The sequence below is a fragment of the Lactuca serriola genome, chromosome 6, assembly GCF_051521515.1.
Source record: "Lactuca serriola cultivar US96UC23 chromosome 6, Lser_US96UC23_V15, whole genome shotgun sequence".
Taxonomy (NCBI): domain Eukaryota; kingdom Viridiplantae; phylum Streptophyta; class Magnoliopsida; order Asterales; family Asteraceae; genus Lactuca; species Lactuca serriola.
Window position 1 is genome coordinate 196764382 of NC_136413.1, and position 72089 is coordinate 196836470.

Genomic DNA, 72089 nt, shown 5'->3' on the forward strand with positions numbered 1-72089 from the left:
TTTTGGATTGATGGTCCTTTTGAGGTAGTTTGCTTGTGATTGTGGTCCTTCAATAAGACTAAATTGCCCTTATTATATTTATTTTCCACTTTTCTTTTTTTTTTCTATAAATATTTATATATAAAAAATAAAAATAGGGGGCCCACTCTCTCTCTCTCTCTCTCTCTCTCTCTCTCTCTCCCTTGAATTATGTTGCTGCCATTTGATGTGTGTGAAACAAACTAGTTTTAATCCTACTAACTTAGACACAAAATAAACACACGAAAGGCAGTGTACCTATCGATTAGTAATATAGTTCAAGCAAGTAGGGTATCGAACACAGGGAACGGTAAACAATTAAAATAAATGCTAATATTATCTAAATAAAACAAATAACAAAATGGGGGTTTTCTCTAGTTTTACAAGACTAGAAACTTAATTAGAATAACCAACACACAAATTAACTAACTAGCAACTAAAACAATTAATTACCAACTAAATTCAATAGTAAAGAGGACTTCTGTTTAGGTACGACTCATTTGTTCCCATGGATGATTTTAATGTATCGGATTAATTCTTCATTGGCTACCGATTAAGATAATTAGGTTCACGTTCGCTATTCCTAATTCTTAGAAAACAAATTAACTCAAGCAATGGCCAGTTGTCTAAATTAACGGGTTTCCTAGATTATTGATTCGGGTTAAGTAAGACTTGTAATGGTTAATTAAATTGACCCTTCAATTAACCTATTGCTGATGTTCATCAAACAATCTCACACATTAACTTACCTATCTTCTAGTTAATTCTAGTTTCACATTCGTTATTCCTAGACATACAACTATGTGGTCACAATAAGTCATATGAAATTAATAACTAAGAGATGTTCATACAACTTAATTACTGATTTATTAATAGAAGAATAGTTATTGTCAACACATAAGGTTCTTTAACAAGCTTAACAAAACATAATTACCAATTAAAATTAATCCTACTCAAATAATCAATCCATGTTCACAAAATTGTCTACCCTAACAGAAGAATAAGTTTTTAGCTCATGATTGCAGTAAACATAAACTTAAAAACGAAATCAAAGTATGTAAACATGATTCAAATCAAAAAGTTACTAAGAATAAACCAAAATTGTCTTGATTCTCTTCACAATTGAATGTAGGGTTGATTCTTCAGTTCCTCACGACCTAGCAGCACTTCCAATCGTTTCTCAGCCTCCTAGGGTTTCTCTCCATCCTATGATATCGATCTGAAAGTCCCTTTATATAGATTTTCACAAAACAGAGGCTACTCGGCGAGTCCAGTGACCTACTCGGCGAGTCCGTCACTTAAACCCCGTGTTCGGCAAGTCAGCGCGTCCAGAATCGCGAAACTTCGATACAACTCGCCGAGTAATCGACCCTACTCGCCGAGTACGTTTCGAATCAGCATTTTCTCAAAACCCGAAAGTCGTCTGAAATTGTGTCTACTTTTCAGAACATTTTGAATCTCGTCAATCGGAGTTACGGTTCATGAGATATGGTCAAAACACTGACGAGGGGTCAAGCTGTCCAGCAACATCCTTCTTTCTTCAAAATCCAAGATCCAAGCTTCCAATTGCTAGTTCCACCTCCTTTTCCATCCGAGCATGTAATTGTTACTGAAAATGAAATATTTAAGATAATTAAGCACCTTTGGTTCATTAAATGAGACAAAAACAACATAAAGTATTAAGATAATGCATGAATTATATGACTAAATATGCTCATATCACCATTAAAGAGTAAAAAACTCTTTCTCCTTCCTCTATTTTTCCTGTCGATCAAAATACTCATCCAAAGACCCCCAATTCGGTGTTGCTTTCGCTCAACATCCTTCTCCGATCTACAGAGGACTGAAGTCCTTCCTCCTCCTACATGTGTTGTTCTTGATCGGGCCAGAAAAGAAAGAAGTTGCCAGAGCAACCCTTCGATGTCGGCTCGCCTCCTAGTGAGTTGCTAAACCACCACTGGACCACTCCTATTTTTTATTAAATTCGTGTTTCTCCTTTCATGATCAGACGAGGATCGAAGATCCTCCTCCGATTTCTACCTTCGTTCTTCTTCATGATCGGTCAAAGATCGGAGACCCTTTCCCTTCGATGCCACAGTCGTCGACAACGACTTTCTTCAGGCTCTTCCTCTCCTCGCGATTTCCCAGCCACCACCGGAGGTGCTTCGTATTTGTGTTCTTTTTCTTTCCCTTCCCAATCTGTTGAAAACGATGATCGATTCTCCAAAACGAGGATGTTGCAAGATCTGGGAGGTTAAATAGAGCGAATTCTTTCATATGAGCTAAGCCGATGTCGAAGAAAGCTAAGCAGATAGTGATTTGTAGTTTGGGGAGGAGGAATAGTAATGGTGATGATGTTTTTCCCAAAACGATAAACATAGTCAAAATGGATGGTGATGGTGAACGGTGATTGTGAAGATAAGGGGGATGGAGACTGTTGGTGGCGAATGATGGTGGCTTATGTGTTTATGAATCTTGATTGCGTTTTCTACATGTAGGAATTGAGCATTTTTTATGGGAGAAATTAGGTTTTTTTGGAAGGAGAGAATATGGTGAAAGGGGGAAGAAGATGAAGAACAAAGTTGTATGTGTTTTTGGTTGTAATCCATCGAGAGAGAGAGAGAGAGAGGTGGGCCCCAAATTAGGTAATTATTTTATTTTTCATTTAAATTAAATAGAAAAAGAATAAAAATATATATCAGAAGGGCATAATAGTCTTTTCAGTTTACTGAGGGACCAAAAACGCAAAGAAAGTAGCTCAAAAGGACCACAAATCCAAAAAAGTCGTGGTTTGGACTAAAACCCAAAAAATTTGCATACCACAGGGACCATTTTTGCAGTTTTGTCTACTTTTTATTTTATCTACATTTTGATTGCATCTTTCCCCAATTCACAACTGTTAAAACTGACACACATAGTTAAAAAGGCTTAAAAGAAAAATATGTGTAGATTGAGAGATCTTACAGAGCAATAGTCTTCAACGGTGACTGTATTTTTTCTTGGAGAGGAGAATGAAGTAGCAAACAAGCGGAATCTTGAAGGAAACACTACTGGATTTAGAACTCGAAGACTTCAGGTACGATGATCAAATGGTAATTAAGGCTGGAAAATCATCTCCACTGTTCCAGAAAATAAGGATTCGGAATGATGATGGCGCACACGATAACCCTTTGAAAAAGGATTTTGATTTATTTGAAAGATTTCCGACTTGTTATTTTATCTATATAAGGAGCCTTCAAAATTTTTTGAAACATTTTGAAATATTCAGTTACTATACTTATCCCTCTAAAAGATTTGAGATGTATTTTTCCTTTTTTCTGTAAAATATATGGTTTTTTAATTAGAAAATAAAGTTGACGACTTGGATTAGATGTACTTGCCTCTTTTTTGTATTGTCTTCTTTCGTTTCAACGTGTGAGTATGTACGATGGTTTTAGAATTGGAGGTATCTTAGTCAAAAAGTATGGTAGCATTAGACAAGTTAGGGGGGCCAAGCACCTGCCTGCCCCCTACTCACTCCACCACTATATAATTGATTACAGAGTCGAATTATACACGTGTTTTGATTTGGGTGTCGTTCATCCACTATGTGTCACTGCCTCTTTATCTTACCACCGCTTACGATCTGTATTTATATTATATCTTTAATATATATTTCCAAGGGTTTATGCAGAAAAGTCTTGTTATTTTTGAAATTTTTTTGATAAAATTCTAAATTGTTTTTTTTTTTCGAACAGAAAAGTCTTATTATTTTAGATCACATAATCAATCATTTTCTGTTAAAATAGAAAAATAAATTTATCGTTAATTTGGACAAAATATTAAATAATTGAGAATTTTCTGTTACAAAAAGAAAAAATAGAACTTTATCAAAAATATAGAACTTTTATGTATAAAACACTATTTCCGGTTAATGAGAAATGATCATCATGTGAAACATTGTCCATGCTCTATACACAAACCAATTTTGTTAGTGCATGCACTACAAAAAAGATGCCAATTAGCGACCAAAACAAAATGGTTACTGACAATAGTAGGAGTCGTCACTAAATGATTTAGTGACCAGACTTTTGGTCATCATTTTTCGTCACTATAAAGCCGTCACAAAACCGATTAATGACCAAATATAAAAATGGTCACTATATCTGTGACGACCCATTTTGTCACTAAGTTGTCACTATTTTATCTACTTAGTGACCATAAAAAATCATCACTATCTTATCCGATGAGTGACCATATAAAGTTGTCACTGGTTTATCTAATTAGTTAAAGTGGTTTTTGTTGTTATTTCTTGTATTAAACCCATTAACAAAAAAGAAATCACCCCACTAATAAGGATTGAAAGTTACCACTATATTTTAGTATTTCTCATCAACTCTTTACACTACCAACTTTTTTGTATATACAAAAAAAGTATTTTCGAAAGGAGATTTTTACCAAAACTCATGCTTTTATACCGACATGAACCTCTTGCCAAGGAACCCAAAAGAAACATAAACTTAAATCTATGGACGAATTCATCATTAGACATCTCATTATTTTTCTCAACGTGATCGAGTATCATCCCTCAACCCGGATCATTACTAATCTTTCTTCAAAAATTTCTTGGAGGAAATTATTGGTTAGATTAATGTCTTGCTGTTGTTCCTGTATAACAAACATCTTCATCGTCTTGGTTTGTATGAACACGTGCATGGCTCAAAACTTTTCTGCAATCTTTATTTTCGGTGATTCACTTGTAGATGTGGGTAACAATAACTACATAACAACATTTGCTAAGGCGAATTATGAGCCCGTCGGGATTGATTTTGGGAAGCCAACAGGAAGATTTACGAATGGAAGAACTGTTTGTGACATATTAGGTAACTCAATCTTTTCCATATATTGTTCATCCATATTTAAAAGCTATTGTCTTTGTAGTTTATTTAGTTTCATTCTTATTAAGGTTTGTTAATTACCTCAGGTCAATCATTGGGTTTCAAACATTTTCCTCCACCATACCTAGCTCCAACCACCTGTGGTTCTGTAGTTCTTGATGGCGTAAATTATGCTTCTGGTGCTGGTGGAATTCTTGATGAATCGGGAGCAAACTACGTAAGCCCTATAAAACTGTATACTATACAATGGCTTTTTCTTATGATTACATGAATTTTAGAGGGTTTATGATGTAGATGAGCCGGTAGACAAATGGACAAAATATGATGATTCGCTGAAATTTGAAAAAGTCATAAGGTGGTGCTAATTTTATTAGAAAAACCATGTGAATTTTCACGAATTTTGCCCATGTGTGTGAAATTTCTTTAGAGAGTGTTTGGATTATTTTTCAAAAGGATTTTTTGACTTTTAGTTTTTTTAAAAAGTTAAAAGCTTGAAAATATGTTTGGCAATTCTAAAAATCTTTTTTTATAATGACTTTTTGGCAAAAAAAAAAAAAAAAAAGAGTGATTTTAAAAGCTAGAAATTATGACTTTTGGCTTTTTAGCCTTTGCTCCCTCAAAAAATAATCCAAACACATTTTAAAACTTTCTTTTGCAAAAACCTATAAGACAAAAAATCCTTTTATTGAAAAGGATTTTTTAGGCTAAAAAGCAATTCCAAACACCATCTTAATTTGCAGTATTAAATACTAGTTGTAAGACCCATGTAATATATGAGTTAATTTAAAAAAATTAAATATAAATATCAAAAGGTTTGAAAACTTTGAATTTATAAGAAAATAAAAAAAATTAATAAATTATTATAATTGAAATGTTTTTTTATCTTAATAAATAAAAAAACTAATGAGCTTTAATTTGAAAATTTTGTAATTAAAAGGTAAGTTCATTAATAAAATTGATATCTATTTATTACTACATTTATTGCAATTATTACATTAAAATATTATGTGAAATTTAATAAAATAGAAAAACTCATAAAATGATGTGGAAAAAAATTTAATTCAAAATAACCAAAAAATAACATTTGACAAATCGAATAAGAGTGTGACATTTGACAAAAATAGATACATTTATCAGAGAAGATTCTAACTAAGAGCATACATAATACAATAATACAATACTAGCTTATTAGCAATTTTTCCAAAAGATTTTTGAAACCAATAAACTATTAAAAACTGTAAAATAAAATTTTATTTATTTATTATTTTTTTTAAACAAAGATTTTTGGACAAACTTATAATTTTAGAAGTTATTGTCACAATCTTTTCAATGGTTAGAGTGAGTTTATAGATTTTCATCGGTTATAAATAAATAATTTATCCAAACAATAAGCAAAAAGATAAAACTCTCTTATTATAAAAATAATGAATTTTTTAATTAAAAATACCAAAATAAGAAATTTATTTATTATAGATGCTTTAATTTTTGCATTTTAATAAAGGAGAATTTTGTATATATTTTTGATAAGTATTAAAATATTATATTTGTCCAACTTAATTTCTAAACATAAACATAATGTTTATCCTTTTAACTTTCAAAATATTATATTTAACCTAATAATTATTTTTAATTATATTTTTATCATTTTATAATCAACTTTTATATTTCAAAATTGTTATAAGTATAAAAAATATAGATTGAGCACATTGCCCCTAAATATCAAAACCTAACTGAATCTAGACATCTGATCATATGAACAACGCATGGATTTTTCCCATAGCCTTCAACATCCCCATCCGTACATAGAATGTTTACAATGATAAAAATACATAATTTTCTGATTTCATTACACGAGTTCCATACCACTTGACACATAGACTTGAATTAGGTACAACGATTTCTGTTATTTTATTTTTTCAATATCAAGTTTTATTTTTTTCAAAATTATGTTTTTTTTGTCAAGTATTAATCCATGTAATACATTTCTACGATTTTTTTAATTGATTCATCTTGAAAAAAATAGTACAATTTAAGTCGTTTTTTTAGGTATATATGTAATCAACTTTACAAAAATAAACTAATCAAATGATAATAAAAAAAGATTAAGGATTAGACGAAGTAATTAGACAAATTTATATTATCATTATAAAAAAAAGTTTTATTTAATATTAAAATATCATATTTATCCAATTTAATTTTTAAATATTATATATATTTTTAAAAAAATTTAAAATATCATATTTACCCAAAAAAATTATAAACACTTTTATAATCTTATTAAATACATAGTTTAATCAACTGACTATTATACAATCTTGTAGATCTATGTTTAAAATATCTCGTTTATAAAATTTTTAAATATCATATTTATTCAAATCGTTTTCGGTATATGTGATGGAGGAATTAAGAATACATCTAATCCTTAATCTTTTTTTATTATCATTTGATTAGTTTATTTTTGTAAAGTTGATTACATATATACCTAAACTAGTTGTGAAACCCGTATATTATACGGGTTGATTAAAACAAAATGTTAAATAGAAATGATTAAATGATAAGTTTATTTGAATTTGAAATTTAAAATAAATAAAAATTATGAGAAAAAAAACATGCAAAAAATAAATAAGTTAAACTTATTGTTTAGTTATCAGACCTGTATACTAAACAGGTTAATTATAACAAAATGTTAAACACAAAGGTTTAAACTGTAAATTTATTTAAAATTGAAATTAAAATTTAAATATAAAATTTGAAATTAATATCATTATGGTAGGTTTAATTTATGGAAACAAATTAATAATATATTAGAAATGGAAAAAATGAAATAAATGACAAGTGGAAAATAAATATATTTCTAAATTATGACAAAATGACATATGACAAATTGAATGAGAGAAGAACATGTGGCAAAATCATTCTTATTTATTATGGTAGATGTATTTAATAAGATTATAAAAGTGTTTATAATTTTTTTGGGTAAATATGATATTTTAAATTTTTAAAAAAAATATATATATAATATTTAAAAATTAAATTGGATAAATATGATATTTTAATATTAAATAAAACTTTTTTTTATAATGATAATATAAATTTGTCTAATTACTTCGTGTAATCAGCTCACATGTGCACACTCGCTAGCTAAGTACAATCTACATTGTTAAAAGTGTGACAGTACAAGACATATTCGGGAAAAAAGAAACTTTGATCAATTTTTCCATTTTATATTACTTATAAAATATGTTAGATTGTGAAACAATAGTTAGTATTTTTTAATTAGTTAAAGGGAAAAATCCACAAATTGAAAGGCTCTATTTATTTAACGACTAAATTATTTTTTATTTTTAATAAAATTTTAAGTTAATTTGATCATTCTTGAAACAGTTAAAAAAAATCATAGTAACATATTACTTATTTAATATAAACAATTATTACATATCTCTACATGATACCCCAAATACACAGATATTGAATATACTATTTAATTTGTTTTGGATAGTTATGTACATGTAATTATTATTACAATTATTGTAATAAATAAATAAATAAACAAAACTTGGTCTCCATGTAATGGTTTAAAGAAGATCAAAATAAGCTGAATGGAATGTTGATCCGAAATCCGGAACATCATATTGAAATTAGTCAAAAAAATATTTTTTTCTTAGTCCGGAATACCTCATTCCGGACAAAGTGGTTATTTTTGAAAAAAAAAAAAGGTTATTTTTTTCAAACATACATTAAAAAGTGGCTAGATTACTTAATTTCCCAAATTACATTGTTCATATTTTCATTAAGATGCTAAAAGATCCAATGTTTTAAAAACTGGTTTTTTAGTTGAACCGATATGGTGACCGGTTCACGGTTTAACCGGTTCGACCGTCGGATGAACCGGTTTCTATAGTTTTCATGTTTTTTTTTTTTTTTTTTTTTTTTTTTTTTTTTTTTTTTTTTTTAATTTTATTTTCCTACATATACATACATATATAAATTATGAATTTGATATTTATAAGTTCAAACATTAAAAATACACATAAAAATATGTTGTAGATGAATTCAAATACATTAAAATAACACATAACCATAAGTTTTAGTGTTTATATCAATCCATATATGTCAGAAAGAAAATAAAGTATAATACCGAAACGAAATATAGGTTTAGATGAATACAAACACATCAAAAAACATTATAATATTTACCATATGTTTTTATTTAGAGAAAACTAAATAGATTTGAGAAAAATCATCAAAGTTTATTATGTAAATTATTCATTTTCATGTGTTTTTATTCGGTTTAACCGGTTCAACCGGGTTTTTCTAAAAACCGACCAGTTCAATCCGGTTCAGAAATCAATGTAAAACCGGTGATAGTTGAACCGCTCCTTCTTACGGTTCCCGGTCCAACCGGTTCGACTGGCCGGTTCAAACCGGTTTTTAAAACATTGAAAAGATCGTAAACAAACAAATATAAGCAAACATATATTAACATATATTAATTGATGTTGTAAAAATTGGTCTATGCGACGACACCTAGGTGTTTGGCGGGTCTTACTGTTGACGATTAATGCTAATGGTCCAATTAATCGGAGGCGGTCATTGTCGGTCCTTGACGGTATAGATAGTCCAAGCTGATGAAAAAGTAAGACATGCAAGAGTTTTACAACAATTTCCTGATTAGTCAATTTAAGATAATCGTTAAGTAAAAATAAAGTCAATCCGTTAGTCTAAAACTATGAGGTTTGGTGATTTTACTATTTAAAAACTTGAATATGTCAAATTTTATAGTTATTTACTTATTTTTGTAGGATATATGTAATATTTTTTTAAAATAAATTCTATTACAAGGTCATCATCTAGACAAGTTAGTCATTTGACCCTTATCAACCATCAGACTACCGTCTAACAAGTTTAACAATTTTGATATGAACATAAACAAAAATAGATATACGTATATAAAGGAAAATAAATGAACACCAACATCAAAATCAATAACCTTAAAACTCAATTTGGATGTAGTTAGTAGTACTACTTTTGATATTTTATCAAATCTAGTAAGTACAACTTAAACAATTCTATAAGCTCTATTTGCACTTTCACTATTTGTATAATACTATATAGATGTAGTATAAAAGGAACGAGCATAGACGGCTACATAAACAAATAAACATAAATAAACATTCGAGAATGTAAATTAACAAGAGAAACTGTTGTAGTTATTCATTCGTTGATCTAAATGAAAAAAATGTTTTTATGTTCGTTTCCTTATTAAATAAATGAACATAAATGAGCTTCTTATAGAACAATTTCTTGAGTTATTTACTAAACGTTCGGATAGAATGAATTTCCAATGTGACAATGAAAAAAAGTTCAACTTTTTTATCGATTGAAATGAAGTTTCATTGATGCTTTTCTTTTTGCCGTAATAAAGCTAGCATCACTTTTGTTTTCTTTTAAAGATTGGCAGAATCGCTATGGATGCGCAACTCGACAATTTTGCAAAGACGAGACTCGACATAATCTCAATCTTAGGCGCTCCTAAAGCACTTAATTTGTTCGCTACTGCTCTCTTCACAGTAACAATGGGCTCCAACGATTTTATCAATAACTACTTCATTCTACCAGGTCATTCGCACCCGGTGCCTTCGAAAACTTTCATTAAATCCATGATTTCAGCATTTAGAAGACAACTTACGGTAACTTACTCCATCCAGCTACATATATTTTTCTATCTCTAACCAATAAATGATTTTATATATTTGACCTAAACAATGTTGAAAAGTTGACCTAAAAAGGTCGTATTTCAAACAAGTCTAGTAAAACTGTAAAAAAGTGGGTATCTTATATAAGGAAACCAAATACATAAAAAACTTTGGTGGTGAAAATTTATAGTTGTTTGTAGATATGATTTTTAAAATAAAAGAGGTTGAAATGAAGATTTGAGGAAAGTTGAAAAATGATCCAACCAGGCAATCATATTTTATTATATTACATTGTGTTTATGGATATGAATGGATGATATATGAGAGAAATGGAGATATTTATGATTCGTTTAGTTTTTAGGAAACTTTTACGAGACCCGGTGATCATAGGATGACCCAGATGGGGCCAAAGCGTTTAACTGACCAAGGGAGCATGGGAACCCTATGGGGTTCCTAAGGCGAAGGGCACAAGATAACCAGAGGAGATATCACTCTTGGTGTTAGGCACAACCAAAGGATATGGGGAAAGAGATGAGAAGTGAGAAAAAGGAAAATGGGAGAATAGGAATATCTTCAGGGTTGAGGATGTTATAGTAAGAAGGAGGAAGAAAGTGATGAAAGTTATTCAAGGGGAAGTAATCTTGATCAAAAACCATATGTCGTGGGACGATCACTTTTTGAGTCATTAGATCAAGGCATATATAGTCGTGGTGGTTCGAACTTGGTCCAGATAGACGCATACAGATGATATTGGAGAAAGTTTAATTGTGTTACTTAGTAGATGACGTGTTAGGGTAGAAACCCAAACACCTATCAATGAAAGTATAAGGGAAAGAAGACAAAAATCATCTCAAATTGAGGTTTTGAGAGCTAAAGGTGAGGTAAGTAATAGACTTAGAGTACGGACATGCACAAGTAATGCTTCAATCTAAAAAAATATGGGGGCAACAACTCTTGAAAGAGAAAGGCATGTAAGGTATTGATGGTGTGCATTAAACGTTCAACCTTTCCATTTTGATGAAAAGTATATGGACATGAAAACCAAAATTTGATACCATTAGATTTGAGAAATTCCAATGGTTGTTGGTTATTTAACTCACGTCCATTGTTGTATTGGAAATGCCAAATATCGGTTTCAAGTGATTTGAGACATAAGCACAAAAATTTTAAAAATCATAAAAAGTCATATGTGATACGTTAAGGAAACACCCATTAAAAATGTGAAAAAGAATTTAACAATAAAATATAATATTTAAATCAGAGTGTATTAATTAAACAAGCGCAAATTTTTTGTAGTTGAAGAAAAAAAAGGAAACTTACAATGTTTGCCAAGTTTATATGCATGGCCAAGTAGACAACATATTTAAAGAATTAAAAATAAAAAAAATGAGATTGCAAAGACCGGAGGATACACATGCCAAGGTGTCAGAAGACAACGATACTAAGTAGGGAGTGACACTAATATTGAGTGACTGTTGATTGTTGAAGACGGGAGAACCTGGTACAAATCACCAAGGGTATTTCAACATTAGACAATAGCACATGATTTAAGATCCTTAAGCAGAAAAACCAAAATGATCAAATTTCAACATAAACGAAATTAATATTAGTAAATTGACAAACATACAAAAATATTTAACATTTTTTTTTGAGATAACATGTTTTTAAAAAATATAGTTTTGCGAAAAAAGGAAAAAAAATTGTACCCGTGTGGTTATTGGAAACAAAAGACCATTACCAACCATGATAGATTTAGGTGCTGTTTGTTTTTTCGAAGAGAAAATTCATTAAGTCTGTGGACCACCTCTTCAATCATCTGTAGCAGAAGAGGTGGAATAAACGACTGCCACATATAATAAGAAGCATGTTTGTTTTTTAACATCTGCAGACTGTTGTAGTAAGCTGAAATTTAAATAAATTAATTTTATAAACTGAAAATAGTTTTCAACACCGAAATTGTAATAATTATAGTCTTAAAACATTGAAAAAAAAATACTAAAAAGAACATGTAAAAAAACAAAAATATAAAACTTTTTTAAAAAAACTTTAAAAAAATATAAAAGAAACTAACAATTTTATTCTAAAAAAAAACTAATTGTAAAAAACATAAAATAATAATAATAATAATAATAATAATAATAATAATAATAATAATAATAATAAAGTATTGCAAACGATGTCTACAAAATTCTTAAAAAGTTACACACGTTAAAAATGATGCAACTGAAACCGAAAATATTATTAACAGAAACGGTAAAAAAAATTTAAAAACCGAAGTTTTTTATTTTTTTATTTTTTTTATTTTTTTTTTTTTTAATCAAGTTAAAAAAATTTGAGGAAACTATAAAAAGAATTTGTATGAAATCCGTAAATAAAATGTTAAGTTTTTTTTTTTTTTTTTTTTTTTTTTTTTTAAGTTAAAAAAAATAAGTTATATTAAAATTCTAAAAAAAACATTGGAAAAAATGAAAGTTGAATAGGATTGAGGAGACAAGTCAAGTGCTATGCCACGCAGCACATGCACTCGACTTTCAAAGTTTGGCTGGATGGGAATGATTTCAGGGGAAGAAGCCCCGGCTGCCATGCCAACTCGATCTAAGGTGGGAAGGGATCGAGACCTTTTTGGAGAAGATGGTCTTCTATAGTTTAAACATCTCGACTTTAGAACAAAACTACTTTCTTTTTACCATGTCGCCGTCGAAGGCCCGACTTAAAACATTGACTTGGGTCTTGCAGCTGCCAACCTTCAAAGTAGGAGTTCGGGATCTTGTCATGAGCATGCTCCAGAGAAGGCTTTTTCCTTTATTTATCTACCTGTGACCGAGCGAGGATGATCTTCTTCATGATCGGCCAAGTCCGAAAGCTGCAAGAAAAGGGGGCCAGAGAGAAGTTCTTTTCATCACCTCCTTTGGCTCTTATTGGTTCTCTTCACGATGATTGCTCGGGGCCTTCGTTCCCTCTTTTAAGTAGAGAGATGTTCCCGCGAAGAGGAAGTGGAATGATCATTAGAAGGAGGTGAAGGGCTTAATAGCGCCTGACGGGAATAAGAAAATAAGGAAATTGGGTCGGGTTTGGTCATTCATTCTTGCTTTTTAGGGATTGAAGGATAAATTACAAGCAATTCGTGTTTGGAGCGAACGAATCTAGAACTGTCACAACTGGAAATTTTGTGTCCTGTAATCTATACACTCAAGTTAATGTGAATCAAAAACTTAAGAACATGGTTGACACCTACTATTATGACATCAAAAACTTCAATCGAATACATCATACAAGTACTACAAATAGTCATCAAACAATTGGAGACCCTAGAAGTCCTTGTTTAAGTCCATTTTGGACTAGGACTTCCTTATTGTATCCAAATGGACCAATAAGCTTCCAATTAGACTATCATGGGCTTAGAACCCTAATTGGGCTCTAATTGGACCCACACTAATTTATTTCAACATTTTGGGCCATGTTGGGCCTAGAATGAAATGAATTAAAAGCTTTGATCCATGAATAACCCAAACTAGTCCAACAAAAATGTAAAAATCACTATTTTGTTCTATAAGGCCAAGGAACACCCTAACTAACTCTAATTTTGGGCTTAAGGGAAAAAGGCCAAAATTTTTCCTTTCTTCCTCAAAATTTTCGGCCCAAGGCCCAAATCCAAGAAGAGATGGAGAAGTGTTGACTTTGGATGCCACCTCATTTTTATTCATTGGATATCCATGCATTATATCTCATTCTTCCATGCAAACATCACCTCAAGGTCTCTTCTTCTCCCTCTCTCTCTTGCTCTCGGCCATACTCAAACACACACACATTCACAAAAATCTCTCAAACTCCCTCAAGAACACTCCTCCCTCTCCACTCAAAAATCTCGAAATTTAGAAGCTTTCAAGAGGATCTTTCAAGTTAATCATCATCTTAGGTAAGTTTTTACTTATATCCATGATCTAGCTATTTCATTCCATCAAAAATCTCTTCTAAATCTATTCCAACTTGTGATCATGCACCTTAGAAGTCACCAAACTCGAGATCTACCAAGGAAAGGTGCTAGGGCCGAAAATCACTTCATTTTTCTTCCATCTTTTCTTCAAAAACCGAAAGCTTCAAACAAGGTGAGCTTCATACCCCCTATTTTCTGTTTTTATGAGTTTTGTGGGGGGGGGGGGGGGGGGGATACAAGTGAAAGTGTAGATCTATATGTGTTTTGTATGCCTTGTATGATTTCCATGCTTATATGTGTGTTTTTGTGTGATATAATGTTGGATCTAGCCATAAAACCCCTCAAAACCGAGATATACCTTGTGTTAAATGATATTAGCATCAAGTATATTTCTACATACAAAGTTTTCCAAGAAAATTAGCTAAATGGCTTAGTAACATTTTCTTTGGGCTAAAAACTCAATTTTTGGACATAAAATGCTAAAAATATAAAGTTAAAGGGCCCAAATTGAAATATTTCGAAATCTGATGGGGGAGATGAGTCAAAACAGTTTCCACAATGTATTTTCTGAAAATATACTTGTTGGAGGATTAAAAACATAAATTTCAAGCTTAATGGGCTAAAAATGACATTTTCGGCCCAATAAGGCCCATTATGCGAAATTTTCTGTTTTGGAGGGCCAAAACTGTGCTTTTCTGTAAAACAGTGGACTATTAGTGTTCCAAGTCCTTTTCAAAGGTTTAAAATGCTTTTAAATTTAAAAAGGACCAAAGTTGCAAAAAATTTCCAATTTGGGCCAAAATTGTCAAAGTTGCGAAAAAGAAGGGTTATAACCGAGAAAACTGCATTTTCAGGGACTTAAACTGTTTTCAATGAAAAATATGCTGAAAAATATTAATTTCAATAATTTTTGGTGTTAAAATGTCAAGAAAAATGATTTAAGGACCAAACCGGAAAGTTATTTAGTTAAAGGGTTGAAAAAGTAAATTTTACAAACAATGAGGGGCTGAAAACAGAAAACTTCCAAGGCTAATTCAATACACGCAAATTGATCAAATAATGGCACCGCGACTATCGACGAAATACAATACACAACAATACCAAAAGTCGTTGCTAAACGAATTGGTTCGGTCTCGAACCAATAAAAATCCGAAACTACTAACACGACGATACTACGATTCATACAAGTAACGTTTGGGAATTCAATATACATGCGAGTGTGCACAGACGTCTACGCACCATCTTTGGGCCCCAAAAGTGTAAAATCTTGTTTGTTGGGCCTAGCTAGCCCAATGACCTGATCTTAAGGCCCGAAGACCTCTATCTTACGAAGTGTTGGATTTTACCGATCTAACACAACGTAAAAGGACTTTCAATGGCTTGTATACTATTGGTCCCCAAGGGTCCTTTGGTATTGCTAGTAAAGTCGACATTTCATGCGAGGTGGGTCAGGGACCCCTTGTACATTTTTTATCCCCAACCGGTTAATGGAGTCATCGGGGTCTTCGTGTCCTCTTTCTCCTCGGATGTGGGACTACACGTAGTCAGGGCGGTTGGATAACGTGATTAGTACGGACGACGCCTACGGGATCGTTAGTATAGCTATAAACTGGTCGTTTGTGTAACGCGTGTTTGTAGTAATTAATCATGCTCAAAAATAATCCAACGTCGCCTGGGATTGACACTACACACGTTGCAATGGTTTCAATGTAAATTCATGGAATTCAAAGAATTAGGAAAACATCGGGTTTTCCTAGGGTTTTTCAATACATACGGATTCGAAATGCATACAACTCTTATGAACAATTTTTACCAGTATAGAAACAAACAAGCATACCTATGGATCTTCACAAACGTTTTCAAAAGCTTTTCTTTTCAGAAAATATCGGATTTTCTGGTGGTTTTCAAACGATAAGAAACATTGTTTTTCAAATACCGCTTATGAACTCACCAACATTTCACATGTTGACGTTTTTCAAAATACTTGTATTCTCAGGGAATCAGTGAATCAAAGGAAATCGTATTCAGTGATGGCTTGCAGTTTATCTATGTACGAATCGAACAATTTATTTTTGGGAATGTAATGTTTAAACAATGTACTTCATGTAAACTCTACCGGTTGTACTATATTAATGCATGGTGACGAATGTTGTTACGTTTCATATATATTCAATGTTATGGTATTCAATTGAGTCACGACAGCTCCCGAACGTTTCCGCCGCCTGGTTCGGGGGTGTGACAAGAACCCTAGAGGAAGTTTTCTCCTCGTACGGCTCGAGAAAAAATGATTTGAAGCCTTCCAAAAAACAAACTGTTGCGAGAGGAAAAGTGTTGCGGGTGTGCTGTTGAAGAGGTTTTAAAAAAAAAAAAAACAAACAACACCTTAGAGTTACTGAAGTTAGGTTGGTTGCTGTCGGCTGATATTGGGGTAGAGGTGGCATCATTGGCTAAAAAAAAGGGGTATCAGAAGGAAATGAAAGTTTTTGGACTAGGGCTAAAGCTGAGGCTACTTGGTGTAGCCGAGAGGTGTTGTAGAGTCGTGTACTCTCGAAAAACGCTTGACTGTTCCCTAAAATTATTGAATATTGAGATTGATTTGGATTTTTTTTGTCCTACAAAAGGGTTAGGGACATCATAAGTACTAGAATTACCCTTGGAAATAGCCCGATGATTTTTACAATTTTTAATCCACTTAATTTTCAATTTTACAGATGTGTTTGTGGTGGAGTATCGAACCAATTTTTGTGATGTATTTGTATCATCTAATAAGCCAGAGTTCTCTTTCATGAAGTATCCGCATAACCAGTTCAACTTTGTTAATAGTAGAGTCTACATTTTCAAGAGCACATGCAAGATTATTGAGTGAATGACACACGATAATATAATTGATAAGGCCCCCTTTTTGGTGTTGCAAAACTGATATTATAGTTAAAGCATTCGAGACATTTTATTATCTTAAGAATAATTCGTCAAGTTTGTCTCATTGGTCTTTAGTAGTGTAGTTATCACTTGAGTTAATCTGGAGCAAATTTGGGTCACTTATGGAGTAGAACTACGATTTCACCATAGAGTCAATGGACTCCTAATCCTCGTCATCATCACGAAAGGGTTTTGAGTTGATAGAAATATGATGTAATACTTTTTACCCGTACAAACGTCTTGAAAAATACATCGCTAGAGTTTCTACTTAGAACTATTAACAATTAAATTGAAACTAAATTAGGAGTACACCTTGGTAACAACATAAACATATTAATGTGATGGTCGAACAATGGTCAGGATGGCGACATGAGTAGACATAGTAGTACAATCGAAAAAAAAAGTAAAATACAAAATCAGAACACAAAGATCAAGAATTTTACCATATAAGGAGGAATATTAACATTCAAACTGCATTATCTTGATGGTAAACCATTATGCCAGAGAGGATATGAGTAGTGGCATGTGAGACGTAGGTATAAGTAGAGATCATTATGGAGCAACGACATACATTCCAAAGGTGTTGTTGGAAGACAATAGTTAATGTTGATGTGGCATGTCTATGACTTCAAGAAAAATAAAGGAGCGTGGGTGGTAACCTTCCTGGCTCAATACCATGTATGAATATGAAATCCCTGTAGGATTTGTACTATATTACTCATGGTATAATATATATATATATATATATATATATATATATATATATATATATATATATATATATATATATATATATATATATATATATTATAAAACAGACCTTAAACCTGACCTATCAATGGAACAGATTTTGACTCTGATTTTATCGAATTCCATAAGGAATATATATATATATATATATATATATATATATATATATATATATATATATATATATATATAAGAGAGAGAGAGAGAGAGAGAGAGAGAGAGAGAGAGTACACACTAAGTTACTTCCCACTGCCTACCGGTAAATACCTATCAGATATGACTGGCGACTATTTGATTTCCCTTAATTTTAGGGGTGACAATTTATGACACGACACGACATGACAAAAATACACGACACGAAATGAAATTGAGACGAAACTGAAATTTGAATTCGTGTTCCTGTTAACTGTAAAAATACGATTTCGTGTCGTGTTGTGTTCGTATTCATAATTCGACATGAAATTGACATGATTTAGTAGTTCTTTATTGTGTTTTTCGTGTTTGTCGTGTTATTTGATAAAGTATTTATTAAATAAACTAGTTTTTAGTATATGATATATTTTCATGTCGTGTCGTGTTTGTCGTTTTTTAATTCGTTCGTTTTCGTGTTAGTTAAAAAAACACGACATCGTGTCGTGTCGTGTTTGTGTTACATAAAACATTGTCATGTCGTGTCGTGTCGGACAGAAACACGAAACGATAGCACGATTTGTCACCCCTACTTAATTTCTTTAAACACCTTCATTAATCATCAAAATTTTGTAACTTTAGTATTGTAAAACGGCCAGGTTAGCATGTTGGTATTCATTAATTCTGTCGATATGAATATGTATTCGATTATTGAAAACCATAAAGGTTAATTGAGTTCAAATTTTCAAATTTATTAAAAGGTATTTGATTAAAAGTAATTCGCTTCAAATCTACCAAATTGACAGATCTAGCTTTAGTCATATACATTGAAAATAATATTAAATAAAATATATTTTAATACATCAGTGAAGATGTATATAATCAAATTACTTTAAGGTAATCATAATTGTTAATGACCAAGTGCATACATTTGCTAATTTGGTTGTCCAACAAGGTCCAAAACTCAAAATTTTGAATAGAGAAAATTACACGAATGGTTCCCTATGGTTTGGAGTAATTTACATACTTGATCTCTAATTTATTTTTTTAACTCGAAAGGTCCTTACTGTTTGTTTTTGTTACGCGCTTGGTCTATACTATTTATTTTTGTTATGCTCTTGGTCCTTGTCTTACCTAAAAAAAACTATTATTTAAATAAAGAAAAATGATGAGGTAGACAATGTGATGTTAGAGGGGTGGGGTTGGGGAGTGTTTATTTAAATAAATTAAAAAATAAAGGAAAAAAAATAGTCTTTTTAGGTAAGATAGTAACCAAACTCGTAACAAAAACAAACAATAAGGATCTTCCGAGTTAAAAAAATAAGTTAGGGACTAAACACGCAAATTACTCTAAACCATAGGGACCATTCGTGTAATTTACTCTTTTGAATATGGATGTTAAAAAGTAATGTGGGATCCTTTCCCATGTGGTACTCGTCTCGTATAGGTGTATTTGTTTAAAACAATAGGGAGTGGGGGCAATGTTAACTCCCGTTTTAATTTCAGGGGCAGGGGCGAGTCGAAACCCCTATTGAAGGCCCCATTAATATATATATATATATATATATATATATATATATATATATATATATATATATATATATATATATATATATCAGTGTCGTAAAAATCCTGATTAGGTTCCAATTAATCTTCGATTAATCCCTAGGCGCTAGTTGACCGATATGAGAGCGCCTAATGATTAATCCATGCATACAAAATGACTGAAACAGTAGAATCTGATGAAATTTTAATACTTGAAGAAGTTATATCTCAATCGAAACGATTTGAGGTATGATTAGTGTTGTATTTATCATATTAACCTATTTTGTTATGATATTAGTGGTATTTATGAACTTTTATATGATATTAGTCATATTTAATTTTTTAAAATCTAACAAATTAGCAATTAATGATCCCCGATTAATCTCCGACTAGCCGATTAATCCCTTGGCCCCAGTCCACCGACTAGCTAACGTCGAACGATTTTTACAACCTTGATATATATATATATATATATATATATATATATATATATATATATATATATATATATATATATATATAATATAAATATAATAAACAATAATATGATTTTCACTTGCCAAATTTATGAAAAAAACATGTGTTAAAGTTGTTTGTAATATGTAAAACTCTGTTATAAATAACTATTTGTTACCCAAAAATTAACTTCTTTTAGCCCAAACAATAACTTTGTTTAGCCCAAAGAAGGTAGCCCCAAATCAATCACATAGGGGGGGGGGGGGGTGTGGGTCGGGGGATACAACCCTCGTCTTGTTTGCCCCCGTCGAGATCCCTAACTTTGAAATTTGAATTATCGAAATTTGGATAGAGGACACATGGTTATCCAACTAGAAAACAAAAACAAAAGCATACTATAAACATATCTTTATAAAAACCGAAAAACAAACACAAACACCGCAAGACCAAACTGGTCTAAAATCGAGACTGGAAAAAATGGACCGTTCTAATAACGATCTGGGTCCAACCCTTGTAGGTCTAGGTATATGTTGGTGAGAGACCCCTACGATATTAGAGTTTGTGACATGTGTATGTGTTTGTTTTCTTTAAATTATATTGGAGAGCGGAAGATCGTCATAGGCCCAATAAAAGCTTAAAACACTTAGAAAATAAATTATAACATCGTCTCTAGCCTCAAATTCTGATTTCTAGATATACTAGAATCGCTACTTCTCGATGTAGTTATACTATTTTAATGCCTATACATACTTCATATAATGATCTTCCATGGATCCCTCTCAAGGACCAATATCTAGTATCCAAAACTACTCATATAGGGAATCTAATGTATCTCTACTTTCATCATAACTATTATTATAGTCGATTGTTTTTTACGTTATTAATACATAACACCATCTTGATCACACCAATCATATGATGGTGATTTCAGTATCACCATGTCATTTTAAGTAACTAGAACTAACATGTGAGCTAAAGGACTTCATAATTTGTACTCTAATATATGTACGCGGTTGTGTGGAGCGGACACATGTATAAGATCGAATTAGAAGCCAGTTCGACGACTAGTCGGGGGTCCGAGGGCAGCGCCCCTGGGTCCGGGGTTTCCAAAGGGGCAGCGCCCCTAGCGGGGTCCAAGGGGCAGAGCCTCTGGCTGGGGTCACCGAATTTTACATATGGGAACATAGTGAAAAATTCAATTTCTTGAGGGCAATTATGGCAAAATTAACAAAACTTGTTAGTTTTGGTAACCCTAAATCCTCATTAAATCCGAATTATCATGACTTGCTTCCAAAACAACTAATGACAACCCAACCCTAATGAAACCCTAATCTTGTTTAATATATAAACAGTTCTTCCTCTTCAGAAGAGGGTTACGATCTTAATCTCTCGTTTTTCATCATACTTTCATAGAATCCTCTAGCATATTGGCTTACGATTTCTGTACCTACAATCGTTAGTGTACACTTGGATTATTCTAGGCTGAATTTCTTGTAACCCATACATAGGGTAGAAATATCAGTTCGGAAAGTGATATCACGATCCAAGTTGGTATCCAGATCTCCACCACAAACCCTAAATTTCCCTACATCATATACTTAAAATAGTAACGTAAATGGATACAAATCATGTACATCATGTTCTATAAATTCAACATGTGTGCCTTTGTGATTTTTTATTAGCGTATCTCATATACATGTTCGTATAGCATTTCCGTTTTTATCGTCTTAGGTTGGAGTGAGACAAGATGGGAAGCGGGTTGGGCATTACCATTCCGTTGTGGGTAGTACCATGGTTTTTTTTTGTGGGTTGAGCAATATGGCTAACCCGTTGCTCTCACTCGTTTTTACTCATCTCCACTTGTATCTTATGCATGATAACTTATTACAAAAGGTTCGAGACGGCCGATTTTTGTGAAACCCTGAGACCATTTTTTTTCCTAATGAAATATTCTAATATTGTAAAAAAAATATTGTTCATACGTTTTACATTGAAATATTCTAAAAAAACATAATATTAAAATATTATAAATATTATATTTTTACGAATACTAGAACATTAGAATATTTTACTAGAAAAAATTAGTCTCATAATCTCACAAAATTAAGTTCGTCTCAAATGAACTTGTTAGGTTCATTTGAGACAGACTTATTTTTACGTGACCGTAGGTCCATTATTTCTAATGAAATATTATAATATTCTATTGTTTACAAACCTATAATATATGGAATATCCTAATATTGTTAACATATTTTACACTGAAATATTCAAAAAACATATAATGTTAGAATATTAAGTATATTATATTTACGAACACTAGAATATTAGAATATTTTAATAGAAAAAATTGGTCTTCCGATCTCATAAAATTATATATATATATATATATATATATATATATATATATATATATATATATATATATATATATATATAAGAGAGAGAGAGAGAGAGAGAGAGACTTAGGTTCAAATGTTTTCACTATCTATTGTGTGTATGTATGATTAATTCTGGACCAATCATTTTAGTTATTTTAAGAAAGTAACTAATGCATATTAAATGCTGAAAATGTAATTAATATCCATTATATCTTCAACATGTAATATGCATTAATTACTTTTTAATATTCGTAACCAACAAGCCACATAAACCCTATTTAGTTTTCTTTCCTTTATATCCAGCTAATTGTAAGACCCGAATACTATACGAATTAATTAAAAATGACGAGATTACACGGATGATGATATGTTAACTAAAATAATCCCAATAAATTAGGAATCAAGAATATATATCTTTATTAGAAAATAAAGCATCAAACAACTCTTAAAACAACTCTTAGCTCGGTGTCTAAGGTATTGAGTTTAAATCCTTTTGAGGACATATTCTTCCTTGCGCGTTGCATTTATTTTTCAAATCAAAATAACAAGTTAACGTGGCAGCCATGTCATATCCATATCTTAAGTGAAAAGCACCAGAAAATGAAGTGTAGATAAAATTTAATTTAAAATTACTATAAAATAACATGTATCAAAATGCATGAAAAAATGACATGAATCAGGAATCAAAAAATGGTTTTATTTATTAAAGTAGATACTTCCACCCTATAACATATGATGTGTCATCGTTTCCATATCTTTTAATTATTATAACTTGTTACAAAAATAATTAAGACATTTAATAAGTTTATATATATATATATATATATATATATATATATATATATATATAGAGAGAGAGAGAGAGAGAGAGAGATATGAGGGTTCAAATGAAAAAAATGTTAAGAACAAGGGAATGAATATGAACCATTCATTTTGAATCTTCCGTTTAAATGCTCCAACGTACTGGTAGGAATAAATAGATTTTATTCGTATATGAATACATATCCAAATATGAATAACTATACTTATTCATATATGAATATGTGCATTCATATATGAATTTCTAAGAATAAGCATATTCATATACGAATAAGTATGTGTCTGTTCACAAGTGATTGTTATCTAAATATGATGGTTGGTGGCGGTGACAGTGGTAGTGGAGGTTGTGGCAATGGTGGAGGCGGTTACGGTGATATCAGTGGTGGTGTCAGTGGTGATGGTGGTGGACATGGTGAGAAAGGTGGTGGCATCGATGACGGAGGTGGTTGCACGAGCAGTGGCGGCGGTGGCAATGGTGGTGACGGGGATACCAGAGGTGGTGGTATTAGTTGTGTTAGGGGTGGTGGCCGGGGTAGCGGTGGCGGTAGAAATGGTGGTGGCGGGGATACAAGAGGTGGTGGTCTACTATATTATAAAACGTATTAGACATATTTTAAATTTTCAAAGGATAAGATACAAATTTTTTTGTACAAATCATTTATGCATAAATATATCATTAATACTTGCTAAAAGTTTGAATACTTAAATTAAAAAATTTAATTTTGAGCAAAATAACCATTTTAAGATACTAAATTTATCTATATAAATTAATTTGCATTTCTTAAATTAGATACCAATAATAATTATTAATTTACATCATATGTATAAACAAATAATATAAATATAAGTTCTAAACATAAATATTTTATTTTAAAATGGTAATTGTTTTGTTACATAATAACTAATAATAAAATTTAATAATTATTTCCCCATAAGAAAACTAATCGTTAAAAGAGCTATTTTATCGTTGTTACTTTGTGCGGGCACACATCTCGTATATTCGAAAATTCGATTTGGACACCGCGTTATTTGTCATTTGAAATTGCACACTACATTTTAATTTTTTTTTTTTTTTTTATAATTCTGACCACTTGACCGGTCAACCCGGTTGTCTGCTGACGTGGCAAGATAACGTGTTAGTTTTGATGATATGACATGTTGGCAAGACATGATGACGTTATGAAATTGAAAATAATTACACAAAAGACACTAAGTTTTCACTTTTTCGATTTTGACACTAAATGAATTTTTTTAATCAATTTTGACACCTTTTTTTTGTTGATAATCGAACATCATTTTTTACATTTTTGTTCATTTTTAACAATTTTTCATTTGAAACCGTATAAATAATTTTATTTTTGCATTTGAAACCATATAAATATATATATTTTTTATTTAAAAACAATATTTGTTTTTGAATAAATATAATGCTTGTTTTACATTCAAACCGTAATGTTATGTATAAATATGTATTAGTTATATTGTAACCGTATTTTTCATTAAATACGCAACTTTAAAATGAGTTTAGTGTTGTGAAATGCACACTCATATAAACTAAGGGTTGTGCTATAAGTACACCCCTTAACAAACTGTACCCCCTAATATCAGTCTAATCAATCATTTACTTTTGATTTGACATTATTTTTTTTGTTTCTTTCCTTTTTTGTTATTTTTCTTTTCTTTTATATTTTAATCTTATTATTATTATTATTATTATTATTATTATTATTATTATTATTATTATAAATTTCGATAACCATATAAAATTCAGATGACATTTTAAATTTCGGACAATATTATAAAATTCGAACGGCTATATAAAATGGAACAAAACAAATTTTGTCTTTATTTTAGAAACAAACAGATACCATTATCGTCTATTGATAAATTACAATTCATCCTAACCATTATGTAATGGTTGATTAGAAGGAGCATATCCAACGTCTGATGTTTTGTCCAGACTTCTCCGTACATATAAATCAGAATATTTGGCAGCATGGGTATACAATTGCTCAACTAAATGCTTTCAATCTGCATAACGCACCACGTAAATGTAATACCAATTTAATTAATATCCGTGATAAATAAAGACAAACTTTGATTTTGTTCCGTTTTATATAGCCGTTCAAATTTTATAATGTTATCCAAATTTTTAATGTCGTCCGAATTTTATATGGTTATCGACATTTATAATAATAATAATAATAATAATAATAATAATAATAAATGAATAACTAAATAAAAAATAAAATAGAATTAAAAAAACAAAATAAGAAAAAAACAACACAAAAAAAACATCAAATCAAATCTGAAATTAAAAAAAAGGGGAGTTATTCATAGCATTAGCCATAAACTAATGTGATTTGGAGATTTAATTATTTGCTTTTCCTTATGGTCCCTCACATTTCCTTTTTAATTTCTCGCCTTTTGTTTTTGTTGTTTTTATTAAATTTTTGGTTTAAGTGTTTTTTTATAATCTTTTGAGAAGTTACATTTTATATACTTTCTGAAACACCCCAAATGTTCAAACAAAAATTTCATTTTAAAATCACATAAATCTCATCAACACATTTCACAAAATCCCAAAAATGTCAAATTATCAAAAACACATATTCATAATTGTTTGGATAAAATCCAAGATCCTCAAAACATAACTCCATCTTGTGTGTACAATCAAGCCGACGCCTTCCCATTGTCCTGAGAAGTACCTGAAACACATAACACATAACACGGTAAACACGAAGTTTAGTGAGTTCCCCAAAATACCACACACATCTCATTAGCCTCTCATGGCTATATCTCGAATAAGACCCTCCGGTTAATATGTCTCAGTGGAACCCTCCGGTCCCATAATTCGGGTAGACCCTCCGGTCCTGACTCAGTAAAGCTCAGAATAATACACAACATAAATAACAAAGACATAATGCAGGATATCACGATACTCAATATAACATACAAGACCATCCTGTCACACAAAATTACCACTCAAGGTAAGTTTAGTGAGAAAACTCACCTCGTAAGTAAGAAAAGAAAACCGCATACCCCTCGAACGGTCCAATCCCCGCCTACATGTCATAAGTATCTCTAATTAACACTTAAAATCATAACTCTAAATAAACCAAGCTATCATCTCTCTAACTCTTGGGATGGGTACAAGATCATTTTACCCCTCCGTGGTCTCTATAATCCCTGTCTTGACCAAACCCTAAAAGTCAACAGAAGTCAACACTCGAGTCAACAGTCCATGTTGACCCAACTCTTCGAGTGCATCTATGTGACCCAACGAGTTCCCTCGTTTCTTCAGCAATGTCGCGAAAATCCAACTTAACTCGTCGAGTTGTCTTATCAACTCGCCGAGTTACATATGTCCAGTCTCGTCGGGGGGAAAACCCTAGCTGACTCGTCGAGTTAGATCATCAACTCGTCAAGTCCCTTAAGTCTATTTTCTCATTCAGACGTTTTAAGGTAGAGTTACAACCCCAAACTCTAGATCTAGCCTCCCAAGGCTGAGATACCACGTAAAGCTGCAAGCTTTACGTCCATGCATGGCACTTAGGGCTTGAAATGCCAAAACAAGTTCCATTTAGAGTCCTAAGCATAAAAGCTTTCCTCTAGCTTGATAAAGCTTGGACTTTTGGGCTCAAAGGACCTTGTAAGGTCTGAATCTGTAGTCTCAATCTCTTAGCAAGCTCAAAATACTCAAAGTCTCAAGGAAAGATGGAAAAAGCCCTAAAACTTCCTAAACACGAGATCTAATGAAAATAATGAGCAAGGTGGTGACTTTTACCTTTAAACAGAAGCTAAGGATGGATAAACACTGGATCCAACAATCCTTTCTCATTCCAATCCTTGATACTCTTCTCTTCTCTTCCAAAAGTCCACTACAATGCCCAAAGTCAACTCTTCTTTCTCTCTTAAATCAATCTAAACGATTAGGGTTTCACACAGGGGATAAGGTGACATGAGAGGTGAAAATGTGGGCTTAAGGTCCTTTAAATAGGACACAACCCCGAAAAATTAAGGGTTCCTATCACAACGCCAACTCGTCGAGTTGGTTGTAAAACCCAAATGACCAAATCTTTCTCTACTCGACGAGTTGGGGCCTCTAACTCGTCGAGTTGCTTAGTCAAAATCATGAAAATTATATAAATATTATATCTGAGAGTCGGGATGTTACATTTTCTTATTATTATTATTATTATTTTTCAGAAAATTAATTTTTACAATGTTGCTTTATATGGATTTTCTTTTTATAAATTTATCACTTTTAAGGACTTTGCTTTTTTACAAATATTTTTCCAATCCTCGTATTATATGTGTTTTAAAATCTTTTGTAGCGCTTTTTTCTCCGAATCTTTTTTACGCATTTAGTTTTTAACTTTTTTTAGACAATCATTTTTTACAAAGATTTTTATATCTTTTTGTGTATATATTTGATTTTTTTTAAATTCATAAAAGATCGGATTATCTCATTATTTATTGAGTAAATTGGGTCCCTGCGTTTTAGTCAAATGCGTAATTTTGGTCTTTAAGTTTAAAAATTAATAGGTTGCATCCCTATGGTTTATGAATATTGTAGTTTATGTCATTGTTTCATATATGAAGACTAACTTACTATTTCTTTTTCTTTTTCTTTTTCTTTTAACAATTTATTATTATTATTATTATTATTATTATTATTATCCGAAAAAACCTAAACTCAACCCAATTGCCAGACTTAGTCATGGGTAGGGCTGCAAATGAACCGAACAAAACGAACAAAGGGCTGTTCATGTTCCTTCGTTTAAATTATCCTAACAAACGAACGAATATGAACGGATAAACGAAAAAGTTTTTCTTGTTTATGTTCGTTCGTTTAACAAATTACATTGTTCACATTCGTTTGTTTATGTTCATGAACATGCTAAACACACGAATATAAATGAACAAAGATAAACAAACACAATTAAACATATATGATCATAAACAAACATATAATATAATAATGTAACAAAAAAACAATTGAACATATATAAACATAAATAAATTTAAACGAACGTTCACGAACATAAATAAACGAATGTGACAATTGTTCATGTTCTTTCGTTTAACTAAATGTAAAAGAATTTGTGTTCATATTCATTCATTTATTAAATAAACGAACTTTCGCCGAACGATTTACTGAACGTTAAGTTTGTTTACTATGAGGTACTCATAGGGTTACAACCGATAGTTTTTCTACAAAACAAATGGTTTGTTTTTCCAATTTGAGGATATAGACAAGTGTCAACCGACATTGTGCATTTGTGGTAACATAGTTAGGTAAAATTGAGATATTATAGAAATGGTTAAGTATATAAAAGATTATTTGTGTTTTTTTGGATTAAATACAACTTTGATTTTTCTTCTACAAAAATTCTTTATCCTTTTTATATATTTGATTTTTCCAACCCCCTCCCTTTTTTCCCGAAAACAATCACAATTTTTTTTTGACTGTTTTTGGCTCGTAATTCCTATATTTTTCATGTTGTTATAGTTGACGGTATTCGTCTATTTTCGAAAATTGTAATATGATTGAGATTTTTTTTTAAATAAAGAAAAACGATACCGTGTCTAAATGGCAAAACATATATATATATATATATATATATATATATATATATATATATATATATATATATATATATATATATATATATATATATATATATATATATATATATATACTATGCACAAAGATTGAAGCAAGTGAATAATAATGATTTAAGCCGACATGGTATCTTAAATCGCATGGAGTTTGGAAGTTTTCTTTCTGCTTGATTCTTAAAAAAAGCTATGGTGCCAAGCCAAGTTAGACGGCTGGTATTCACCTCTTAGCTCTCCTTTAACATATAAAGATTTTGAAATGTATTTTGCCAATAAGAATTGACCATCTTAATTATTAGACAAAACCTCATAAATGGTCAATGTAGTTTCAAAACTATTAACGAATAGTCCCACTCCCACATAAAAAGACTTTTATACCATTTTAAATTTATTTTACATTTTCTTTTTGACTAATTTTACATTTAAAAGAATTCTTTTTTAAATAAAAATATTAAAACACTTACCCCATCCTATCCTACACTACCCCTTGCCTCTCCCTTTTCAGTCGACGCCCCCCATTACCACCACCGCCACCACCAGTTTCCACCACTATCGCCATCATCAACTTCCAACTATGGGACCATCATATACCGAGCAACGCAACTATCACATAACGTCGTCCACCACCACCGACTACCCCTCAACGAACCATCACAAAACACCACCATCACTACATACCATCACAAAACACCACCACCATTGTCTACTAGTATCGCCATCATCAACTCCCACTACCGTCAGACCACCTTTAACATCTTCCAACCAACATTTTCATAAACCACCCAACTCCCATACATCACCACATATCCATCAGCATCGCACATTACCAATTAGCCCACCTTTCCTTATTTCTGATCAACTGCAGCTAAAAGGGCACTCCCTTATACTCACCTTCCATTGATGTTACCACCACAAAATCAATCATTCACAAGTTGAGCTTAAACACACACACACACACACACACACACATATATATATATATATATATATATATATATATATATATTAAACCTAGAAATCAGTCACAAAAATATGTTTCCATGAAGGAAATACACCTAGATGAAATCAAAGGGTTTAGTTTCTCGATTGTGATGATATTAAACCTAGAAATCAGCATTAAAATTTGATTTTTGGTTCCATTATCAAAATCAAATATTTGTAATCGAAGGGTGGCCGATTTTGGAGATGAAGATGGTAGTGATGTTTGTTTCTTCTTCCCAAATGGTGGTGGCAGTTTCTGATTTTATCTTTTCCTAATTTATTATCCGATCATTTTTCTTGTCCTCCGATCTTAACTTTTATCTCTATAGCAACTACTATTGCTTCCTTATTCCAGATTCAATATCTAAGTCATCAGCGATGGATGGGGAAACCACCATAACGGAGGAAATCACCGGTGATCTTGGAGAAAGAGATGGAAGCAACAAAGGTTATGGAGAAGAGGAACAATGCAACATGGGTGAGATTGAGATTCATTTTCATTTAAAAAAAATTAATTGTAGAAAAATTTAAAAAGGGAAAATAAGTCTTTTTATGTCGGGAATTGACTATTTGTTAAAAGTTTGAAACGACATGGGCTATTTGTTAAAAGTTTTGAAACCACAAACACTGTCTATGAGATTTTCCAAACATAGAGACAATGCCCTAAATTTCTGAAAATCGGGCCGTTTATAAGGCTTTGTCTAATTATTATATACTACTTTATAAAATTAATTAAACTTCCATAATAAAAACTCAAAACTATTAATCAGTTATTCAAATAAATTATTAATTTAGAGATATTTTTTAATATATAAAATTACAATCGTTGATTTAAATAAATACATAAAATTATATCACTTTATAATATATATTAATTTTATTTTTTATTTTAATGTTATTACTTTAATGTAATTACAGTATGAAATTTAAATTTAGAAATTTGAAATGAAGAATTAATTATTAAGTTAATGTAATTAGAGTGAAAAATTTAAAATTTAAAATTTAAAATAAAGATTTAATAGGTTGACATGTGGCATGATAAGTGACATATAATATTAATGATGATTTCTAATATTGTGACACTTGTCAATAGACGAATAAACTTTTTTATTTATTAAAATACAAATTTTTCCGCAAGAAATTAGACATGTCAAGCTAAGTTAGACCGCTCGTTTAGATTTATGAAACACAAATGCTCATATGAATGATGTTTTCATTCATATTTAATTCTCATTTCTAAATTATATTTATTAATTTATCAAACTATGTTCTCTAAAATACAAATTCCTCTTGTCATGGAGCTCGTTGATTATAGAGTCATATCCCAAAAGTGAGGTATTGTGTTCTGGGTATGCTCTATTTATTGTTAGTGTTCCATTATTAATTTGTAACGTGTGACCTTATGGTGGTATGTGTGAATCTATTATAGAGTATGATTTATCGATATTCAAAATACATAATAATTTAAATAGCTACATAAATTATACATGAGCTTGCCTACTAAAAAGGCTAAAAAGACAAAAGTAAGTCATCATTATTTTTTCTTTAGATCCATATATGATGGTTAATTCCTCTAGAATTATCAAATTTTGTATCCATAGTAATTCAACTTTTTATAAAATTTACTTCAACTGGGAGGCTTTTGTTTATTATATATAGAGACTTTATGATATGGGTGCTCGAAAGATTCTCGTTACAAATGTTCCTCCGGTTGGATGTTGCCCATTTGAAAGAGATTTTAATCAACACTCCGGACAAGTGTGTGTGAAATTTCAAAATCTATTGGTGCAAAAATACAACAACCAATTGAAACGGATGCTCAAAGAACTTACGAACACGCTTAAAGGATCGACATTCGTCTATGCAGATGTATATCATATCTTCGACGACATAATGAAAAACTATGGATCATACGGTGAGTAAATTGTATGTGAAAGGCATAAAAGTACCATACATAAATATAAGTAATTTCATTCCAATTTGATGGATTGTGGCATTTTTGGAAGGAAATCTTATTTATGTAACTTATTAATTTTTTTTTTCTCTTCTTGTAGATTTTGAAAACGTTGATAATGCATGTTGTCACATGTCACGCTTACACAGTGGTTTAGCTCCATGCCTACCACATGCTACTATTTGCCCAAATAGATCAAAGTATCTCTTTTGGGACTCATATCATGTTACTGAAAGCGCTAATCTTATCGTAGCAAAACGTATATTGGATGGAGATTCTATTGACATTTCGCCGATTAACATACATACACTTTCAAAGACATGAGAAGTGAGACAAAATATGAATGGTTGTATCATAAAATATTTTAGTCGAGTATACTCTTTTGGACTTGTTTAGTTGCAAAAATGCAGTTATCGAAGTAGACATGTTTAACATGATTGATATGTAGTATAATGGAAAAATATATAATTAAGTTATCATTAACTATAAAATTACAAAAACACTTTCACATGGAGATACTTTCTAGAATTGTGTTTAATGAAGCCATGAATCATTTAAGGAGCAACCAATCAAGTTTTATTCTTCCTAACGAATCAAATGAAGTATGTCTTCTTATTTTCTTATTACTCTTAATGGAAAAACTTTCGTAATGGACCAGTGGGATTATCCACTTTTTTATCATTAATTTGGAGTAGGGATGCAAACGGGGCGGATATTTCCGGATAATGTAATAACCGTCCCGACAACCAGATCCGTCCGCTCCCATCCAACCCCACCGGATACAGGGAACCAACGAATATCCGTTTAGTAAAAAAAGTAAAATATTTTTGTAAATATAAATATATAAAACACAAAATAATAATCACAATAATTAAAACATTCAACAATTCATATTTCATTCTCGTAAACAAAATAGTAATAAAAAGATAAACACGATGTTCTCATGTCTCTTAAAGAACTAGAATAAAGACAATATTTTTTTTTTCATAAACTAAGTATCAAAATCCATAAAGCTTGGATTGACTTCATCATCTTTGCAAAATGTTTTTCTTTATTTGAATGTGCACCTAGCAATAAAACTAAAAAAAAAAAATATTAGTATGGTTACAAAATATTTTATGTTAAAAAAGTTTAAAATAAAATATAAAATGGTTGAGATATAGAAAACCATACCTAATTTCTGATCCCATAGCCAATTTTGTACACAAATAAATGTTTTCATTGTATTCGGATGAAGCCTATTACGATGAGGAATGACATGTCTTACACGGGAACTAAAGGTTGATTCGGAAGAAATTGTTGGCACCGATATAGCAAAGACATCTCTAACAACTCATTGCAAAGTAGGATATTTAAGAGTTAAGACCGTTAGTCTTCTATAACACCCCTACTTTTAACTTTCCAAATTTACTATGGTTGTCTAATTACTGTAAAATTCAATCATAGTAAAATCTGATTTTACAAAAACGTTTCCATTTAGTTTATAAGAGTTACAATTGTTTGCTGTTACAACAAAATATCAACAACCATAGTAAAAGATAAGGGATCAGACCACTTGTGGACTTCACTAAGCCTTCTATAAGCCTTATCAATCAACATCTCTCTAAGAGTTACTTTGATACCTAAGTACATAGCACATCTAAAAATAACATGAAATTCGAAAAGACATGTGAGCTACATGGGTTTTAACCGAATAAAACAATGCAAACGGGCTTTCAATATAACAATTAAAACATACTAGAAATCTTTTAACATTTAACTATCATAATAATAAAAAGTGAGGAATCCCACATTCCCAAAACATAACCTTTCATATAAAAATGTACACACAAGGATTTCATATCCCAAAACATAACCTTATAGATAACACTACCCTCCAAAACATAATCATGCATATAAGACTACATTGAAAGCATAATCCTGCAAATAAGACTACACTTCAAACATAATCCTACAGATAAGACTGCACCTATAGATATAACTATGCATATAAGAGTACGCTCACATATATAACCCTGAACGGGACTAAATGTCCCAAAACATAAAATTGGACATACGAGAATCAATACCTATAATTAGTCCATATTCAAATATTTACTATCCATGAGAACATTAATTATACTGAAGCCAATGTGGAATAATTACTTCTTGTCACTTTGTCCTGCTACCAGGACCTATAAACTAGGTTATCTATATGAATTATAACCATAACCTATAATTAGGTGACCTGTGACCATAACCTGTCACTAGGAAACTCGTAATTGTAATCTGTCACTAGGTTATACAACATGAATACATTCATTGAAAACTACTACATACGAGATATAATATCTCGATAATTTTCATGTGTCCCAAATTGTACTCTCCAATACTCAATGTGGAGTATCTCACATAATGCATTCTAATACCCATTCGCTTAAAGCCAATAAGCTCATTTGCAACTATGCACATAATAACATCAATTGTCCCAATAAGTAACGTCCCATTTTAACAAACATTTTTTTTCATTTTTAGTTAAGGTAAAAAAATTGTTTCCATAAAACCCAGGTTAAGAAAACTCTTTTGTTCCAAATTATAATTGCTTAAAATAAGAGTGATCTAATAAATGTAAAATCTCCAATGTTGCTGATGAATGTGTATGGCCACGCCTTCACCTTCCCACGTTCACGACTGGTACATGAAAACATTTAATCCACAATTGTAAACCAAATCATAGTGAGTTCCCCTAAAATATCACATAAAACAAAACATAATAATCAACTATGAGTTATCAACAATCCTGGGATTATCAGTAGTCCTGAGGACTACCAACAGTTCTATGGGCTTACATCATCCCTATGGGTTATCATCAACCCTATGAGTTATTAATGTGTAACGCCTGTGTTTCCTGGCTTGCCATTTTTAGCAATGTAATGGTCTAGGTTAACTTTTGTAACCCGTTTTGAAATAATAAGATTGTGTTATTTGAGTATTATGTGTTTTGTGCTTAATTGCTTAATTATGTGGTTTGATTAATTAAGAATAAAAATAAGCGTCAAAATTTAAGTGTAAAATAAACTTAATATCTTTGATTAATGTTGTAGTAGTTGAAACGAGGTTTCCGAATATATATAGAACGCCCAAATCTGACTTCGTATGAGGAAGTTATGATTTATCGAAGTTTCGGCTTAGCGGTATGCATCCTGTTTTACTCGATTTGAGATCGAGGGGTTTTTAGCCGAAGCAATCTAAATGAGAATCGAAGATCTCATTGTTGGTATCGAAGCGATAAAAAGTTAGGCGAGAACAGACGTCAAACGAAGAAGTTATGAATTTATAACGAAGTTTTTCTGTCGCGGCCTATTAAAAATAAATAATAAAAATAAATTCAAAATTAGCCGACGAAGTCTAAATGAAAGTTGTAGAGCGTAGTCTCACATTTCCGTGGATATAAAGAACGTCGAAAACGGAGTTCGTATGAAGAAGATATGAATTTCCAAAGTTTATTAAATATTTTGTAATTAAATTTAATTGGAAATTCTGGCATTATCCGAAGGCGAGTCAGCAGCCTGATCCGAGGTACGCCCCATGTACTCCGAAGGTGTCGACACTCGCAGCAAGTGGCTCGGATGACGCATGCAATGACGATTTCGGAAGCAGTACGCGCCGCGTACTGCAGTACGCCCCGCGTACTCCGAGGCTCCAGCCTCCTATAAATAGGATCCGAAGGCAGCCGAGTCTTTTGTTCATTTTCTCTCTTCTCTCTCCCGTTTTGCATCATTTTGCGTGCCAGAAATATCCCGAAGCCCCGGTATCATACTCGAGCCCCGAGGCAAGTCCCGAGATCCCGAAGATCCCGAGAAGTGCGGTTCCCGAGCCGAAGCTCTGCCCGCGAGAAGTTCGATTTTTGAAGAGATCTTCCAGATCTGCTGAGGATTACTACTTCTGCAAGTCGTAGTGCTGTCCAATCATCTTTTGATCAAGTGAGTGTATACTACCTTTCATAAACACGATAATAATACAAGTATGGTTTGAGTGTATTAAGTATATTGTTGTTTATATGTGTGAGTGTATACTACCTTTCATAAACACGATAATAATACAAGTATGGTTTAAGTGTATTAGGTATATTGTTGTTTATATGTGTGAATGTGTATTCACTTTCTTCTAACTCATAGATATGATTTATTCTCTATGAGATGTGTTATGTGTATGTGTGCCTCATTTGTTATGTGTTGATTAAAGCATGCTATACAAGTTTTTAAACTATGTATAAAATGTATATTTTTATCTACTAATATGTTGGGTAGAACATGGGTAGATAGTTGGTGTGTAATAAACAGATGAGAGGCCTCGTTGTTGTTTGATTTAGTCATCTAGCGGAGTTTAGATGACGACCACATACTTTTCTAGATAGTCTTGTGGAAACATTAGCAGGTTCGCCACTTGTAGGTGTTAATGAACTTGGGTGTTCATTCGCTGCACTCCATCCCCTTCATGGTTGCCTTATTTGACTTATATTGCTGAGGTACCCCCGAAGCATGTGTTGTCGCCCCGATGAAATATTCTTAGACTAGGTCCCTTATGTTAGTTGTCTTAGGGACATTAAAGTGAGAATAATGGGAATGGGTAATTGGGTTATTGTTGGTTGGTGAAAATTAAATATGATTATTTATTGTGGGTTGAAAACCCTATATGCTCACCAGGCTCCCAAGCCTGACCCACTCAGTTTTATTTGTATTACAGGAAGTGGTGCAAGGGCATGAGATGGATGAACCATCAATTGTTTTGTTTACAAGTCTGTATATGTTTATATTTGTTGAAAGACTTGTAATGTTACCGTTTATGCTTATTGGTCTGTATCGGAACATAACACCCCGAGTTTTGATTATAATGAAAATACATTTCTTTTATGAAATGCTTCGTTAAACATTGTTTTATCATGTTTTGTTTTTGGGAACAAATTCCGCAACTCTTTCAAATCAAAAGGATTTACTCTGAAAATATTTTTAAAGCATAAATGAAAATCGGTGTTTTCTGGCCGAGATTTTGGGGATGTCACATAATGTAACACCCGATTCCAAGGCATTTCTCATTTTGACCATTTATATTAATTTAGTTTTCAAAATTGGTCCCAAGGGGTGAAAAGTGAAGTTTTAGTGGAGGGGCGCGTATGTTGGGAGTACGTTTGGTACGAAGGGCGTACGTAGTCAGGAGACAAACCCAATTTTTTAGGGTTTTGACCCTATTTAAGGATCATTATGGGGCTTGAGGCTACCTCATCATCAGTGTCCTACCGTCTAAAGATTACCCACAAAACCCTAGCTTGTTCTTGAGTTTTCTTGATAAACGGTGGTTAACTTTTGGTGTTTTTACACACTTTAAAGAAGAAGGTGGTTAGTGTTCAAGCATTGTTTGGAGTGGAGCTCATAGATTAAGAGACTTCATCAATTTTACTAGCATCTGAAGGTATAAGGCTTCTATCTTGATAACTCTATGTGTTATATCTGATGGGTTTTAGCCATAAGAACTTTCCTATGTGCGCATGCAAAACCCTAATGCTTGGATCTAGGCTTTCTAATAAACATGCTTTGAATCCAAGTCTTCTAATGACTAATTAGGTTAAATAACAACATTGAAACAGATCTAGAATCATACCTTTGAGTTCCTTGTTGATCTTGAGGTCTTGGAGCTTTTAGAGTCACAAATGTCACTCCTCTAATGGCTTACAAACACCAATAGCAAGAAGAATGATTTAGGAGAGAGGAGAGGGGAGGAATTCGGCCAGGGTTCTCTTACTTTAGGAGAGGGTATCGAATTCCCTATGCCATGGGGTCTATTTATACTTGTAGACTCCTTAAGGGTTACAACCTAAACCCTAATTGGATAATCTTCTCTTAAGGCTATCCAAATCCATTCCTTAGATATCTATATGGACGATTTTAGCTATCCTAAAACCCTTAGAATTCGTCCAAAGCATATCCCAATGGATTTACAGTCTAAAGCTTAACTATCAAACAATTGACAGTTTATACCCCTTTATTTAATTAATCTCTTTAAGTCACCAAATTAATTCTAATTAACTCTATGACTTATATTAATCAAATAACAAATATATTATTCATTATATTATTCCCATAATATATTAATAATATTTACTCTCTCTTAATAAATCATCCTATCAAGTTGCTATGGTGAAGGCAACCCAAGAGGACCATGCACAACCGGGTCAAATACTTGTCTAATATAGTTGCAGCCTTAGACACTATTCCAACAATATGTAGTCTAGGGCTTTGTTTTGGGTATATTATGGTCCATTGTGTCATCCTTGTGAGTATAAGATACTCCAAGAGCTTAGAATGTTAGATTTTAGCATTTTGATGTTGTTAGTGCATAAAATGTCATCATTATGGGTTTTGATGAAACGTGCTAGAGTTGGTGCTCATATTATGGACTTAGATGGATAAACATGGTTTTGGGCCCCATTAAGACATGAAAAGGAGTATAATTTCCAACTTTACTGATTAAGACCTTATTTAGACATATATCTGAGGTTTGGATGTGAAGGTCTTAAGGGATTAAGACCTTTGGTTGAAGATTGGGACTCTGGCCAGTACCCCGGACATACTTCTTGGTACGCTGTGCGTACTCGTTTTGAGGCCCGTTTGTGGTCAACATGATTATGCAAGGGTGTACATGTTAGGTACGCAGGGCGTACTACCTGTTGTGGGCCTAGGATGCTTTTTGGGCTATTTTGAGGGTTTGGGCTTTCATTGAATTGGTATAGCTTTGAGGGGTAAAATGTTCTTTTATCCTAAGAGTTAGGATTAAGGACTTAGGCTATTGGTTATGGTTTTAGTTTTAGAGGAGCGTATTAACCACGAATGGAGGTTCATGGTGAAAATTATTCCATTCCCTTTATTTTATGTATTTATTGATCCTCATTTGCTGCTAGGGAATTTTCGAAGCAACATCGTCAGTTTGTTGTTCATATTGATCCTTTAGGCTAGATCTTGTAAGATCATTGTATAGGATCTATACGTAGGAATCGATAGGATGGGATAAATTGTTTTAGAGATATGATATGTCTGTGTTAATGATAATAGTTGGATTTGCAGGTTTGAGATATACATTATTATCACATCGTGGGATTGAAATTCCTATGTACTCACCAGGTTTCCCAACCTGATCCACTATGTTTATTATATCACAGGTAGTTATATGAAAGATACATTATGCTGAGAGATTCAAGGAGTATTCAGCTACTGGTTTAATTACTGTAAGGCTTTTAATATTTCGTTATGCTTATGTTTATGTATTGACGATAACATCCCAATTATGGACTTGGGCTCTCGGTTATGGTTTTAGTGGAAAAGGCACGTACGTTTGGTATGCAAGACCTTCGTAGTCAGGGGACAAAACCTAATATTTAGGGTTTGGACCCTATTTAAGGATCCTTATGGGGCTTGAGGATGCCCCATCATCAGCCTCTTTCCCTTTAAAGATTCCCCACCAAACCCTAGCTTGTTCTTGAGTGTTCTTGAGCTTTCGTGGTTAACTTTTGGAGTTTTTGCACACTTTGAAGAAGAAGGATCTTGGTGTTCAAGCATTGGTTGGAGTGAAGCTCATATATCCAGAGTCTTCATCAATTTTGCTAGCATCTGAAGGTCTAAAGCTTCTATCTTGATGACTCTATGTGTTAGATCTAGTCTAGGGCTTTGTTTTGGTTATATTATGGTTTGTTGAGTCATCCTTGTGAGTATAAGATTATCCATGAGCTTAGAATGTTAGATGTTAGCATTTCTATTGTTGTTAGTGCATAAAAATCTCATCTTGATGGGTTTTGATGAAAGATGCTAGAGTTGGTGTTCATATTATGGACTTAAATGGATAAACATGGGTTTTGGGTCCCATTAAGATATGAAAAGGATTAAAGTTGCCAAATTTATTGATTAAGACCTTATTTAGACATGAATATGAGGTTTGGACGTTTTGGAATCTTGCCAATATATCGGGCGTGCTTCTTCGTACGGTGCACGAACTGTTTTTGAGGTTCGTTTGTGGTCAACATGAGTATGCGGGGCGGACAAGTTAGGTACGCGGGGCGTACTACCTACTGTGGGCCTATGATGCTTTTTGGACCATTTTGAAGATTCGGGCTTTCATTGAATGGGTTTAGACTTGAGGGGTAAAATGGTTTTTTACCCTAAGAGTCAGGATTATGGACCTGGGCTCTTAGTTATGGTTTATAACTTAATTATTAATCAGGGTATTATTTAATTACATTTAGTGCAAGAATTTTCCGGATTAGCAGCCCGTGCATTTATTTAATTTTTCAGCAGATTGAGGTGAGTCTCCTCATAGTGTTTGGCAGGTCGAAGGCATCAATTCCGGTCCATGGATTATGTATGCTAGCTATATGTGTGACTATTGCATATGTTGTATGTTTTTGTATGTATATCGGGCGGGGCTCGATGCCAGGCAGGGCCTGATGAGTGTGTTGGGTGGGACCCATCACATGATACTGACATATTTGCTCCGGGTGGGGGCCGATGTCAGGCAGGGCCCGATGGTTATCGGGAAAGGCCCATTGTATGTATGGTATGGTGTATTTTGAGGAACTCACTAAGCTTTATGCTTAGAATTTTTAGTTTATGTGTCAGGTGATGGATTTGGTGTCTAAGCCCATAACTATAACTCAGATGTACTTGAACCGACTGTAGCATGGTCCTTTTGGGTTGCCTTCACCAGTGCAATTTGATAGGATATATTTTGAGAATAAGGTTATTTATGGTTTATTAATATATTACAAGTATAATATATTAATATGAAATCATATTATTTAATTAGTATTGATCAAGAATTAATTTGGAATTAATTTTGTGGTCAATAGAGACTAATTAAATATATGGGGATTGATTATGTAAATCAATGATTCTTGTAGGATGGGCCAATGATCCATAATTATGTAGATGGGCTAAACTAATCCATGGATAGTCCATGGAGGTTAAATCCATGGAGCATGAGAATGTGGAAAGTCATGGTTCATTAGGGTTTACAAAGTGTAACCCTAGCATGTGCAACCCTATAAATAGAACCCTAATGAACCAATAGAGGCATCACACTTGAGGTGATAAAGCTTTCAAAGGTCAATAACTCTACCCTACTCAAGAGGTAAGCATCTAAACTAAGTTTATATTGTATAGCTTCAATTGTATGCTAGCTAGGGAGAATGCTTTGGAGAAATTAAAAATGCATGTATAATTAGAAAAAACATAGATCCAAAGCATTTAGGGTTACATGTGCACCCTAGGAGTGTTATAGTGCTCAAAACCCAACAGTGGTATCAGAGCCTAGGATTGTTTTCTATTATATTTGATGCTTGCCAGTTTTTCAAAGTTGAAAAAGTCGAAATTTTGGCCTCTGACTGGTGAACTCGTCGAGTCCATGAACAAAATCGACGGGTCCACTCAGTAACAGAGCAACTCACCGAGTCCAGTTCATGCACTCGACGAGTTGAAGGCTCTGTTTGTAGAATTTCGAGTTTCTTGGCCTGGTTTGGATTGGGAACACTACCACAAACTCTTTTGGATCATTGGAAATGTTTTTTATGATATGGTAGTGTTTGTACTCATCCAACCACAAGATAATCATCAAAATTTTAAAATTATTGTTGTTTTTATATGATAAGCAAAATTGCTTTCAAATTGTTGACTTGAAATTATCTTGATTATGAGTTTAGTTTGATCATAGATTATGTGATAATTTTAGTTGTTAGAAAAATGATCTAGATGAATTTTAATGACCTCCATAAATTGTCCTCAAGTTATGGAAAATGAAAGGTCTCATACATTCAAATCCAATTAAACTCATAACTTATAAATGTGAAGAGTTTTGAAAAGTTTCAAAACTTGCCCTCAAGTTTTGGAATTTGTAAAGTCTCATCAATGGAACTTTAATTCCAAACCCTAGAGTTTTGAAAGTTAAAATTCAACCGTTATACTTTATAATATTATAAGTCTAGTAACATATATATATATATATATATATATATATATATATATATATATATATATATATATATAAGACTAGTTAGTCTTACCGTTAGTAGGCCTCATTCACGAAGCCAGTCTATAAGGGGGTATAAGGTTACTGCCTATAAAATGACGGTTTAATGGGTGTCCACTCTCACCCACCGCTTCCTTGACTGGCGGATGGTCGTTAGTCGAACAGGTAGGATAGGACATTAATTCTCCCTCATTAAAAGTATAACGATAAATATAAAGTAACTAAATTTTTATTAAATTCCCAATCTTAGTTACTTTACTAAAAATGTGAAAAGGGTGCTAATCCATGAAATTACACTTTGCACCTTGTTAAGTCGTTAGTGAAGCGTGTGTGGTTAACCGACACACTAATCTGGGATTGACAATGAGTGGCAAAGGGTAGCTTGATGTTAATCATAGATCAATGGAGCGTGTATGGTTAACCGGCACATTAATTAGGTGATTTGTAACATTGGGTGTACCAAGTTAATTTTCATGGTTATTCACACCTTGTTTGTGATCCTCGACATCCTAGTCACAAACTTGAAGGGCACAATTGAGATTGAATCATGCCATTGAAAATTTCAATGAATCTCAAAGATGTAGGAATTTCATACCAAATAAAACTTTATAATCTATTTCATTTTTATGGTGGAAACTGGTAAATCATCATTTACCTACCTTCAAATATTTTACAATTGGATTACGACATCCCTCTTCGTAATTGTAGAATATTGTGTTGGGTCTTAGCCTTAATATTTCATATTGGGAGTAATATTAAGGATTATCATCTAACCTAAACTTTTTTCTTCTTCTTTTTAGGTGTCTATCCCAAACAATGCTTTCACACCAATTCCTTCAGGCTCTTTCTCCCTCATGAACCTATGTGGGAGGGTTGTTTTTGATGGATCGAAATTCAATGACTGGATTCGTAACATCAGAATGGCTATTCTCTATGAAGACAAAGAATATGTCCTGGATAAAGAGCTTAAGGAGATTGATGTAACCACTGCCACTCCTCAACAAATCATTGAACACACTACTCATGAGAGGGATGCGACAACGGTGTCGTGTCTAATGATTGCTACCATGACTGCTGAGCTACAAAAGTACTATGAGGACTACTATCCCTATGAAATGTATCAAGATTTGATGGGAAGATACCATCAAAGTGCTCGGCAGGAGAGGTATGAGATCATTGCCTCCATGATCACAACCAAAATAAAGGATGGTGAACCCATCATGGCCCACTTGCAAAAGATGAAGAGATTCATGGACTGCTTGCTTAAATTGAATGTGAATTTTGATGAAGAGTTAGCCATATATATAATTCTACACTCTTTACTTTCTTGTTATGATCAATTTCGTATGAGCTATCATATGAACAAGGAGGAGGTCACTCTTAGCAAGCTTCAAAGCCTTTTAAGGACTGCAGAAAGCAACCTAAAAGGCTAATCGGTTGTGTCTACTCCTACTACTACTACTTCTGCCCCTGTTCTGGAAATCGAACATGGGAAGGGAAAGAAGAGGAAGGCTCCCTCCAAGAGCCGCAAGGGAAAGTCTCTTGATGGATCCTCTTCCAGTGGGACCAAAGCTGGTTCTGCTAATTCCTCTTCTAATCCGAAGGATGCAGAGTGCTTCCATTGTCATGAAAATGGGCATTGGAAACGAAGCTGCCCCAAGTACTTGCAGGACATAAAGGATGGGAAGATCAAACCCTCCTTTGCATGTATTTACACTATTTAATCTAATAAATCATCACATGCTAATTCTTGGGTCCTTGATACAGGTTGTGGATTTCACATTTTTTCTGATTTGCAGGGACTAAAAAGAAGTAGGGATGTGGAGCACGGGAAGATAAACTTAATCACGGGAAATAGGAAAATGTCGCCTATGACCAAGATTGGAGTTTATTCTTGATTTCTTAGTAATGGTTTAAATTCATATTTGAATAATTGTTGTTACTCGACCGATATGGCGAGAAATATTATTTCCTTTCATAGTTTGTATAAACAAGGTTTACCTTTTCTTTCAATAATGAAGTTGGTACAATTAATGCTTCTTATAATGGTGTATTTTATTTTGAAGCATTAGCTTGCAATGGTGTATAAGAAACTTGTTGGATGATGTGCACAAAAGTACCCACTAATTTTAATATTTATAACCTAACAAACTTAGACTATCTATGCACTTATAGGCAGTGTACCTAGTCAGATTACAGTATAGCTTAGGTAAGTCGGGTGTCGATCACAGGGAACGGTAGATTAATTTAATATATTTGATTATAGGTTACAGGTCACACAAAAATAATAAAGAAAATGATTTAATAAATTTCAAACTAGTAATTAACAACTCTCGATAAACTAACAGGACAACAAATCTCTTCAGGTACTTTGGTTTAGATAAATTACACCTTAAAAAAACATAGACAATTGCATACACAAATTCATTTATTCATGTTCACCGATTCCTAAAATGATTAGATTCGCGTTCACTATAACTAATCCTTTAGCAAACAAGTCAATTTAAACAGTGATCAGTTGATTAAACTAACATGCTTCCTAGTGTTCAGTTCGTATCAAGCAAGACTTGTAAATATAGTTAATCAAATTACTAATTCAATTTAACCTCTTGTTGATGGTCATCAAACAAGGCTCACACATTAACTTACTTATTCTCAAGTTAATCCTAGTTTCACATTCGTTATTCCTAGACTTATAATCTCGATGGTCATCAAAATCATAAGAGACAAGCAATCAAGCAGATGTTCATACAACTCAATTTACTTAATAATTAACAGCAAATAATTATCATTAATACATAAGGATCTTCTAACAAGCTTGACAAGATAAATTAAACATAAACAAGTAATTCAATATAGCAATTAGTCTAATAATCAAAGCTTCATTCAATCATAAACGCAAAGTAAAAGGTTTTTACACCCAAATCAGAAACTAAATACAGAATAGTAACACAATGGAATGCTAAACATGGTCACGTTAACAACCCATATGATTACTGACATGTATCCGCTCTCCAATCCTTCCGATCTCCGCTCCCGTTAGCTTAACGGCCTTCCGGCCGCCTCCTAGACCCTCAAAACGGCAACTATGAAGTTTTCTTGTTGCACAAGTCGAAGTGGAATATCATAGATTATGAAACTGGTGGAATGATATGGGGTATTTATAGTTGATGGAGATGGAATTATATGGAATATTAGAATTGGATTGGAATAAGGAAACTAATGTGACTTAGGGATTAATCAAATAAAGAAAAGGAAAGTGGTGCTTGGGGAATAAGTAACTTGGAGGGAATTTCCGTCCAACTTTTATGCTTCATCTTCAAGGCCGATTTTGGATAAGATAAGTGTCGACTTAGCCAAAAGTCCCTCTCACATAAGTCGTAGGAAATTTCGTCTAGTTTTCAGAACATATTGAGTCTCGTCAATTGGACTTGTGAGTCATCAGATATACCCGAAACACTGAAGAGGGGTCAATCTGCCAACAATATCCTTTTTGCATCTCTTCAGCTCCATTCTCTTTCTTTTGCATTCCATCTCCCATTTTAACTGTAATTAAATATTTCAAAGCATATTAAGTATATTTTAGTTCTAAATAATAATAATAAAGGCTAAAATATTAAGATATGTTATCCATAATTTGTCCTCAAGTTATGGATTACCCAAAGTCACTCTTTTAAAGTCCATTATTAAACACATAGGTTACATAAAATGAAAAGTCTCTCATTTTATTAAACCTATAACTAATAAGTTATGAAAGACGAAAAGTTTTGAAAGTTACAAAACTTGCACTCAAGTTTTGGAACATGTAAAGTCACTTTAAAAACTTTAGTTCCAACCCCTAGAATTTTAAAATTTAAAATTCAACCCTTATACTTTATAATATTATAAGTTTAATAATAATTATATATGTATAAGAAAAAGTTGTTTTACCGTTAGTAGGCCTCATTCACAAAGCCGGTCTATAAGGGGGTGGGGTATAAGGTTGCTGCCTATAAAATGGCAGCTTAATGGATGTCCACTCTCACCCACCGCTTCCTTGATCGGTGAAGGGTCGTTAGCCGAACGAGTAAGACAAGGACTTTAAATCTTCCTTAAAAGTATTAATGATAAATATAAAGTAACTAAATGTTTTTTTTATAATTCCCAATCTTAGTTACTTTAGGAAAATGTGAAAAAGGTGCTAACCCATGAAATTACACTTTGCACTTTGCTTAAGTCGGTTAGTGGAGCACGTGTGGTTAACCGACACACTGGATGGACTTAACAAGGTAGGCAAAGGGTAACTTAATGTTTATCATAGTATCGATGGAGTGCATGTGGTTAACTGGCACATCGATTGAGGGGTAATACATTAAGGGTACCAAGTACTTTGCATGGTTAATTCACACCTTGTTTTGTGATCCTCGGCATCCCAGTCACAAAACCTGAAGGGCACACTCGAGATTGAAACATGTCATCGAACATTCAATGAATCTCAAAAGAATCTAGGAGTTTCAAAACCAATTAAAATCTAATAATTTATTTCGTTTTTCATGATAGAAATTGGTGAATTGTCATTCGACTACCTTCAAATATTCTATAGGTTGGATTACGACATCCTTCTTCCAAGTTATGAAATATTGTGTTGGGTCCTAGCCTTAATATTTCATATTGGGTGTTATATTAAGGACTTAAAATCAACTAACTTGAATATCTCCCATTGTAGATGTCCAGTTTAGACAACAATGATCTTCTCAAAAATCTTGGATTAAGCTTTCCTAATGAAGATGATGTCCCGTGACTGGATCATGGAAATCATTCTTCAATTCCTCCACCTCCTCCAATTATTCTCCCTATCCCACAAGTTCAAAGTCACTCAAGCCCTATTGGCAAGCAAGGTCTATGTGTGATCACATCTTGGAGATGAAGTCACATACTGAAAAGCCGGGAGAGTTGGGTGTCAAAGTCTTGAGAAAGTTGGTTGTTTAATCACTTTCTATGTCACATAGTGAGTGTCCTTTGGGACTACTATGTAAAAGACTATGACATGACCCTTAATGATCTTATTTATTTGCTTGGTGCTGCTGAATCAAAAATAATTTGGAGCTCTGGTAAAGCAAATTTGATTAGTAGATCAACTTCCCAAACTACCATGGACATTGACAAATTGGTGACATTGGAATTACATAAAGCTTTCTCTTCCCAATGGAAAGGGATCGGCCATAGTCAACTCGGTTGACCAGAAGGTAAAGAGAAAGGCTAACTCTGAGATAGTCTTGTGTACTATTCCTGAAGGGTCCATATGGTTCTATTGCTAAAAGGGAAGGGGCGTTGGTTGCAAAGCTGCCCTAACTACCTGAAAGATCTGAGAGAAGGTCTAGTCAAAAAGTTTGATTCTCCTTCAGGTAAGTCCACTATCTAACTCTATTAAGTTCCTTATTGATGATTCTTAATACAAAATGTGACTCAGTTACATTCTGGTGTTTGGCATAATCAAGCAAATGGAAGGAAACTTAAAGAAAGAGTATGCCGAATCTGATCGCGAAGATGGATTTCAATCGCATGGTTCGAAGATCGGATTCTTGAGCTACTACTTATAGAGTTATGATAGATTGCTAGGAAATATGTAATAGCATAGTTTTCATTTAAAGTTGCATTGTAAGGATTTTTTTCCACATTTTTTGTAAATAAATAAAAATTTGATTTTATTTTAGTTTATATCTCCTGACAATGGATTTTATGGAAAATTGATGTTTATATGTTTCTAGGAATAATGGAAATATGAATTTGATTCTTTCATTTGTGGTAGTGTCTAAATTTACTAAATAAGGACAGATTCTCATCACCCAAGTTTTCAGTTGGATAGAAACTTGGAATCATACAAGTTGTATAGTATAATGAATGAGAATTTTCATCTTTGGAAAATTAAGACTAATTCCTTGTTCACATTTATGTGTGAGTCAAGTGAAGGACTAAGGGATTGAGTACACTTTTTTTTTGCACTGGTCAAGTCCACCACAAAAGATCGATATGAATATTCGTCATTATTTACTAAAGTTGAGTAAATATGGTTATACTTACCAGTTTAAGTATAATTCTAAAACATTGGAAAAGTTTCAATGTTTTGCAGGACGAATGAGAAGAATCAAATTAGGCAGAAAGATAAAAGTTTCTCAAATCTGAAAAGATGTGAGAGTACATTAGTATCATGTTTTGTGATCATATTAATGATTAAGAAACCATATCACAATTGGTTCTCTAAGGACATCTTAGTGCATTCGTATGGCTAAGAAGAGGAATCAAGAATTGCTAAAATGGTTAAATCAAGAAGATGAGTCGTACTTCGTTCCAAAACAAGTCTTAGAGTCATACTCCAAGATTGTAATTTGAGTGACACATCTTAAAAAAGGTTTATAACTCTAGTCAAATGTAAGAGTAAAATGTGTCCTACTCTTGTACATTTGAAATTGGTAAGTTGTGATGTTTTGGATAAAACCAAGACCAACTAAGGCCAATTGTGTGAAGTGTTTGTCTTGATAAAGAATCCACACTATCTCTTGAATATTTGGCAAGTAAGTCTTATATGTCAAGAGGGCAGTGGGAGTCTTAAAGATCTTGAAAAAGCTTCTAGATCTAATCAAAAGGAAAAACCTATAGTTTATCACTAGCACACGACTTGAGGTTTATAACCTATGTGTTGACATATTCCTATTTCTGTGCCCATTGCAGTTAAAGTTGGCTTTGCATATGAGTTTTGAGAATTCTCAATTGGTTGCATAACAACTTGGAAGCAATGGTAGGCCCTTGAGCTGCCAGGTGGCAAGAAGTTAAGACTGCACAAGTTCAATCCATAAGAGTTTGGATTTGTCACTAACTTTTTCTTGTGATTATGGTTTTGACAAATTCACATGGATAGGAACACATACACCAAAAAATGTAATTGTCATAAGGTTTCTCTCCGATTCATGAAAATGATGGTAAGGAAACGCTTTCACTATGTAGACTTTAAGTAGATAGAAATTGTGATATTTGCATTCTCAAAGTTGTTAGTGGACCATGTGTGGTTAACCGGCACACTAACATGGAGTTGTGAGAAATGGCCAAGGTGTAAACAATTGAGACTATGATTACGACATCCCTTTTCATAGTTCTAAAATTGTTTAGACACATATGTGTGCTATCTAAGGAAAGGTGTATGATTTTGATAAATTTATATCAAAGAATCTTGTATCATAAATATGAACTTTGGTAAGAAGGTCAATAACGTATTGATTTCTAAAAGTCCAACAAAATTTTGAGTTCATGTCAAAGCTAGTGGGAGCATAAGCTTCATGCTAATAATCATCTTGTAAGTGGGAGCATGATAATTATAATAAGTGTTGCAAGTTAGCAATGTTAATTATAGAAAACAAAAGGTTTCAATTGGGAAAAAGTTGTTTTGCTATAATAAAGGGAGAGGAAATTATACTTCACTTCAATTCTAAAAGCTTAGATTGAGGTTTTAATCATATTTAGTCAAGGATATATATATATATATATATATATATATATATATATATATATATATATATGTATATGTATATATGAATTTTATGTTGGAAGGGCTCAACATAAGGACATTCTATATATGGGTCCATTATTTGCTTTCTAAAATTCGATTATGATTACAACATTCCGTTTCATAATTTGAATTATGAGAACTTGCAAATAGAAATAGAAATATTATAGCAAAAGACTGGTCTAGTATCATGTCTTTATGAATCGTGTCCCGTATGCTTCGGATGTAGGATCGATTGCATATGCTCATCTGCTCTAAATTTTTCCAAATGCCCAGAGCATTAAGAGGGAAAAAGTACTCGGACTAGATATGACTAATTTGATTAAGCAATTGTTTAGGAAAATCTAAGGTTTACCAAAGATTGGTTGCTCAGGGACAGTTGGAAGTATAGTGTTAATTTTGGAAAGACCATATTGACATATTCTGAAAAGTGGCAACTCTTGTTCAGGAGTAATAGTAAAAAGGGGAATAGGAATTGTTCCCATAGGTGGAATTTATTCATTAAATATGTGTAAGATTAGGAAACTTAATGCAAGAAGAATGTTCAAAGGCAATAAACTTTAAATATGTGACTTCGGTTCCAAGGAGTTGATCTCCATTGGAATACTCTGTAATGTCTGTTGACAAGTCTTTGTGACTTTGTGGATAATCATTACAAGAGGACCAATGAATATAAGTTTAGAATCTAACAGATTTAGGTAAATGGCAAGAATTTGGAATTCTTGCATTTGCGGTAATGATTTGGGATTGTGAAATGAGTATCATTGGAATCATGTTCAATCGATCTCTTTCACAGAATTAAGATCATTGACAAACTTAGTGTGCATACTTGGTGTATGGCATAACTAATGTTTGGAAAAACATAGTGTGCATACTTGGTGTATTGCATGACTAGTGTTTAGAAAAAAACCATAGTGTACATGCTTGGAGCATGGGAAAACTATTGTTTTAATTCAAGTATAAAGTTGATAGTTTGAAATAGTATACAATGAATGATGGGTAATCAATATGGTGATAAATAAAAGATGTTTTATTTATATTCATAAGTTCTGAGACCATATTGGATTCGATTATTCTTGTGTTTCACTTTGCATGTTTTGACTTCCAGAATAACTAAGTCGCTCTTCCTGAATGACTAAGTTATTTAAACCATCCACAGTCGGTCATATGTTAGAAGTAGATCTGAATCAAGACTGTCATGGGTTGGCTTGTAGAGGTATAAGATGTTGGACAAAGTGGTGCTACAACACTCATGAGTACTCATAAGTTTTGAGTATTGGATTCAACCCACGCTCACTGGTATCACTTCATGGAATTTATCTTGAGTGATCGTGAGACGGTAATATCATATAAGTCTTCAAACCTAGAGATATGACTTGTTGCCTATGAGTTGGTTATACATTGATTGTACGTAAACGCATTGGTAACTCGATGTTATAAAACGTTCCCTTGTGTATGATTCAATAAGTAGTAGAACAAGCATATGAGTCGACGTTTATCTATTCCTTCTTGGATTAGAAGCGATATCTAGGCCCCTCGATGATTTTGTGTTGACCCATGTACCGGGCCTGGTCAGAACTAAGTTGATGTGTTCAAATAAGTTCTATGTCAAACAAATCAGAAATCGAGAAACAAACTGCTGGATAATAAGTAAGACATTGTTGCATGTATTTGTCCGACTGATATCTAGAACAGAGGATTATATGATCACTTATCTTAAATGGAGTATCATCGTCATCTTAGTTCCGCGAGACCTTGAAAGAGCTACGATTGCTGATTGGTTCCTGAAGTTATTCTTGCAGATATAGTTATTAGACTTATCCAAGTGGGATACTGTTGGATTAGGTGTCTAAGTTCATAACTATTTCTGGAATGTACTTGACCCGATTAGCATGGTCCATTTAGGTTTCAAGGCATCATGCATTTGGATAGACCGAAATGAGAGAAATAACACTTAAGGTTTATTAATATATTATAAGTTTTAATATATTAATAGTATTATTTAATAAGTATTGATCAAGAATTAGTTTAGAATTAATTAAGTGATCAAAAGAAGACTAATTAAATATATGGGTTGATTGTGTAAATCACCCATACTTGTATAGTGGGCTAATGCTCCATGGATTATCAAGTTGGGCTAAAACCCATAGGATGCTACATGGATGCTCCATGGTGTCTTTGAAACCATGGATCATGGAAATGAAGAGCCATGTCAAGTTAGGGTTTACATGGTGCAACCCTACTTATGACACACTATAAAAGGAATATGTGAGCAACCAAAATCGGCACTAGAGTGAGAATAAGAGGGCATATCCGTTTTTAGAAGTATTCTATTTCTCTTAAGGTTATTCCAAGTGTATTTGGTGTTCTGTGAGACATTTGAGGCATCACACTTGAGGTGCTAGGCTCACATGGTTGTCAAGGAATCGAAGCAACTAAAGGTATGTATTTCTTACTATCTTTTATGGTAAAAAGTTCCCCATGTATGCTAGATAGGTTAAGAACCTTGGAAAATCAATTTTTAATGTATCATAGATAAAACATAGATCCAAGGTTTCTAGGGTTGCATGTACACCATATGAGTGTTAGAATGCTCAAAACCCAACAAAACTATGAATGTTGTAGATAACATAGGAAATAATGAGTTACACATTGATTCTTCCAATGATTTGGATAAGGCATGTTTATGGCATTGTCATCTTGGACATGTCAACAAGAAGTGCATAGCCCAACTCCAAAAGGATGGAGTTCGGAGTCATTCGACTTAAAGTCGGATGACACTTGTGAATCTTGTTTACTTGGAAAGATGACCAAGTCACCTTTCATTGGTACTTATGAAAGGGGTGAAGGTCTGTTGGATCTTATACACACTGATGTGTGTGGACTATTCAGAACCGCCACAAGGGATGCTAACCACTTCTATGTGACTTTTACTGATGATTACATCAGGTATGGCTATATCTACTTATTCAAGCATAAGTCAGAAACCTTTGAAAAGTTCAAAGAGTTTAATCAAGAAGTGGAGAATCAATTGGTCAGGAAGATAAATATGTTGCGATCCGATCAAGGGTGAGAGTATCTTAGTATCGAGTTCCTTGACTATCCTACGAAATGTGGAATTTTTTCACAATTGACGCCACCTAGGACACCATAGCTTAATGGTGTGGCTACGAGGCATTATAGAAACTTGCTAGACATGGTTCGTTCCATTATGAGTCGAGCTTCGTTAGGTATCTCATTCTGGGGGTATGCCTTTGAGACTGTCGCCCATATCCTTAATCTAGTCCCTACGAAAAAGGTTTCCAAAACACCTCACGAGATGTGGACCAGGAAGGTTCCCTCGTTAGACCATATCAAAGTTTGGGGTTGCGAGGCTTTCGTGAGACGTGAGACTCATGACAAGCTTGAACCTCGGAGTGAGCGATGTATTTTCCTCGGCTACCCACAAAATTCCTTTGGATATCCCTTCTATAGGCCGAGTGACAATGTTGTCTTTGTTGCAAGGAGAGGAGTCTTTCGTGAGAGAGAGCTCATATGCCAAGGGGACAATAGGAGAAAAATTGAACTTGAAGAGTTTCAAGAGTCAAGCAGTGAAGGAACCTTGAACACTAGCAATTAACCTGAGGAGGAAACTCCGGTTGAGCCAACTAATGAGTCCGTACCTCTCAGGCGTTCCGGTAGAGTTAGTGTTCCACCTGTCTTATATGGTTTTCATATAACAACTGAAGGTGATACATTTATCAATGATAGCACATTGGTAAATTTGGATGAACCTATTAACTATAGGGAAGCCATGGCAGGCTCCGAGTCCGCAAATTGGAAAGAGGCTATGGACAACGAGACTCAGTCCATGTATGACAATCAAGTTTGGAACTTGGTTGACAATGTACCGGGTCGTAAGACAGTTGGGTGCAAATGAATCTTCAAGAAGAGGACCGACATAGATGGGAAAATACATACATATAAGGCGCGCCTGGTTGTGAAGGGCTTTACTCAAGCTTCAGGAGTTGACTATTATGAGACCTTCTCACCAATAGCAAAGATTAAATCTATAAGGGTTATGCTAGCCATAGCTGCATTTCATGAATATGAAATATGGCAAATGGATGTCAAAATCACTTTCCTTAAAGGAAAGTTGGCTGAAGATGTTTACATGAGTCATCCAGAGGGTTTTGTCAATGCAAGGTACCCTTATAGAGTGTGTAAGCTTGAGAAATCCATTTATAGATTAAAACAAACATCTCGCAGATGGAATCTTTGTTTTGATGAGAAATTCAAAGAGTTTGGATTTTCAAGAAGCGAGGATGAGTCCTGCGTATATGTCAAAGCTAGTGGGAGTATAGTGAGCTTTCTGGAATTGTATGTAGATGACATAATGCTCAGAGGAAACGACATCCTAACCTTGCAGGAGGTTAAGTTCTGGCTTGGGAAGTGTTTCGCTATGAACGACCTCAAAGAAGGTGCCTATATCCTAGGGATAAGGATATTGAGAGACAGGAGTAAAAGACTAATAGGACTTAGTCAAAGTACCTACCTGGACAAAGTGTTGAAGTGTTTCAACATGGAGAACTCCAAGAAAGGTACCCTACATATCCTAAGCAACAACAAATTAAGTAAGATTCAGAGTCTGAGTACAAAGGCTGAGCTAGTAGAGATGGTTCGTATTCCATATACTTCTGCAGTTGGCTCGATCATGTAAGCTATGACTTGTACTCGCCCCGATGTGGCCTTTGCTTTGAGCATGGTTAGTAGATATCATGGGAATCCTGGTAAAGCTCATTGGACTGCGGTTAAGAACATTCTTAAGTACATGCAGAGGACTAAGGACTGGGTCCTTACCCTTGGTGGGAGTGATGACTTAAAGTGACTGTGTATAGCGATGCCAACTTTCAAACCGACTAAGAAAATTTCCACTCTCAGTCGGGCTAGATAGTTACCCTGAATGGAGGAGCAGTGACATGGAAAAGTTCCAAGCATGAGACTTTAGCTGATTCAACGTGTGAATCAGAGTACATATCTGCAAGCGAAGCATCAAAGGAGGCGATATGGTTGAAAAACTTCATCGAAGACCTTGGAGGCATTTCATCCATAAAGGAGCCTATAGAGTTTTTCTGCAATAATGAAGGGGCGGTTGCCTTAACCAAGGAACCAAGAGATCATGGTAGATATAGATATATCGACAGAAAAGGCGACTTTATAAGACATCAAGTAGAAGAAGGACACCTCGTGTTAAAGGGGATATCATCAGAGGAGAATCCAGTAGATCCTCTTACAAAGGGACTATCTTGGGTTAAGCACTTGCCACATGCAAAGGTCAATGGGTTAACGGAGGATATTAGCTTTAGTGGTTAGATAAATAGAAACTTATAATAGCTAAATTGTAATTGACATTTGATGATTAAATAAAAGGAGTTTTATTTATAAGTAAAGTTACTGTCTTGTGTCAATCGTTTACTAATGTTTCAATTTGCATGTTTTGACTTCCAGAATAATAAGACTTAATCAAACAATTCACATTCGATTATACTTTGGAAGTAAGTATGAAAGAAGACTGTCATGAGCTGGCTTGTAGATTGTCTAAGGCGTTAGGCATAAAAACAGTTTGCTACACCATTCATGAGTACTTCTGAAATAAGATTTGAGTATTGGATCAACCCGCACTCACTTGAATCACTTCATGGAATTTATCATGAGTGATCGAGAGACGATAATATCATATAAGTCTTCAAACCTAGATATATGAGTTGTTGATTACGAATTAGTTGTGCATTGATGATACGAAAACGCATCAGTAACCTGATGTTATAAAACGTATCGTTGTGCATGATTTAACGAGTAGTTAGTACAAGCATATAATGTCGAAGTTTATTTGTTCCTTTTTATCCTAGGAGGATTAAAAGAGATATCTTGGGCCCTTAGTTGATTCTGTTTTGACTTATGTACCGGGACCGGTCAGAACTAAATTGATGTGTTCAGTTATGTTCTATGTCAGACGAATCGGAAATCGCGAAACGGACTGCTGTATAATAAGTATGACATTGTTCCATGTATTTGTCCAGATGATATCTTGAGAACAGAGGATTATATGATCCCTTATCAAAAGGATGCGTCACTGATTGGGTCAGAGTTGAAAGCGGATTTTGAAAGCTTACGATTGCTAAGTCGAATCCTAAAGTTACATTGGCAACTATAGTTATTAGACTTATCCAAGTAGGAGACTGTTGGATTTGGTGTCTAAGGCCATAGCTATAACTGGGATGTACATGATCCGATTGTAGCATGGTCCTTTTTGGGTTGCCTTCACCAATGCAATTTGATAGGATGGATTTTGAGAATAAGGTTATTTATGATTTATTAATATATTACAAGTATAATATATTAATATGAAATCGTATTATTTAATTAGTATTGATCAAGAATTAATTTGGAATTAATTTTATGGTCAAAAGAGACTAATTAAATATATGGGGATTGATTATGTAAATCAATGATTCTTGTAGTGTGGGCCAATAATCCATGATTATGTAGATAGGCTAAACTAATCCATGGATAGTCCATTGAGGTTAAATCCATGGAGCATGAGAATGTGGAAAGTCATGGGTCATTGGGGTTTACAAAGTGTAACCGTAGCATGTGCAACACTATAAATATTTGGGGATTTATTATGTAAATCAATGATTCTTGTAGTGTGGGCCAATGATCCATGATTATGTAGATAGGCTAAACTAATCCATGGATAGTCCATGGAGGTTAAATCCATGGAGCATGAGAATGTGGAAAGTCATGGGTCATTGGGGTTTACAAAGTGTAACCGTAGCATGTGCAACACTATAAATAGAACCCTCATGAACCAATAGAGGGATCATACTTGAGGTGCTAAAGCTTTCAAAGGTGAAGAAATCTACCTTACTCAAGAGGTAAGCATCCAAACTAAGTTTATATTGTGTAGCTTCAGTTGTATGATAGCTAGGGAGAATTCTTTGGAAAAATTGAAAATGCATGTATAATTAGAGAAAACAAAGATCCAAAGCATTTAGGGTTGCATGTGCACCGTAGGAGTGTTATAGTGCTCAAAACCCAACATCAGGTACTTCTGGTTTGAAGGGGAAAGGCTCGGGATGATCACATTGTAAACACCATGATTTTCCTCTTTATTGACTCTGATGTATTTTGGATGATTATTGATATACTATGATTTCCTTTTGGTTTTGATAAACACATTTGGTTGATGATTTACTTAATATAAAAATAAAATTTTTGGTTCTGGGTTTTCGAAACGTTATATGTTGGTATCCAAGCCTTTGTTTGAAGGATTCAGGCATACTCTCAGGTGTGTATAAACTAAAACTGAGGGTTTGATAGATTTTTAATAAAAATAAATGTTTTAATAACATGCTAGAGTATGGCTAAGGATTTGCTTAGGGTTACATGATAGAATTCTAGGAGATATGCCTTTATATGCCTACAATATGAGTTTATAGACTTGCATGCTAGTACTGGATTAGTCAGTGATAGGATGGCCTGTTTAAGTTATACTTTTAATTCCGACTACTCAATTCTTGAATGATGCTAGCTTTGTGCTTTTAGGAGTTCCCATTAACATAAGCTATCTAGTAAGAGAATGTGTCAAGTTACATCTTACTGAGATTAGATAATTTTAGAAGGTTAGGTTTAACCATATTCTGCAACTCTTGTCTGAGTCCAACCGTTGTAGTGTAAGACGTTTCATTTGAATAATTATATGGTTACGGTGGTATGTAGTTATCTTTGTAAGCTAGTTAGAGGTTGTTAGAGGGAGTTCTTTTCTGCAGCTGATGGCAGAGCATGGTGTGGTGGTAGTCCTAGGAAAACCTAGGCGGAGATTTCGTGCTGAGAGCTGTGCTTTCCTAGAAATTGTTTGAATCGTTAAGGAAGTAACTAGGGGGATTCAGAGCGATCCTTGAGGAAAGTACGACTCAATAGCGGAACTAGTATGTTGGTAGGGGTAGCACGTGCTACCCCTCAATTACCCCTTATATGTATTGAAAAAATGAATTTTTTAGATATATATTAGAAGGTGTGCATAGGCGAAATCAAATGTGCTTCTATGGAGGTTAAACTAAAGTCAATCATTTAGTAGCCCATTAAATAGAACAATGACACACTGATTAATAATTAAAGATGGAGTGAAAAATTTGGGTTTTCTCAATAGTTGCTTCGGCAATATGCTATTTCGCTTCACTTTTTTTTTACTACTAGTGAGACTAATACAAATATTGTTTATTTATTTTGATTTTTGATGCTTTATTATTTTATTTTAGTTTAGTTGTTCGATTTGAAAATCTAAAATTAATTAATTATCTTGTACGTTTTTTGTTTTCTATATTGTTGGAGAATTAGGCACTACTAGAAAAACAGCCTTTTACGACGCGCAAATAACGACACACACTAATTTACGATACACATTTTTAGGGCATCCTAAAAATACTGTCAGTTTTCTAAAATTTGAAGGATAGTGGACACGCATTTTTGTGTGCCTGAAATTTGTGTCCAACAAAAAAAACACGGAGGGCACTCTTGTAAAAAACGCGTCGTCTAAAGATGTCGCTTTATATTTTTTTTAGGAAAGCGTGTTCTTAAATGTAGAATGGGGGGAAATGAAACCCAAAAAGATAAACACCCCGCCTGATGCATCTCCTTCTAAAATCCTCTACCAAAGAACCCTAAGCCCCTCTTCCTGTACCTCGATCTGTGCTCTCTCTCTCCCTTCTCTTTGGAAGCCCTAAGCCACCACCACCAGCATCGAACCTCATCTGCTCTAAGAGTTCGGAGTGCATTTGATGACATCAGCATTAACACTGTTGCGTCTGATGAAACCACACATGGAACCGTTTCACAAATTGAAGATGACAACCCAGACCCGCCACCGCTTCTCTCTCCTCGTCCATTTCGTTCTCACACACGTATCTTCTTCCCCTCTCTAACATCCTTTGAAGAAGATAAAGAATCCATGAAATAATCGCAGGTTTTTTTTATGTGTGGCGGTGGTTCCTCTGTCCGATAATACCATATAAGAACCCTAATTGTATTTCTTAATGAGCTATATATCACATGTTGGTAAAGAGATCCAATGGCCTTTGGCGAGACATGAGGCTTGCGTTAAGTTAGACCAGTCTCATTATTTCTTCTCGTTACGCGCTCCAAAGGAGAAAGAACACGAAGCCATGATGTTAAATTACGGACTGACATTTGCTTCAAAAGGACAAGAGAAGTTGTTGAAAGAAATGGATGAGTTATTAGAGCATTGCAGTAGTTTCTCGGTGCAGAAAGAGGAGGAGAAGAAGGGCGCTTTGGATTTAACAATGGCGGAATGAATGAGTCCCTCAGATATGAAAATGGAAGCAAATAAGGAACAGATGGAGCAGATTTGTAGAGCTTATTGGACGACATTAGCCCCAAATGTGGAGGATTACAGTACGAAGGCTGCAAAATTAATTGTTGCGGGTTCAGGGCAACTTGTTAAAGGGATTCTCTGGTGTGGAGATGTTACAGTGTATAGATTGATCAAGGGTAACGAGATTTTGAAGCTAAAGATCAGACCTGCTAGCAACACAGCAGTTAATCCTGAACTTCTAAAGGCTATACACAGGTTTTGAAGTTCATGTTGAAACTATTTCTTATATGTTTTCCAAGATGCTTTTGTGAATATTTGCATTTTGATTCTGTGGGTGATTCTTCTAGGGTTAATAAGGTGACGAAGATGACAGAGACAGTTGTTGGTGGACTTTTTTCTAGCGTTCTGAAGATTACTGGATTCTTTACAAGCTCTGTTGCTAGCTCTAAACTTGGTAAGAAGTTCTTCAAGTTTTTGCCTGGGGAAATTGCACTCGCTACTCTGGATGGATTTAGTAAGTTCTCTCTTACATTATTCTCAATTTGACAAAAACTAAAAACTACAACTTTTAAATTTAAAAGCTATCAACTAATTTGATATAAATGTTTGTGTATAGGCAAAATTTATGATGCTTTTGAAGTTTTTGGAAAGAATGTAATGTCAACATCATCTGCTGTGACAACAGAACTTGTCAGCCACAAGTAAGTCTATGAAAGGCCTTCCTAAATCTTTTCTCAATCGCTTTACAAAAGTATATGTTGATGACATTATGAATTTTATCTATCTTTTTGTGTGGCTTTTATAAACACAATAAGCATTATATCTTACCTTTTCTTCTTGTTGTTGGCCCCACAATTGAGTATACAGAACTTTGGGACTCAAGCAGATGATAACCAACAAGAACTAACTGTGGGACCTGAGTTATGAGTTATGCTTATGTGATTTTGGGAATTGACAGGAGGTTAACTCAACAAGTCAGATTCTAATATTTTTTTCTATGCCTAGGTGAGGGGCAAGTGTGTAAAGATATCAGAAAGCTAGGACAATCATACACTATATTTGCGAAATATTAGCAAAACATGGAAAAAGGAGGAAGTAAGTTTACTCTTTGAGGCATTTTATCAAATAACTTATGTGCAGAGGCAAAGAGTTTACTCTTTGAGGCCTGTTATCAGCCGTTCAAAGATATGATTGAAATTGTAGCTATTAGGCTGGATTCAATGGTGGTTGCTGAGGTATGTCTTCAAAAACTACTTTCTTTCAACATTATTTATCAAGTGTATATTTGTAATTAACCGAATTAACAGGTGCCAAAGCTTGCTTCAGCAGCTGAGTACTTCTTTAAAATGGGAGTTGAAGGGAAGAACTTTAAGTTCATTTTTATTTCTTTGATTATTGATATCATATTATCATGTTGTTGTTGTAAAATATTGAATTTTTTTTTTCAGGTTATTTTATTAATGGCAACAACTTTAAATGTTCAAATTTCTAAACCAGCATCAGAAGGGGTTGTGGATATGTTCTCAACAGCGTTGAGGTTGAGACAATAATCAATTGCTGAAATCACAGAGATGATTCATGTTAGGTTTTTTTTTTGAATATTAGTTTTAATATTTCTTTTTACAATTGTATTTTATTAGAAAGAAAATATATTTTTTTTAATCTCAGGTTGCTAGTCTCCTTCATGATGATGTATTGGATGATGCTGATACAACATGTGGGATTTGATGTCTTAACTTTGTGATGGGAAATAAGGTGTTATATCTTTTTTCAGAAAAAAATAAACAAGGGAAAACTGGTAAATATGAACATTGAAATTTTGACTATAATGATGATGCAGCTTGCAGTATTGGCTGGAGATTTCTTGCTTTTTAGAGCTTGTATAACCCTCGCCTCTTTAAAAAACATAGAGGTATCCACCATTCCACTCCATTAATATCTTTATTTTTATTTTTTTAATTTTTAATAACCTCTCATTATATTCTACTTTTTTTAATAACCTATGTTGTTGGAACAGTTGCTCTGATGATTGTTCTTGTTATAGGTATCTCCCCTGAATCATCATCACATGCATCAAGCATCTTTAATTATGCTCTCAGTCTTGGCATCGGAAATCAGATCATGAATATCCTTAGAGATGTAGGAGAAGACTAAGTTTTCCACTTTGATCAATCCACATTGTTGATGTTCCACATCAGCCAAAGAAGGAGCTTCCAAGCTTGACAAAGATAGTCGATGGCCGATATGTTCATATTTAAATTTCAAATCTTTATTACCCCATTATTTACCCCATGTTAGCAATGTATTGTACTTGTTAAATTAAATATTAAATAAAAACCCCATTTACAAAAAAAGAAAAAAAACATTTCTTTTTGTGCCATTTACCTGAAAAGTCATTTTCAATTTTTTACAAAAAAATCCATTGGTTACCATCCATAGCCTATTAACAGGTCCACTATTTGCATAACCGAAATTTTCACAAAATGCATTAGGTTTTGATCCCCTTTGTTATTAAAAGTATCATCATTAGTACTATTACTTTTTTATTTTTTATTTTTTGTTTTCTGGTTTTTGATTTTTTGATTTCAGGTCAAGAACTTTAAGCCGTATTAAACCTGTTCTTTAAAGTTGTTGAAACTCACAAATCAACCTACTAATTTTGCATTTGTTCAATTTTTGACAGCTCTAATTGAACATCATAATTATTTATTTTTTTCTAATTCAACATCTTGTTTAAATTTTTTTGAAGGATATTGAATTAGGAGAATATCCAGGAGTTGATGACAGCTTGATGAACACTATCCATCGTCACAAACACTGAATCATCGCGAATCCTCTTCAGAATTGCGAAATCTGGTGCGACTACTTTCACATCCTCCTAGTGTTTAGCTCCACTGATTGTGAACTTCTGGAGACGAATCAAGATCATTTCATATTCTTCATAAGGTATAGTGATTCTCTCTCTCTCTCTCTCTCTCTCTCTCTCTCTCTCTCTCTTTTCTGTTTTCATTTTAAACATCATCAAGTGCCTGGAAATGTATGGAATTCCAGTTCCAAGGTATGCATTAGTACATAGGGACAAACCATATCAAGATTTGGAGTATTTTGTTGAGGAAGAAGATTTTGTTGAGGTTCATGGGCAGCGATTCTGGAAGCCTTTTGTAGAGAAGCTTGTTTATGGTATGCATATCTCACAATCCTTTTCATACACCTTCTCCAACTTTCCCTGTTTGCTAGTAATGTGCATTTATTATCCATAACTAAGTATGGTTGGAATTTGAATTTATTTATTTATTTTCTGTTTTTCCTTGTTTAAAGGTGATGATCATAGCATAATGATATATTACCCAAGTGCAGCAGGGGGTGGTATGAAAGAATTGTTTAGAAAGGTGAGTTTTTATAATTGCTATGTGTATTAAGTACATTCAGTCGCTTGGAATTGCATTGGCACAAATAATGTACATCAGTTATGTTGGGATCCTAAACACGCCGACTTGATTGCCACTGCTTCAGGTGACAAGAATGTTTGTCTATGGGATGTCTGCAGTAAGTTGAAATACAAAATAATTTTTTTTAAAAAAAAATAATCTTTATTGATCTACATGCGAATAAACAGGTGGAAAATGTTCACAGCAAGCAGAACTCAGTGGGGAGAACATTAACATTACCTATAAACCAGATGGGACTCATGTAGCAGTTGGGAACCGGGTAAATTCTCCTTTCCTTTTTTTCATTTACCAAAATTTCCTTTAACAACATTTAGGAAGCTTATGTTAATTCTACTTTATTATATATATATATATATATATATATATATATATATATATATATATATATATATATATATATGTTAAATAGGATGATGAACTGAGAATACTGGATGTTCGAAAATTCAAACCCATCCATAAATGCAAATTCAACTATGAGGCAAGTATACTCTTATTTGTGGGTTTGAAATTGAAATGGAGTGAAGTTGAATAGATTATTATTAGATTTGTTGAAATAATAATTAATCTTGTTTTTGGCAGGTAAATGAGATTGTATGGAACATGAGTGGGGACATGTTCTTCTTGACTACACTCCTGTCTGGTGCTGGTAACCCTAGCCTTGCACTGTAGTTAAAAATTATAATTAAAACTTTGACTGTGGAGGAAAAGACATAAATGCCTTTTCCAAATGTAATCATCTGGTAATGTAATTCATACCTGTGAATAAATAGAGAGTTTTAATTAATTAGTTTTTTAATGTTTATATGCATAGTATTAGTTATTAAATACTAGTGCATGACAACAGTTGGCATACAAAGTTCTTTGGTCAAGCTTGCAAAGTCGTGGCCATAGGTACTGTACAGTAATGAGGAAGAAGCAAGCCATTGTATCTAAAAGTTTTGGAGGAAACGAGACTCAAGAAAAAAAGCAAACACACGGAGAGTTGTTGGCAGATAGTAAGCTAGATAATGCGATTGTATATAAATTATGCTTCTCTTGAGTTCATTTTTTTTATAAAATTTACTCACTATTGGAATAGACATATTAGTGAAATGAATTATATTTGTTATTTATGGTATTTTATTTGTATGACATTAAATTTTATGCAATGGATTGTATTTTTTGTATATGATATTTATATTATGAGACATTAAATACAAATTTAAATTGAAAATTAGTAAATCTATAAATAATTTTTTTTAAACATTTAAAATTATGATACGCAAAAATGTGTGTCATCTTCATTTATGATATGACGTTTCTTGACAGGGGGCTTTCCTGACACGCATTGCGTGTCATTAACACGCACGTCGTAAGGTTACGACACGCGAATGCGTATCGTCTTCCTTTATGACAGGGCCTTCCTTGATACGCATTGCGTGTCGTAATTGCGCATCGTAAATGAGCGTCGTAAATGCGCGTCGTCTCTCTTTATGACATGGCCTTCCCTGACACGCATTTGCGCGTCGTCTGAGCCTTTTACGACGCGCAATGAGCGTCGTAAAAGGCTGTTTTTCTAGTAGTGAGGTTTAAATCTTTAATTGTGTTTATAGGGTTCCATTGGAGATAGCTGATGATTTTCAAATCTTTTAATGAATTTTAAATCTTTAAGTTGACATTGGTATTGTCCATCACAACCACAACCATTTAAAAATGAATTTTCGCAATGACGATATGGTATACAAACTTGAAGTAATAAAATGGGCGATAATGTTTTGAACGATGTTTTGATTTGTAGTGATGAAAAAAACTACTTATTTATGTTAAGATCGAACGAGTGATAGAGTTTTTTCGAAATAGGTAGATGTAAAGGTCAACTTTAAAATGTAAGACTTTTACGTTAGTTTGTAATATCTAATGAAGCGTAATTTAAAAAAAAATTATACTACTATATTTTATGAGAATTTTTCTGTACTACCCCTTGTAAAAGTTTCTGGTTTTGCCACTGGTACGGATAGATGTGGAAGATAATATGAGCTTGTATTACTCGAACTAGATGATCCATACTTGAGTCAAGAAAATTTGCGATGATACCAAGGATCTTGTTAAATGTGGGATTCTTCGAGTGTATTCTGATGGTTTGTATGGTTTATTTTCAGTATGGTGGTCATTCGATGAAGTTCTGGTGGAGATATGGGCGCTAGTGTTGGTTCTGGTGCTGATGATGGTTCGGGCTCAGGCTATGAGGACAGGTTTGTTGATGATCAGATGCGAGAGTTCATTTCATCAGAGATTACCCACATTATTCTTGAGCACACTCCTGTGGTCTTCCGTATGATCAAGGAGGGTATTATGGAGATCCTGGATGAGCACTTTTTCACTTTTCGTTCTAAGATGGTGGCAATGGTGGGAGATCGCATCTTAACTTTCCTAGAGATTCGGGCATGTGGGGCTCCGGAGTTCTTTAGGAAGAAGGAATCGATTGTGAGATGAAATTTGTTAATGGATGATATGAATGCCTTCCGCACTAGCGATTTCCCCGAGGGGGCAAAGGTCAGACTTACATCCTGTCTTCTGAAAGACAGAGCTCAACACTGGTGGGAGGAGGTTGGTTACGCCGTGGGAGGCGAGGGATTTGAGTTGATTAGTTAGGAGGATTTTGTGACAAGGTTTTAGGCTGATTTGCACCCGTGATTGAGGTCCAACAGTTCACGAGGGAGTTCCAGGACCTTCGCTAGACTACTGAGACGGTGGCTGAGATCACCGCTGTGTTTCGTGATACTGGTTCCGTAGTATATGGTGGACAAGGAAATGAAGGAAGAGAGATATCATGATATGATGAGGAGCGATATCAGATATTTTGTAAGTATATCCAGTTGTAGGACACTGGATGATATAGTGACAAGAGCCAGAGAGAGGGAGATTGACCTTGAGATGGAGAAGAAGAGGAAGCCGTATCAGGTTCATAGTGTAGTGGGTTCTGGCAAAAGGCCCAAGGTTTTGATTCGAGATTGAGGGGCCAGCATGGAAGGGGTCACTGTGGCAAGTGTGGCAAGACACATGGTGGGGCTTGCTTGGTGGGTGGTTCTGGCTGCTTCAAGTTCGATAGGACAGGGCACTTCAACAGGGATTTCACTGACACTACTACCACACAGGTATCTTGTATGATTTGCTTCCATTGCAGTCAGAGGGGCCGTAAGAAGACCAACTACATGAGTTTAGCAGCGGTAGGACCAGTTTTAGTGCCCACTCTAGCGACATTGAGGATCACAGATGGCTGCTAGGGCATGGTGGAGGCGCCTGTTGTTCGGAGCAGGGTATTTCAGTTGACAATTGAGGAGGCTCATGCGGTACCAGATGTGGTGACAGGTATGTATCTTCTTCTTATCTCTTTATTTATTTTTATTTTCGTGCTTATATCTATGTTTTGCTTTTAGGCTCATTCCTTATGAAAGGTATCTCAGCTCTAGTTTTATTATTATTATTATTATTATTATTATTATTATTATTATTATTATTATTATTATTATTATTATTATTATTATTATTATTATTATTATTATTGTATTCGGGAGCTACCCGATCTTTTTATCTCTTGCACTTAGCAAGAGGTTTGTTAATGCTCCAGGGGAGCTGGATTATTCATTAGAGGTTGAGATTACTGATGATCGTCCTGTATGAATATCGAGGGTACATCGGGGATGCATATTGGAGTTATTTAGTGAGCAGTACCTGATCGATTTGGTTCCCATTCCCCTACACGAGAACATGGTTATCGTGGGGATGGATTGGTTGAGCCCCAATGTGACAATGATTGATTAAGAGCATCAGTTGATACATATTCAGACTCCAAGTGAGGGAGAGTTAGTGATTCAAGGAGAAGGTGTTTAGCAGCTTGGAGCAGGTGCTATCTTCACTAGGGTTGTTCTAGATTTGTGGCTTACGTGATGGATACTCAGGAGAAGGGTAAGACGACTGTGGGTGATGTACCGATTGTTCGGGAGTACCAGGATGTATTCTTGGAGGATTTTCCTGGACTGCCTCCAGAGAGGCTAGTGGAGTTTCAGATTGACTTGGTTCCAGTTGCAGCTCCGATAGCCAAAACACCTTATCAGTTAGCATCCCTAGAGATGTAGAACTTGTCTACACAATTACAGGAGCTGTTAGACAAGAGATTTATTTGACCGAGTAGTTCACTATGGGGAGCGCCGATCTTTTTTGTGAAGAAGAAGGATGGGTCGCATCAGATGTGTATTAACTACCGAGAGCTGAATAAGCTAACGGTGAAGAACCGTTATTTGCTCTCGAGGATTGGCAATTTATTTGACTAGCTTTAGGGTGCATCTTGGTATTCCAAGATTAACCTGTGTTCAGGTTATCACCATATGATGGTTGGAGAGGAGGATATGAAAAAGACGACCTTCCGGACTCGTTATGGTCATTACGAGTTCGTGGTGATGCCCTTCGGGCTCACCAATGCTCCATCCGCATTCATGGATCTCATGAATAGCATTTGCAGGCCTATGCTACATCGATATGCGATTGTGTTTATTGATGACATGTTGGTCTATTCCAAGACCCAGGAGCAGCATGAGGAGCATCTGATAAACACAATCACAGATCGATGCTGCTCCTGGGTCTTGGAATAGACCAGGAGGAGGGAGAGGTTGTATGTGCTGTTCTCCAAGTGTTAGTTTTGGTTGTGCAACCAAAAATCACACTTGGAGACTTTGAGGAGGGAGAGGTTGTATGTGAATTTCTCCAAGTGTAAGTTTTTTTTGCGCGAGGTGCAATTTATGGGACACCTTGTCAACCAGAACGGTACTCTAGTCGATCCGGCCAAGGTTGAGGTGGTGATGACGTGGGAGGTTCAGAGGTCTCCATCTGAGAATCAGAGTTTCCTTAGATTTGCGAGTTACTATCGAAGATTCATTCAAGATTTCTACAAGATAGAGGTTCCTTTGTCTCGGGTTGACGAAGTAGACTATCACTTTTCATTAGGAGCCTAAACAACACGCAAATTTTGAGAATCTAGGACGGAGAGTATGTGGGGCACCGATTTTGACCCTGCTTGAGGGTGTATTGAGGATTTTGTGGTATATTGTTGTTTTAGTTAAAAATTACACAAGTAAAACTCAACCAAATTGTATGAGAGGCTGTGATGTTCAGAATAATCAAGCACACTATGATAATCAAGGTGACACAAATTTTTTACAAGGAAAGCCCTTGATCCTTGCTAGGATCGTCAGCACAAAACCTTGGGAGGTGATAGTGATCACCTGCCTTAATGATGCCTTGATGATTTTATTGACTGAAGAAATTGATTACAGAGATGAATGTAAAATGTGAATACAAGTATCGTGGATAAGCTAAAAATTGTGTGTGTGTGTGTGTAGTGTGATGAATACGGGTGTCATTTATAGTCTAAATCTAATAACAAGAAGTCCAATACTTCTGGGATCCTTCGAGATCAGCTTACATACGTTATTTGACTTGATATTTTGGGTCTTTTGCTTGGTCAATGTAACACCGTAAATTTCCAAACAAAATTTTCATTTAAAATTCACATTAATCACATTATAACAACCATAAAAATTACCCAATATAAAGTTATCAAAAGCACATGTTCATTAATTGTTTAAAACACAATCCAGGATCCTCCAAAAACATATCTCCAACTCGTGTGTGTACAATCAAGTCGGTGCCTTCCCGTGATCCTGAGAAGTTCCTCAAACACATAACACATAACACGGTAAGCACGAAGCTTAATGAGTTCCCAAAAATACCTCACACATCACATTAGCCTCTCAAGGCTATGCTTAATAAGACCCTCGGGCCAATGCGTCTCAGTGGAACCCTCCGATCCCACAACTCGGGTGGACCCTCTGGTCCTAACTCAGCAAGCTCAGAATAATACACAATATAAATCATAAGACATAATGCAAGATACAACAATACTCAATATAAGCACAGATGACCCTCCGGTCACACAAAATTACCTATTTAAGGTAAGTATAGTGAGAAGACTCACCTTGTAAGAAATCGGATAACCTCGAACTCAAATCACCAGTCTAGCCTGCGCCTAACACATACAATAATTATTTCTAATTAATAACGGCTCTCCAAGAACCTAGACTAACGCTTCTACAAACTCACAGAAGGATAAAAGATCATTTTACCCTTCTATGGACTTAATAGTCCATAAATGGACCAAACCCTAAAAGTCAAGTAAAAGCAACGTTGTAAAAATCGTTCGGCGGTAGCTCGGCGGTCGACTGACGATAAGCGATTAATCAGACTCGGCGGGGATTAATCGGGGACCCTAAATTATTAATAAAATTATTTAAAAAATTAATATTTCCTAAAAAAATGAAGTATTTGGAAATTTTAAAAATTTTAGTATAATATTTAAAAAATTTAAAATTTTGGTGTAATATTTGAAATTTTTTTTTTGAATTTTTTAAATATTTCCTGCCTATGACCGCCGAGGACCGCCAAGCCCGAGTTTGACCGATTTTGACCAATTTCCGTCAAACACCCTAATCGTAATCGGTTCAAGGCCGCCAAGTGATTAATCGCCGATTAATTGGTCGCCAAGGCTGATTTCTGCAACACTGACTAAAAGTCAACTAAAATTCAACGACAACGTGTACGCCGCATATACCAGCCCTCTATGCTGGGCGTACTCCATCGCCATGCATGCATCGGGGATTCTCGACCCTATGCTACACGTACTGGGATTACGCTCAGCGTACGTCCCGATTTTGCTCTTCCTACTCAATTGGTCTTAATCCGTTAAGACCTTAGCTCAAATCTCAGATCTGGACTCCCTAAAGGCTCATACTCCATAAAGTCTATGACTTTTAGCCTTTTCATGGCTGATAAAGTCATAAACACCAAAAGTCTCACTCTTTATTCTCAAGAATGCTCATATCTCATGCAGGGTTGGTTTAAACGTCCAAGTCTCGATTTTTATGACTCTACACCACTAAAAACACTAAAAGGAGTTGATAATAAACTCTGGAGCTCAATATCTCATAAAGCATCCAACTTTGGGACCAAAACCCTAAAATGAACTAAAATGATGCACAAATAAAAAGGGTGAGAAATCTTTGAGCTTTATACCTCTAACTGAAGCTCCAACCACAGATAAGCTCAGATCTAAAGCTTAGACTCCCACTCCTTCCTCTTCAAAGCTCCTTTTCCACTCCAAGGAAACCACAAGAACACTTAATATGTCACAAATGGACACACCTAATATCTCACAAAGGGACGATAAATTAGGGTTTGAGAGGGTTGATGTCTGGGAATGGTGGCCAGAAATGAGGCCATCATGTCCTTTAAACAGGGGCACACGCTAAATTAGGGTTTTCACTTTGGGCCTAGTACGCCCAATGTACCCTTTGGTACACCTAACATAGTAGGCGGCTTCCGCATAAAAAACACGCACATGAGTACGCTGAACGTACACACGCGTACACCCCGCATACTCGTTTACCACCTTTTCTCAAGTAAGGGCCAAACTTGACAATTACCAACAGGACAAGGGTTTATATGGTATATCTGGTCTTGGGATGTTACAGTCAAGATGATTCTACATTGTGAATAAGTTCTTAACTGAGTATTTTTGCACATGTGATAAAAATAAAGAAGCATATAACCGTTATATATTTTAGGAAAATAAATGATAATAATCAGTATCCTGGAGTATGTCTAAGGATCCTGAGACTTTGAGGATCCTGAATGTAATTCTGGGATTTTGGGCCTAACAATTGCCCCCAAATTATTCCTAAGAAATATTTTGAAGTTAGTTTATCAATATTTAAAGGTATAATTGAGGTAAATTAAAAATTAATAAGAGATAAGATTTTGAAGTTTAACGGATAGGGTAATTTGAATTTCAACTGTTAAAATTCAAGTCGTTGGAATAGGTCACATCAACCTTTTACCTCTCCGTGAAGCATGTATAAATAGAACACCCATCCTTTTAGTTCTACCTCACTCTTTTAGCTTCTCCTTTTTGACCATCATCGAATACCATTTGAAGGAACTATTCTGATTTCCTTTTCTTTTCATCCCTATTCAGTTCCAATTATGGGCAAGAAAACAACTCAATCTCGTTTAATTATCATTGCCATACCTAATGATGATTTCATAGATCAGAAGATCTGGTCTTATGAAGAAACATGTACCTTCACCGATGATGACATTGAGATGTTGAAGTCATCTGGAACTTTTACTGCTGGCACCGTCTTTAGGGCTTTTGATGCAAGAATTCAGCCTGATTTTGTTTCATCTACTTGGGTTTGTCTTCCCGAGTATCCTTTCACCTTAGCGCTCACTTATCCCTTCTCCGGAATCATTTTTGAATTCTTTGAGATCACAAAAATCTTGTACATACAAGTTATGCCAACAATTTGGAGGGTCCTCTATTGGATCGATCATTTGAATCGCTCCTGTAACACTGTAAATTTTCAAACAAATTTTTTGATTTTAAATCACATAAAACTCATTATCATATTTTCTCAAAACCACAATGTATCAATTGTCAAAACACAAATCAACACAACAAATGATAATATCCTAGAATCCTCAAACATATATGGACAATCAAGTCGCCACCTTCCTGCGATTCTGAGAAGTACCTGAAACACATATCACATAACACGGTAAGCATGAAGTTTATTAAATTCCCCAAAATACCACATACACAAATAATAAGCCTCTCATGGCTATAGCTCGCCCTGGACCTTCCGGTTATGCGTCTCGGTGTGGACCCTCCGATTATGTGTCTCAGTGAGGATCCTCCGGTCTCACAGCTCGGGGTGGGCCCTCCAGTCCTGTATCTCAATGAAGATCCTTCGGTCTCACAACTTAGTTTGGACCCTCTGGTCCTAACTCAGCACAACTAAGAATAACATAACATATATCACAAAGACAAATGCTTAATATAACATAGCTCAATATGAACATACAAGACCCTCCCGTCACACAAAGTTACCACGCAAGGTAAGTATAGTGAGAAGACTCACCTCAGATGTTGAAAAACTCCCATAATTGTTGCTACTGCACACCGGTCTCTAACACTGAGCCAAACCCACAATTAAATCAATTAAGATCTAAGACCAAAACTCACTCATTAGGTCTAAAATTAGCTTACTACCCGGCCTACAATTAAATCAAGCCCATTGGGCCCACCAAGGTCCAATACTAAATGGGCTCTCCCAAGGCCCAACTCTTAAATTTAAGTACAAATGGCAATTCCAACACAAAGGTCCAAGACATAACCAATATTCATCTCATCAAAATCTCCATCACAATAGGCCCAAAAATCTAGGCCCAACACTTAAGGCCCAATGTGGGTTTTAGCCCAAAAAGCCCACAGCAAGGTTACCTGCGATGTACCTCCCTTGATATGGTCAGCGTACACATGAATCTAGATCGGGCCATCGAGGACACTTGTTTAGTATGCGGGGCATACTGGATTTACGCTCGGTGTACGTCCAGAATTTCTTTTTCCACTCTCTTGGTCTTAACCCGTTAAGACCATAACTATACTCTCAGATCTAGACTCCCGAAAGGCTCATACTCCGTAAAGTTCATGACTTTAAGCCTTTGCATGG

General features: G+C 34.0%; 1 protein-coding gene and 1 pseudogene across 1 annotated transcript; both read left to right on the plus strand.

Annotated features, from left to right (window-relative positions):
• The first annotated feature begins 4516 nt into the window (after window positions 1-4516).
• LOC145057744 (GDSL esterase/lipase At4g16230-like) lies at window positions 4517-32638 on the plus strand. The gene is made up of 5 exons (XM_079005631.1): window positions 4517-4880; window positions 4982-5112; window positions 10349-10585; window positions 31787-32042; window positions 32182-32638. Exons 1-5 carry the CDS (start codon window positions 4526-4528, stop codon window positions 32403-32405), a joined length of 1203 nt encoding a protein of 400 aa, XP_078861757.1. The 5' UTR covers window positions 4517-4525; the 3' UTR covers window positions 32406-32638.
• Window positions 32639-58739: 26101 nt separating this feature from the next.
• Window positions 58740-59743, plus strand: LOC145060535 (protein EARLY-RESPONSIVE TO DEHYDRATION 7, chloroplastic pseudogene; annotated as a pseudogene).
• Window positions 59744-72089: the final 12346 nt, after the last annotated feature.

Coding starts and splice junctions, on each gene's coding strand:
- LOC145057744 (XM_079005631.1), top strand. CDS start 4,526: ATGGACGAATTCATCATTAGACATCTCATTATTTTTCTCAACGTGATC. Junction 4,881..4,981: donor AACTGTTTGTGACATATTAG/GTAACTCAATCT, acceptor TAATTACCTCAG/GTCAATCATTGGGTTTCAAA. Junction 5,113..10,348: donor ATGAATCGGGAGCAAACTAC/GTAAGCCCTATA, acceptor TTTCTTTTAAAG/ATTGGCAGAATCGCTATGGA.